Source organism: Notolepis coatsorum (genome assembly GCF_963971535.1).
Source record: "Notolepis coatsorum genome assembly, chromosome: 13".
Classification (NCBI taxonomy): domain Eukaryota; kingdom Metazoa; phylum Chordata; class Actinopteri; order Aulopiformes; family Paralepididae; genus Notolepis; species Notolepis coatsorum.
In genome coordinates this window covers 62,218,332-62,290,420 of record NC_140177.1, presented here as the reverse complement: position 1 = coordinate 62,290,420, position 72,089 = coordinate 62,218,332, and the positions used below count along the sequence as shown (strand labels likewise).

At 43.4% G+C, this 72,089-nt stretch overlaps 4 protein-coding genes across 4 annotated transcripts in view; 2 read left to right on the top strand and 2 right to left on the bottom strand.

Annotated features, from left to right (window-relative positions):
• The window catches only part of LOC311239375 (G-protein coupled receptor 55), a gene marked incomplete at both ends in the record, with an annotated part of 1,198 nt that extends 1,045 nt beyond the window's left edge, over positions 1 to 153 (top strand). Inside the window, one exon of the mRNA XM_084327682.1 lies at positions 1 to 153. This exon is cut by the window's left edge and continues 63 nt beyond it. Coding sequence (XP_084183808.1) covers positions 1 to 153 — 153 coding nt within the window.
• A 4,768-nt stretch (positions 154 to 4,921) lies between these two features.
• On the bottom strand, positions 4,922 to 11,755 carry itm2cb (integral membrane protein 2Cb). The gene is made up of 6 exons (XM_084327456.1): positions 11,559 to 11,755; positions 8,913 to 9,050; positions 8,401 to 8,592; positions 7,469 to 7,579; positions 6,945 to 7,095; positions 4,922 to 6,164 (listed from the first exon to the last, which is right to left on the bottom strand). Exons 1-6 carry the CDS (start codon positions 11,646 to 11,648, stop codon positions 6,073 to 6,075), a joined length of 774 nt encoding a protein of 257 aa, XP_084183582.1. The 5' UTR covers positions 11,649 to 11,755; the 3' UTR covers positions 4,922 to 6,072.
• Positions 11,756 to 14,592: 2,837 nt separating this feature from the next.
• hes6 (hes family bHLH transcription factor 6) lies at positions 14,593 to 16,158 on the top strand. The gene is made up of 4 exons (XM_084327457.1): positions 14,593 to 14,691; positions 14,786 to 14,872; positions 14,989 to 15,067; positions 15,181 to 16,158. The coding sequence occupies exons 1-4, from the start codon at positions 14,647 to 14,649 to the stop codon at positions 15,633 to 15,635; spliced, it is 666 nt and encodes a 221-aa protein (XP_084183583.1). The 5' UTR covers positions 14,593 to 14,646; the 3' UTR covers positions 15,636 to 16,158.
• Positions 16,159 to 22,304: 6,146 nt separating this feature from the next.
• LOC311239179 (solute carrier family 12 member 9-like) lies at positions 22,305 to 44,089 on the bottom strand (the record flags this gene model as incomplete). The annotated part of the gene is made up of 14 exons (XM_084327454.1): positions 44,026 to 44,089; positions 42,680 to 42,814; positions 41,749 to 41,886; positions 40,977 to 41,083; positions 40,396 to 40,597; positions 39,620 to 39,727; positions 38,946 to 39,057; positions 34,548 to 34,705; positions 32,599 to 32,681; positions 31,610 to 31,734; positions 30,650 to 30,842; positions 24,744 to 24,918; positions 23,408 to 23,554; positions 22,305 to 23,248 (listed from the first exon to the last, which is right to left on the bottom strand). Exons 1-14 carry the CDS (start codon positions 44,054 to 44,056, stop codon positions 22,305 to 22,307), a joined length of 2,658 nt encoding a protein of 885 aa, XP_084183580.1. The 5' UTR covers positions 44,057 to 44,089.
• Positions 44,090 to 72,089: the final 28,000 nt, after the last annotated feature.

The window sequence follows — 72,089 nt, the reverse complement described above, 5'->3', positions numbered from 1 at the left end:
GCTATGTGCCTGTCTAACATCACCACCTGCTTGGACGCTCTGTGTTACTACTTCATCGCCCACGAGGTGAGGAACACCAAGCACATCATTAGGCCTTCCAGGAGGTCTATCAACAGCACAAGAGGGCCCACCCTCAACAGCTCCGAGGTGTGAGCGGGACACGAGCACGATACAACATCAATTGATTGTCCTCAGGAATTGACAGTTGGTAGTGATAACCAGATAAAGTATCTTGAATTTTGGTATATCAACCTAAATGGACGAGTGGTTCTGTGGTGTTAGCCGAGCACAGAAGTGGGGGTACACTAGAATTTAGCTTTCTATGACCCCTTCGCCTATCATGGTTGTCTTAAGCATCAAAGGGATGGTGTGCACGCAGACACGTGCACAGATTGAACCCAAGCAGTGCTTGAGCACCTGCTCAACCCTGTCCAAGAGAGGTAGATACCAGCCATTCTACGACAGCTTACTGGGAGAGGGATGACATACTGCTCCAAAGTTTAACAGACATTTGACAGGTGTAAACTTGGTATGGCCATTTAAAATGGGGTCCCTTGACCTCTAGACATTTGGCTCACTGGAACCACAAGAGTCTCAGCTTTACAAAAACTGCTCTTCAGAGAGGTCTGTGCACAGGCCTGGGTGATAAGTAAGCATACTACTCTATCAATTCCCAGATAAGTGGGTGTACTCTGTATGCCCGAGTTTGGCCTTGAATACACCACTGACAGCTACACGGCAATCGGTGACAGGTGGGCCTAGAATTATCAGAAGAGAATAGGTCACTGCTTACAATGCTATTTCTCTCCCAGTGGTAACGGGTGAAACTGACAAGTTCACTTAAGTTCTTATACTGTAATTCAAGATCTGGACTAGCAAGATCTTGTTAGGTAGAAAACACTGTTACCACTGGGATTTAATTATTTGCATATTGAAAGTTCTAACAGTGTTCCGAAGTGGATAGATAAATAGATAAAATGGCTCACTCTATTATTAATAACTTTCAGTGCAGTGCACTTTCAGTCCTAAAAAAAAGTAGGAGATAGTATATGGTAGAAGGTAGTAGATGGTAGGAGGTGGTAGATGGTAGGAGATGGTAGATGGTGGAAGGTAGTAAATGGTGGGAGGTACAGTAGTAGGTGGTAGAAGGTAGTAGATGGTAGGAGGTAGTAGATGGTAGTATATGGTAGATGGTAGGAGGTACAGTAGTAGATGGTAGGAGGTAGTAGATGGTAGGAGGTAGTAGATGGTAGTAGGTACAGTAGTAGATGGTATAAGGTTGTAGATGGTAGTAGGTACAGTAGTAGATGGTAGGAGGTACAGTAGTAGATGGTAGGAGGTAGTAGATGGTAGGAGGTAGTAGATGGTAGGAGGTACAGTAGTAGATGGTATAAGGTAGTAGATGGTAGTAGGTACAGTAGTAGATGGTAGTAGGTACAGTAGTAGATGGTAGGAGGTAGTAGATGGTAGGAGGTACAGTAGTAGATTGTAGGAGGTGGTAGATGGTAGGAGGTACAGTAGTAGATGGTAGGAGGTGGTAGATGGTCGAAGGTAGTAGATGGTAGGAGGTACAGTAGTAGATTGTAGGAGGTGGTAGATGGTAGAAGGTAGTAGATGGTAGGAGGTACAGTAGTAGATGGTAGGAGGTACAGTAGTAGATGGTAGGAGGTACAGTAGTAGATGGTGAAGGTGGTAGATGGTAGAAGGTAGTAGATGGTAGGAGGTACAGTAGTAGATGGTAGAAGGTAGTAGATGGTAGGAGGTACAGTAGTAGATGGTAGAAGGTAGTAGATGGTAGGAGGTAGTAGATGGTAGGAGGTACAGTAGTAGATGGTGGAGGTACAGTAGTAGATGGTGGAGGTACAGTAGTAGATGGTAGGAAGTACAGTAGTAGATGGTAGGAGGTAGTAGATGGTAGAAGGTAGTAGATGGTAGGAGGTACAGTAGTAGATGGTAGAAGGTAGTAGATTGTAGGAGGTAGTAGATGGTAGGAGGTACAGTAGTAGATGGTAGGAGGTACAGTAGTAGATGGTAGAAGGTAGTATTGATTGAATTGATTGATTGAAAACTTTATTAACAGATTGCAGAATGGGTACAATACAGTACAGCTCAATACACACAATTGTTAAGGGGATGCAGACCAGAGAAAGACTTTCGTCTTGTTTACATCAGGGTCCCCCATTTTCAATTCATCAGGACATATATGACATACATGACATATAGATAGACAGTACTGCTACATCTATACATTTATGACATACCAGATTTGCAAATACAGTACTGTTTGTGATACAAAAAGAGTCAAGAAAAGGGAGTATATACATTTGACGTAGAAACTGTACATTGGAGGAGGTTGGGTGGGGGGGGTTGGGTACATTGGGATATTGACAACTATACTGGGTAATTTACATTAGAGGTGGTTGGGGGGGGGGGGAGAAACACTGTATAAACAAGCAAAACTGTACATTGGGGGGGGGGGGGGACACACTGTACAAACAAGCACAATTGTACATTGGAATATTGACAACCATACTAGGTAAATTACTGTACATTGGAGGGGGTTGGGTTAGGACATTTACAGGAGCCAGTTTCGAATTGCAGTCTCCCGTAGGTGTCCCTTGAGAGTGGTTTTGAAAGTGGGTAGTGATTCACATTCCTTTACAGTTTTGGGTAGGGCGTTCCACATTGATGTGGCATAATTGCGAAACGTGTTTAGTCCCTTGTTTGAGCCGAATCTGGGTTTAACATGATTTGTGGAGCTCCCTCTGGTGTTGTGATCGTGGTATTCACTGACCTTTGGGAAGTATTTTGACATGTACATGGGTACCTTGGTCGTGTAGTGTATCTTGTAGACCAGGCCCATTGCAAGTTGCTGTACTCTGTCGTCTACTCTAAGTAGTAGTAGATGGTAGGAGGTACAGTAGTAGATGGTGGAGGTAGTAGATGGTAGGAGGTAGTAGATGGTAGGAGGTACAGTAGTAGATGGTAGGAGGTACAGTAGTAGATGGTAGGAGGTAGTAGATGGTAGGAGGTACAGTAGTAGATGGTAGGAGGTACAGTAGTAGATGGTAGGAGGTAGTAGATGGTAGGAGGTAGTAGATGGTAGGAGGTAGTAGATGGTAGGAGGTGGTAGATGGTAGGAGGTACAGTAGTAGATGGTAGGAGGTACAGTAGTAGATGGTAGGAGGTACAGTAGTAGATGGTAGGAGGTACAGTAGTAGATGGTAGGAGGTACAGTAGTAGATGGTAGGAGGTAGTAGATGGTGGAGGTAGTAGATAAAAAATGATGACGCCTACTGTGCTCGATTATTAGTCCACCTAACACTCTGAGATGTACAAGGGACCTGATATTTATTTTGGATACCTTATTCCTCCCAGAATATAATAAAATAAATACATTTAGAAATAATTGTGGCACAAGAGTTGAATCACTGTGGGGTGGACACCATGATTGTTTCAGCTATCATCTTCATTAACCCCACTGCAATGCATGTGTACATATGGCATTCTGTTTTGTATAATATATATGTTTATTGTATGTGCAGTCAGTACTATATATATAAACGTATACTGTATACTGGTGTGCACTATTTTCTGTGAAGCCTGTTGAGACATATAATGGACATTTGGGCTATACAAATAAATCTGACCTGACTCAAATCTGATTTGATTTAACATTATATGAACCCTAAAAATATGTTCTAAAACTAAAGCAGTTATTAATTTCATTTATACAATGACTAGTCTCACGTAGACGTATCTCTCTCCACACTAGTTAGTTAGTGCTGTGCCTATATCATTCCGGTATAGGGGGGAAAACTAGCTTGTTTAGCTTGTTTATTTATTTATTTTTCGCAAATCTAGAGCTAACATAAGTGCTATACCAAGTGCATTGGGTCTGGCTAGACTGTTTGGACTTCAGGCCCACATGTAGAACAGTGTCACCTTGTGGTAATGATGGGAAATGATTGGAGAATAGCACTGTTAAATCAAATGAAGATATAATGTGAGTTTGGAATTATATTGGAGTTGTTCATATAATGTATCTCTACAAACAGGTCTTTATGCATGGGAGTAAATGTTTATTTAAAGCTACAGATCGTTTCTATTTTGTAATTGTAATCTGGGGATCCCTTTAAGTATTCAATACTAAAGGTATATTGTACTTTCAATTTTCAGAGGTTTGTTTCCCCCCCCCCCCCCCCCCCCAAAACTACCCAGTTTTAGTGGGTAGTACAAATGTATTTTACATTAGTTTATATTAGTTTTGCTCTATGGAATGTGAAAACCTTAGAGAGCTCAATATGTCAAAACTGAACATGGGTACCTCATTATTTTAAGGTCATGAAAATGTATTGAACTACAAGAGATGCCTGTATACGAACAGTCAACAGGATGCAGTAATAGCTTCCTATTCTGCATGTTAGTGTGCATCTACGAGTCACTGATATCATCGTCTACACATAGCCTACCACTGTTAACATAGCTTAAGTGTGTCCTAGATACATACTGCCTGCATCAGCGTGGTGGGAAATGGTGTCACTTTAAATTCCATCAATTCAGGAAGTGGAGCTTCTTCAAAATTATAATATTAGCAAATAAACGTTCTGTTTCAGTTTCGAAGTGATTGAAGTAAAAATGAATCGGAAACTGACTGGCATCAGCTGTAGGTGGTATGATGGTGACTTCATATTTTTCCCCATTTCTTTTGAAGATCAGTATGTATTACTATACTGGTGTATTGTAGTAATACGAAACTAAATCCCAGACAGACTGCTCCCTTAAATAGAACCTTCAAAGGACAAAATAAATCATGTTTGATCATTTATTCTTTAAGTAGCAATATATTACAAGCGGAATAGAGAGAGAGAGAGAGAGAGAGAGAGAGAGAGAGAGAGAGAGAGAGAGAGAGAGAGAGAGAGAGAACACTATAAGCACATACAGAATGACAGGTCTCTCTCAACAGATAGATCTTCTCCATATCATACAGCAGAAATACTTGGCATTAAAAAAAAAGGACTGTCATGGTGGAAAATGTGAGCAGTGAATAAATAACTATGACTAGATTGAAAGAATGAAAATTGGCCACAGCTGAAGATAAAAGAGGCTAACCCAAGCACAGGGAGGAAGAGGAGAAAAGAAGAGTATTGGCCCTCCATATAATGTGCAGTAGGTCATCTAAACTAGAAAGTATCCTTCCTCCATGGAACACTTATTACATCGTTAACACTCAGCATAGTACTGGCCAGACTTTGGTTCCTCCTGCCCATTAAAAGCACTGCTACTAAGTACAGTCTAAAGCCATAGGACAGCCAGACAGGAAGATAGTGGAAGATTGCCACAGGAAAATAAGACAAGATAAGATGAAATGCTTATTCACAAAACAATTCCTTTTTTGATAAAAATCTATGCATGTGTTACATGTGAAACTCAGAAGAAAAATCAATTTACAGTACATTATATTGCTTAGGAACAATTAAAATGACTTACACACAATTCATTAATGGTAATTTCTGGCCAAAAAGGTTCAAAACTATATGAGGTATGTTTTGCAATTTCTGGACATTTGAAACAAAACAAACAATCAAGAAACAAATATACAATAGGGTGCCCAGTGCAAGCAGCCCGTTATTTTTCTTCTCTTTTTTTGCATCCTAGGATCATGACCATTACCCACAGTGCACTGGGCTATTAAAGCACAAGGACATGACTTGAGACGAGATGAAAACCTTGAAGAAACCTAGACGAACCTTGCGCACAACATGACAAGCTACAGCTATATTCCAAATACATTAATAACGTTGTCATCCAAATACACAGACCATGGTTTTGAATACAAAAGACCTGAATGTCAAACAAGAACAGCAAAAGAGCATTAACAATTCAACTTTAGACCAAAATAAATAAATAAATATAATACAAAAGAGAAAGAAAACAAGGAAAGACATTGAACGACGCTGTAATTGACAAATGCATGCTCTGAAGTTAAAGTGCAGTATAAGCCTAAAGGATCCAGAGGTATGGTTTCGAAGTTGGCTTCAGTGTCGGTGTTTGAGGGTCACATCTTAAGGCTCAGACTCTGTCACAGATGACCGTCTCCACCACAAAGGTGTTCTCAAAATGGCGGATCCTGTGGCACCTCTTCACCTCGCGCTTGTCAATGCCTGGATGGAAAGACGAGAGAACTCGTTTTTAGGAAAATTGTGTGGCTAAGTTGTACTTTATTGTCCCCGTGGGGGAAATGATTCCTCGACATTGGACCCAGTGGGCAGCCACACAAAGGCGCCCGGGGACCAACTCCGGTTGTAATGCCAGTGCCTTGGTTCGAGGGTAAGAGCAGGAGTGTACCAGCCATGCACGTGTTTTATGGTGTGGGAGGAAACCAGGCTACCCGGAGGAAACCCACACAAACACGGGAAGAACATGCAAACTCCACACAGTGTCTGCCAAAGTCCATCACATCCTACTCTCTTCTCCCTCTCTGTTACCATGACTACCACCATCCACATCCAGGATCAATAGCGGTTGCATTTTAGACCCATATATGTACTTCTGGTTGCGTCACAGATACAACTCCAAAGTGGACCAATAATGCACCATCAGTGAGGTTATCACTATTACGCATCGCTCCCTCCTCCGCAGTGTGTGGATCTGTGTCTGTGTGCTACGAATGACTCAAGACGCACCACACACACACACACACACACACACACACACACACACACACACCTCACCCTGCCTTCTGCCATCAGTGCTCACAACAGAACAGACTGGGCTGATCCACAGATCAACAGTAGAATACTGTCCTCTCTCTCTCCCCTTGGAAACGACACTTCCGGGTGACCTAGCACTTATTACATGACTTTGCATCTCAATGTGTGATTAAGGTGTGTGACTAAACTGGCGTGTGTGTGTGTGTGTGTGTGTGTCTGTTTTGTACTCACGTCTGCGCTGGTTGCGGCGTCTGAGGCGGTAGGTCTCCTTGCCATAGCAGAGCTTGTGGATGAAGGGGCCCAGCTGCCTCATGTTCCTCACGCGTCCCGTCACCACCATCTCCTCCTGGACGATGTAGGTCTGGGGCAGGTAGGTCCCCCTCTGTGTGGGAGCGGAAGCAATTATGTCTGACGGTTATTTACATCGATCTGAACATTTGGACGTTTAGTTTGTCATATTATGCACATCGTCATCTTCTCAGCTGCTGGGTTGATGTAAAGACCCATGTAAGGAGGGATTGAAACGACTGGGTTGAAATGTTTTAATTTCTAACCAATAAAGGTTATCGGAACAAAGTGTGTGGGTTCTTCTAAGCCACCGTCTCAGTACATACACCTACGTATGGACACAAGCGATTACACCGTGTTTTCGCGTATCACACAAATTAATCACTCTGTCCCTCTGCATGGAATGTATAGATGATGGGAATGCGTTGCCTCTCGAGGCCATTTGTCTAACAATGGAGTGAACTCACCTTGACGTTGACTAGCAACTCCCACAGGTTCCTGGGAGGCATAACCATCGTTGTGTTCAGCTCAATGACGTAGCATTTATCCAAAGCGATGTCGTAATAAGCTGTCAGGCCCTAGAAAAACAAAAACACAGGCCTTACAAAAAAGTATCATGGTAGTTTGATGGTCATTTTAGTTTTACCATGATATCGGCCAATGATTTGCCATGGTACTGCCATGGTAAAGGTCATGTATCACCATGGTACCAATAATAATAATACATTCAATTTGTAGTGCACTCTACATTTGGAAACCAAATCGCAGAGTGCTACATGGTAAAAACATAGGCTTTAAAAACATAGGCAATTAAAAAACAAGGCATAAAAACATACAAAAAAAGAGATAAACCACACAAAGGCATGTATAAAAAGGTTAAAACTAAGAGAAGGCTTTTGTGAAGAGGTACGTTTTTAGTCCTCATTTAAAAGAAACAGTGGTCTGTGGTGCTCTCGGGTAGTCAGGAAGGGCATTCCACAGGCGAGGAGCAGCCAAGCAGAAGGCCCGGTCGCCCATGGTGCGGAGCTTGGTCCTGGGGGGATGGAGGCGGTTTGTGTTGGCGGAGCGAAGGTTACGAGTGGAGGGTTCTGGGGCGAGGAGGGGGGGGGGGGCATTTCCGTGGGGGGGGGGGGGGCATTTCCGTGGATGCACTGATGGGTCAGAAGGGATATTTTGTATTCAGTCCGGGTGGTGATGGGGAGCCAGTGAAGTGAGTGGAGGATGGGTGTGATGTGGTCGTGTTTACGCACTCTCATCAGTACCAATCTTGTACTTAAATAATACCCGGTATTATTATCTCATTTTAACCATTGATACTATCAGATACTATGGCAATTTTTACATCACTTTTTGGTCAGTGATGGAATGACAGTTTTTCATAAGGGAGGTGACCTCTTACCCTGTGGAAGTCATGGATGATGTCAGCGGGGTCGCTGCCTCCAAACTGAGGCATGGGCACGCTGATCTGTTCATAGTTTTCCTCCAGGTAGACGCCCACTTTCTCCTCCAGCTCCTGTCGACCCCTGATGGGGGCATATATGGAGTCCTCATAGACCACCCGGCAATGGAATAGACTGTCCTCTGGGATCTGCTGATGGCGGGACACAGTGCAACTGGGTCAGCTTCCTTTTCAACACCAACTAGGCCCTCTACAGATCTCGTATCTGTCCCAACACTGACTATTTTCAAAAACATTGTATTTTTTTAATGTAGTTACTGTGAGTGCAGCCCACTGATTATTGCACTTTGACTTTTGTTCTTTTTTTTTTTTTTTACTTTTTCTCCTTTTTCTCCTCTACCTCTATTTTACCAAAAAGAAAACACTTTGAATTGCCTCTGTGTCATTTTAATCATGTTTGAATCACATGTTGTATAGCGAAAGGCTATGATACTAAGATGTACTCCACTGACCTGGGGTATGTAATAGTAGCGGTAGACGCAGATGGAGGCCAGCACCAGTCCAGACAGGAACACCACCAGGCCGAAGGTCAGGCAACACAGGGTGTTCAGAGGACACTTCTTGGGCCTCAGCGGGAGAACCAGCTCCTCCTGTTGATAGAGAAGCAAACAGGTTACACAATAGTCAAAGTAAGACACCTGATCACTTCATCCATAGTTCAGCTGACAGTGACAGCCTTGTGTACAGTAGGGTTATATCACAGCCGTTGACATAACAAAGCATGAGGGAACATTCTCTTCTCTCACACACTGACGCTCGTTCCTGTGCAAACTCCAACCAAACGGTAGGCACTAATTCTGTCGGGTGGTGGTAGCCAAGTTGCTCGTCAAAGCTCTGATAGACGTGGGCTGGACCGGGATGAGCCACGCCAGCTGCCCTCCCACGGTCTCTCAGTCAAGCTGCTGCCTATCTGTATTACTGTTGCTATGGATGATATAAGATGAGGGAGCAGACTGCATCGGGCTCTGACGAAGATGTTGGCACGTTGGCTGCCAGGGAGTTCTATTCTTGGAGGCCTACTTCCACACTCCATAATTGTAGATGGTTCCCTGGCACCCGCAGTGGGGGTGAGGATCGGAACAATTGCGTGGAACAGAACTCCAGAGGCAGAGGCGTTCTTATTAATAGATCTACACACACTTCCTCTGACGGACAAGCCACCGACTCCACCGAGTGTTTTAACGTCTTCTGACGTATCAAACGGGTACAAAAGACCACGTATTAGTGATGGATGCATGCGTCATACGTGATCTATTGTGTTGATTGTGGATTTTGCTGTGCTACGCCTTCCATTATGTGACATAATTCACACCTTCTCTGTACTCAGAGACATATACTTCCCACAAATTGCAAACACACAAAGAGAGTTTGAAAACATGAATGAATGATCATTACATTTATATAGCGCTTTTCTAGACACTCAAAGCGCTCCCCACAATGTAGGGTGGAAATTGCCTCCTTCACCACCACTGGTATAGTAGCACCCAACCTTGGGCTATGCAGGCTCAATGGCTGCCATACACTGGCACCAGGCACACATCACACTACACAATGGCTGAACGGCTCAGGAGACAGGGATTTATATCAGCCAATTAAGGAGGAGGGATGATTAGGTGGCCTTGATGTCAGACCTGATTGGGAATTTGGCCAGGAACGTGACAAATAATGGAAAACTCCCATACCTACTGGGTAACACAGCAGCAAGATTTGTGAACTGTTGTGACAAGAAAAAGACATCCAATGGAATACAACCACCATAAAAGCTGTCAATCATACAAATATTCCTGCACTATCTGTACTGTACTGATCTCTGTTTGATTGTTTTGGTTGTTTTAACACTGGCTTTGGCAATGTAAACGTATGTTTCCCGTTTCAATAAAGCCCCTTTGAATTTAATTGAATTGACCGTGACAGGACTCCATATACTTTATATCCTATTCCTAGGATAGAGGAACATTTAAGTGCATATCTACCCATATCACTGCTGTCTGCTGATATGAAATACAACCTCTACATCTATAGCTTTCAATGGCCCATACATAGCCAATGTTACATCATCATTAGATCTATCTCATCTCACATGTGAAATCGAACACCATAAAGGGTTATGTTGGTGATGAGCTTCTTTGGTAATGGTTCCACTGTTATTATGTCATATCCCCAGGGACCATACAGTATATGGGAAGCATTCAGCAGAAGCACAGAGCCAGTGCACATTTGCCCTATTTTCCATGCAACAACGTGTTTGCATGGGGAATCTTATCTTCTCTACCAAAGTCTACATCTCACATTACACATTAGCACTAACTACAAACATGAACACATGGTTATCTTCTCTACCAAAGTCTACATCTCACATTACACATTAACACTAACTACAAACATGAACACTGGTTATCTTCTCTACCAAAAATGTACATCTCACATTACACATTAGCGCTAACTACAAACATGATCCTGGATGACCACTCTCACTTTCAAGATCAGAGCATCAGCGCTCCCTGCTGGTAAAATAGGGTAACAGCGCCTCAGCATGACGACAGTGGCGCAGTAATAGCGTATTAAAGCACACTTTTAACTTTATTCAGGATTATTTTCACCAGTTCATTCAACAATCTTTGTTATCTACCCTACATATTGGGGAAATAACCATTTATATCCATTGAACCTAAGACTAGTCGTATCATAGCCTATTTTAATAAATACTCTACAGTCTACAGCCATCTGCAGTGTCCCGAGCTGAGGCAGCCCAAACAAGGTGACGTAATATCAACACCCCGGTGCTGCTCCGGCTTCCAAGCTTGTATCCATTTCGAAGGTTATTGGATCGGATTGTCTTTTATTTCCAATGCAGTGTTAGAAAACAGGTCTAGCATTACCAGTAACAGAAACTGTTCAAATAAAATTATATATCACATGCAATCGTGTGATATATGCTGATGGTGGTGGATATGTTTTGTTTAGTAATATTGTACTCGCTCATTAAAGGCCCACATCACCATAATAACCTCGTTGAAAATAATCTAGTCATATGCATTGGTAAAACTGGACATAATCATAAATGCAATGACATTAAACAAAGACATGGATAAACTCACGTGAGCCTGAGGTATGATGATAATCTTGTCTCTGTCGTTCTCCTTCTCTGGCTTCTGCGCCGACACAGACTGTAAAGTAATCTGCACCATGTCTGTATAATTTGCTTATCCCGTCTGTTTAGTGTACTGGTTTCATGAAACTGATTCTGGAAGAATATATAGTGGCACCACTATCTCGCCCCCGCCAAATAGCATGGGCTGTGTGACCTCAGATAAGGCAAGCGCACATTCTGACGAACAAGCTGTGACTAGAGGCTTTTTTTTCCCTCCGGTGTCAAAATAAGAGTTAAAATTCAACCGAATTAAATATAATTTCATATATAGTTATGTAGCCTATATTGGATAGCTGGTATAGAATTAAGATTGTAAAAAAAAATATATAATACTGAATTTGTCTCACACAAAAACTGCGTTATTTTTACCACACAATGAGTGTCACGAATCTCACAGCATACCAAGACTTTTACGCTGAAAGTAATTGCCAGATATGGTAACGTGTTCCGTGTTTTATTTAAAGATACATCTCATAATTGTGCAGGTTCTGCCTTTCCTCCGATCATCGGAAATGTTTCCTATCGTAGACCAAACAGTGATACGTTGTGTCACTCTGGAATCGGATTAGCCTACAGATGAAAACAAGATTGAACACAATTGGAAACAGAGAAATATAGCCGATTAGGTCTACTCTAATAACCTGACATCTCCCTCATAAACTACATCATGGTTTAAGGTATAATAGTATAACCATTGGGAATAATAGAGATTCATTGAGGAAAAAAAGAAGGGGAAAAAGTGTATTTATTACAATAAGGATTTATTATTATTAAGTATGTTGCGTATGTCATTAATGTCATTATGAATTGAAAATTAGGGACCCTGATGTAAACAACAAGACGAAAGTCTTTCTCTGTATTGAGCCGTACTGTATCCCATTCTGCAATGTTAATACAGTTTTCAATCAATCCAATCAATTATGATTATTTTTATCATCATTATTATTATCCATGATAGTAAATCTTACAACAATGAAATTCATGTCTTACCAATTGATTTATCATGCTAAATCACATTGTAAAGATATAATTTACAAAACAGAGTCCATTCTCTTCGGTTCAAATAACAAACTCAGCAAGACCGACGGCTTCTCAGTTACAGTGGGTGACAATATTGTCACAAGGAAAGATGAAATTACCTACCTGGGTTCCATCCTAGAGGCTAATCTCTCCTGTGACAAAATGGCATCCAATGTAATAAAAAAAGTCAACCAACGAACTCGATTCTTGTACCGGATCTCCTCTCTGGTAAACAAGAACACCCTGAAGACTCTGGCAGGAGCACTCATTCAGGGGTACTACGACTATGCTTGCACCTCATGGTACCAAAGCACCTCAAAGGCGCTAAAAACAAAATTACAAACATCTCAAAACAAACTGGTCAGACTACTGCTTGACCTTACTCCTAGAACCCACCTCACCCCTGCCCACTTTGACAACCTAGGATGGCTTAGAGTAGACGACAGAGTACAACAACTTGCAATGGGCCTGGTCTACAAGATACACTACACGACCAAGGTACCCATGTACATGTCAAAATACTTCCCAAAGGTCAGTGGAATACCACGATCACAACACCAGAGGGAGCTCCACAAATCATGTTAAACCCAGATTCGGCTCAAATAAGGGACTAAACATGTTTCGCAATTATGCCACATCAATGTGGAACGCCCTACCCAAAGCTGTAAAGGAATGTGGATCACTACCCACTTTCAAAACCTCTCTCAAGGGACACCTACGGGAGACTGCAATTCAACACTGGCCCCTGTAAATATCCTAACCCAACCCCCTCCAATGTACAGTCCATTTACCCTAGTATGGTTTTGTCAATAGTTCAATGTACAATTGTGTTTGTTTGTACAGTGTCTCCTCCCCCCCCCCTCAATGTACAGTGTTACTTGTTTTATACAGTGTGCCCCGCCCGCCCCCCCCCCCCCCCCCCCCCCCAACCACCTCCAATGTAAATTACCCAGTATGGTTGTCAATATCCCAATGTACCCAACCCCCCCCCACCCAACCTCCTCCAATGTACAGTTTCTACGTCAAATGTATATACTCCCTTTTCTTGACTCCTTCTGTATCACAAACAGTACTGTATTTGCAAATCTGGTATGTCATAAATGTATAGATGTAGCAGTACTGACTATCTGTATGTCATGTATGTCATATATGTCTATATGAATTGAAAATGGGGGACCCTGATGGAAACAAGACAAACGTCTTTTCTCAGGTCTGCATCCCCTTAACAATTGTATGTATTGAGCCGTACTGTATTGTACCCATTCTGCAATCTGTTAAATAAAGTTTTCATTCATTCATTCATTCATTCATTCAATGGTCCAGGCTGCAAGAGATTGAGGAATTATCCATATAGGCTGAATAATGGCTATAGTTGAAAGGTTTACGGAATACACCAATAGGTGATAAATGGGGCAATGTGAGAATTGCCTGTATAAACTGAAGGAACACTTGTTGGCCTATATCATTAGAAGTTAAGTATAAGTATTCCCATTAAATTATATGTAAGTAGGCCTATTGTTAAATTAACCAGCTGTTCAATGTCACCTGTCGTCGTTACGCTACGTTTTTTGTTCATTTCTAATAATATAATATCAAACATGGATGGATTAGGCTATATTTTGTATATGCTGACCCGCTTTTTGCCTGGATATGCATTATAATGTCTTCACCTCAGATATGCAGAGCAGTAGGAGTTGCCAAGTAGGCTACAATTGGCACAAAAGCCATGACCTGTGTGGCAGTGCGCTCCCAGTCTCTATTCACATGTAAATGACCGTTATAAATACTGACTGTGCGCGCTCTCGCCGTGCGTGCAGCTAGCAGAGTAGCCTATAGCAAGTAGTACCCGTCTGCACTCTGCAGGCTTTGTTGGCAGCTGGGACCGCGAGCCATCTGTTCCATTGACGAGTTGTTGTAACGGTTGCTGTTCTTTCTGTGGATTATCTTCCATTTCTGGCAGTGCCTGGGTTAAATTTAAACAACATGGCCCCCATACGCAACACAACAACAACGGAATGGACCGAGACGATGAACATTGTTGTATTAAAGTGGACAGAAAGGTAAGACTGCATTCGCGTGCCTGTTGGCAACATTTGTAAACCTACTTGAATTGTCGCTGGTCTCTCTAATAATGGACTATGATTTCTCCCCCAGATCAGGAAACCTCTGGTTGAGAAGAAGAGACGGGCTCGAATCAATGAAAGTTTGCAAGAACTCAGAGTTCTCGTTGCCGATGCAGATGTAAGTTTAGATATAGGCTACGTTTACTATATCAAATTAGAATTGATTGCTAAAACCGCTGGGCTCATTATAGCACTGTTTGTTTAAACTAAAGCAGAATCGTTTGTCACCCCCAGTTGCAAAAGACGGAGAATGCTGAAGTGCTGGAGATGACAGTGAAGCGGGTAGAGAGCATCCTGCAAAGCCGGGCTCAGGGTAAATTCCCACTTCACTTTGTTATGTTGTTGTCTAAATACAGTACACATAGACTAGGCATGCTTGTAGGCTATGCTCACTGACTTTATCTTCTGTTTCTGTCGCGTACACAGAGGTGGACACGGTGAACCGGGAGGCCTGTGAGAGGTTTGCTGCGGGTTACATCCAGTGCATGCACGAGGTGCACACATTCGTCTCCAACTGTCCGGGCATAGATCCCACCATCGCGGCAGAGCTACTGAACCACCTCCTGGAGTGCATGCCGTTGAACGACGAGGACCGGCTCCAGGGGATGTTGTCGGACACAATGACAGACATCTCCAGTAACAACAGCACCTGGCCCCTGTCTGATAGCATGTATACATCGTTGGTCTCCCCGGGGGGGAGGAGCGTCTCCAGCGGGAGCTCCTCGGCGTCCCCGTCTCCCTCCACCTCCTCTGCCGATGACCTGTGCTCCGACCTGGACGAGACAGACTCTGAGCAGAGCCACGTCTCAGTGGATGACATTGAGGGTCAGAGTTCTGCATCTACTGTAGACCATTACAAGTCAATGTGGAGACCATGGTAGATATATGTCACGTTGGAAGAGCGCCATGGTGCTGCTTTTAAAGTAGAGGCTGATGTGTGGGATAGATCTCTAGGCTATATGGTATAGGATAAGATTTCTGACATGAGACGTTTTTCTCACAACTTGTTGAATAGCATCTGATAAGCTCTTCAAATAATTGTTTTGGTATCGTAATTAAAACTTATTTAAGAATTAAACTATTTATTAAATACATTTAGCAGAGATTCGTATTAGGGTTTTAATTTGGGAGGTGTCAGGTTATTGTTTATTGGCCTATTAGCTGAGGAAGACTAAATGCAGATGTAAATATGTACTTAATGAATAGCATAACTGTACAGAAAATACCTGTTCCACTAGTAATGCAGTGTTAGTTTTTGTGTAAATTATTTCTTTGTTTAGTAAGCCCATGTATGCCTATGTTTACATTTATATATTTGTAAATTGTATGACTGTTATTAGGCTACCTGGACTGATTTGCCTGTAGATTCTTACACAACTTTTCAATAAATAACTATGTAATCCATTTCACTACTCTGTTTTTTTTTGTTGTTTTACTTACAATTAGTTCATTGTTTTTGCAGAACTCTGTTGCTGTCAGAATTAACATAATTCATGCCAAATAAAGCACTGGATCAGAACAGGCGACCTTTCGCACAGAAATATTTATTAGTTATTTTGATGCAACTGTGATTGATTGAAAACTTTATTAACAGATTGCAGAATGGGTACAATACAGTACAGCTCAATACACACAATTGTTAAGGGGATGCAGACCAGAGAAAGACTTTCGTCTTGTTTACATCAGGGTCCCCCATTTTCAATTCATCAGGACATATATGACATACAGATAGACAGTACTGCTACATCTATACATTTATGACATACCAGATTTGCAAATACAGTATACTGTTTGTGATACAAAAAGAGTCCAGAAAAGGGAGTGTATACATTTGACGTAAAAAGTGTACATTGGAGGGGGGGGGGGGGGGGGGAAATACTGTACAACTGTACAAGCAAAACTGTACATTGGGATATTGACAACCATACTAGGTAATTTACATTGGGGGGGGGGGGGAAACACTGTACAAACAAGCAAAACTGTACATTGGAATATTGACAACCATACTAGGTAAATTACTGTACATTGGAGGGGGTTGGGTTAGGACATTTACAGGGTCCAGTTTCGAATTGCAGTCTCCCGTAGGTGTTCCTTGATGGTGTGGACCATTTGTGTGTATAGCCTACCTTCCTGGACCCCATGGGTGATCTTTTTAGTATGCCGCAGGCCGTACATGTGCGAATGTCAGGATTGACCCGTCCTTGCAATAATGGTTTAGTAAAGGGTTTTTATTCACTTGGGTCATATGCTATAGCTATAGCATGACACTGACAGCAATGCTTAGATGTTTTGCGAGAGACAAAATTGAAAATTAAATTACCTTCCAAAAAATGACAGAATACTGAGAATAGTGGCATCCACTTTACCATTAGACATTAATAATAATAATAATAATAATAATAATAGATTGAATTTGTAATGCACTTTTTAAGCATTTACAAATCATAGATTGTTGGTGGATCACTTCTGAACACAGACTGACTATAGTCTACTATAGGCTATATATACTGTATATCATGAATTGAAAATGGGGGACCCTGATGTAAACAAGACTAAAGTCTTTCTCTGGTCTGCATCCCCTTAACAATTATGTGTATTGAGCCGTACTGTATTGTATCCATTCTGCAATCTGTTAATAAAATTGTCAATCAATCAATATCTCAAATCCATGCGGATCCTATAGTGACCAATGCCATAGATATATATAATATATCTCTATGCTAGTGAGTGACAGCCACAGTTACCGTTCTGCATCAGCGACAGATGCATACAAAAAGAAAGCAATTCTTCACCGTTTATTACAACCTTGCAGATCTCTTGTTAATTGCCACCTCTTTTGTGTTTCTGCGATGTCCACACGTGTTACTTCTCACACTGAAAATACCCAGTCAACTTGGAAGGGACAATCGCGTTTTACTTGGCGTGTAGTCCCTAATGACAATAGCAATGACAACGTGTCACGTCCAGAAGATGTTTTCATAGATCAAAATGCCTTAAGGCTCTACATTTTTAAAGGCTATTTATCAACACTTTCGCAGATTTGTGTCGTGTTGCCTGCTCTAGAAGAGACCGGATTTGCGGAACTCCAAAGGTGCAAATGGGTACCGCAGGAGGGCGGGCTGGGGGGCTCACACCTTGCCCACAGACTAGAGGGTCTGAGGTGCGAACAGATAGGGAGGGACATGTAAATGACCGTGGCCGCTTTGATCAAACCTGCTGGGAATAGGAAGGAGCTGTACCGACTCTGCCTTTCTGTCTGGCCGCTGGGGAATAGATAACATCTGGATTCCTTTGGAGTCGACAAGGCGCATTTGAGCTCAATTTCCATCCAAATGTTGCGCAAATCCTGACTGAAATTAAACGAACGTGACTTTCTAAGCATATGCTAATGAATTATGTAGTCTTATTTCTAAATAAGAAATGCACATCTCGAAACTACCATTCAGCGGCCTATGGGGGACAGCTTCTGAAGTCTCTGCTATATGAGACACATTAGTCCAAATTAACCTAATATATCGCTCAGCAAACTGTTGCACACTCAGCAAAAAAGCAGAACTGTTGTTAACTGTCTGCTAATTTACCTGCTCCAGCTCCTGTATCCTGTGATAAATAATGTAACAATAATGTGAATATACAACAAATAAAATACCATAACAAAACAATGAAAACATTTTATTTTGAGAAATGTTTTACAGTAAATTTCGCAGAGTAAATTTGACCCAAACTCCATTTGAGCCCAAGTGAGTAACATTTTACTCAGTTTGAGTAAAATGTAGAATAAAATAATCTACATTTTCAAAAAATAAATAAATAAAAAGTGCATTTTTGCTGTACATCCAAGTTGTGCAACAGCACCAGAAAGGCAGAAAGACAAACAACAAACTGCAGATAGTATCAGGAAATGTGCAAGTTGGTATACAATACATTAGTGTGCAAGCAGTTCTCTCATCTCACATTCCAACCTTTAAATTGACAACACAGTCTTGACAAATGCTTTTGACATCTGTTTCCATTGCTTTATGCCCGGGCAATAACCCTAAACTTTAGCTTCAAACGTGACCACACTGATAGAAGGGGTAGTGGCTTCCAGCTGCTACTACAGGATGCGCTTCTGCAGAAATTAGAGCATGAAACCAAATATAGCTATAATGGTTGCAAATGGCAAGAGGTGGCTAATCCCAAAACTACCCCTCACTACACCTTTAAACAGAATGAAACCTATAATAAACATACAATGTGTTGAGCCCTCCCGCAGACTTGTACTCTCTGTACAAAGTCTACGATTATCAGCAATGCTACAGTTTTGTTCAATCACAGTTTGACTCAATAAAAATACATTTCCCACCAATTCTTTATATTTGGGCCCAATGTTCCAAAACTGTTCTTATGTAGTGAAATATATAGTGATTTTATTCTGAGCACTTTTAGTAATATAACTTACAAATCCTTTACACAATAAATAATAGTGTAATAATGGTCCTGCTGCTTTTTTTCTCCTGTCATCGGATAAAAACACACGTACATCTGCTTTTCCAGCAATGATTAATCTCTGTATAAAATATATAATTTATAAAAACCATTCAGAAATACAAAATGTTTCAGCAGCCACTGAAATGGAAAATGTGTTCAGACTCAAAGGGCACTTGAAAAAACAAAGTCCACCAAAAGATTCACAGCAAATGTTGAGATACACGTTGTACGGCACGGTGGTGTAGTGGTTAACACTGTCGCCTAACAGGGTTCGATTCCCGCTTGGGGACCAGGTTTCCATGATGCCAGTTACCCAGGTGGGGTATCTCCCAGGCCTTTCTGTGTGGAGTTTGCATGTTCTCCCTGTGCTCGCAAGGGTTTCCCCCCCGATAAGATAAACCCAATGGAAAAACATGCACAACAATAGATCGCTAACGCTGTGGCGTCCTTGACGAAGACGGACAGGAGCACTTGGATTGGTCCCCTGGCGCAGCTCACGTTGACGCCTGTCTGCTCCCGGCTGCCCTTGGGGGGGAAGGACGACGGGATGGAATCGCAGATACAAATCGCATGCATGCATCGCATGCGTGCCGATTGATGACCTCTGAGCAGGCCCTAAATTATTATTATTATTATACTCCCAAGGATGGGTCTTGGCTCAGCTCAGAACTCGGCAGAATCTGCACCTGGCTCGCTGATAACAAACTATCATTACACCTGGGTAAAACAGAGTCCATTCTCTTCGGACCAAATAAGGCTCAACCCGCTCACACTTATGGACACTTTACAGAAGGAAAGGTCACTTTAAGAATAGTATAGTAGAGCTTGAGATTGTATAATATAGCAGTGTACATAAAGACCCAGTGCCTCATCCGTAGCTAACAGTGTACTGCACTACCACAGGACCTAGCATGTCCTACCATGCTCTGTAAATAACTCATGTACAGATACCGATATGCCCTACTTGTTTATTGCACAATGTCGCTCTTGGTTGGATTCTTATTATATATTATTACTATTGTATTACGCACATCGTTGCGGGCAAGACCCCCCCACATTTCACTGTATACCTGTATGCCGTGACAAATAAAACTCTTGTATCTCTTAGCTCAGCCCTCCACCTTACGGACAGTCTTCCAGGCCTTGACGGAGCATAGTGTGATGGGGTTAGAGCATATTTTCCTAACAGACTTAGGAGCCTTTCTCACTCACCATTCAGGGTCGAATCAGCGCCGGGTCGAACCAGAAAAGGGTGTGTCTGTCTGAGTGAGAACGCTCCCCCCCGTCCCCCGCTGATTCGTCCCCGGGGGCGCTGAACCTGGACCGATGAAATAGGTGGTCTCGGGTGCGGGCCAGTGGGAGCGGGGGGCGTGACACACACAGCGTTGTTACTGTAATGCTTTCATGCTTGCTTGAATTTTGGGCAGATAAAACCTCAACCAAAAACAAGCATGTGGAGCCTCACAGCTCAGTGGATGAAAACATGAAGTCACGTTACACAAAGCACCCTTAAACTCCACAGGGGGGACTTAGATTGCGAGGATTCAATGTCTAGCCAGATTGATAGTGGGTCTGATCTGAACCAACCGACAAGTACCCTAAGGTGTGCTGCTAGTTGGTAATGTCTTATATTAGGTAGGTCTAGACCCCCATCTTCACCATCCATCTGTAATTTGGCCATTTTCTGACGCGGTTTCTTCCCATTCCAAATGAATGAGCTTATATAATGATAAAGTTGATCGTTCTATAAATCCTCTGCATCCTACTTCCACTGGACAAACACTAGCTTTCCATCCTCGCTGTTCAAATGTGTTCAGACGTGCTAACGGACCACTTTCACTAACATTGCTAACAACATTGATTGATTGATGTTTATTTCAAATATGCAACAACAACAAACAAACATCAAGTACAGATATAGCCTTAAGCCGTTCAAATAATACATGTATGTAAAAAAAAAACGAAACAAAAGACAAACAAAAAACACAAAAGTCAAACAATAATTTTTTGTTTTTGTCATTTACATATTTGAAAAGGAGTGGGAAGAAGTATACTTATTTAATCCCACCCCTTTTTACTCATCAGATCATACTTTAGTAACTTTACTAATTCATACTTTACTAACTGCTCATTTTATTGTCAGACTTATAATGAAAAAATTTACTTAGTCAACACATTTTTTTTGAATAATTCCTTAATATTTGCCAAAACTGTAGGTTACCCTGTATCGTTTCTCATCATTTTATATACATATATACAACTACATATGCACATATATACATACATACACATAGCTACATACAGCCAATTATCAAACCCCTTCTTCATATCTGTACTCTGGAAAACCATTTGACTATATTTTATTTTAAACTGTTTTATGTATTTTTTTTTCTACTTTTTCTCCCCCTTTTTTCGGTGTTTTTCTCCCATCCCCAATTTAGTCGTTATGTCAATTCCCTTCCTGGTCGTTGCACGCATTTGTCCCCCACTTGCCGGTCTAGGGAGGGTTGATAGATACTATCACATGTCTCCTCCGATACATGTGGAGTCAGCCAGCCGCTTCTTTTCATCTGACAGCGAGGACTCTCATTGGGTGAGTGTAACGCGTGGGAGGATCACACTACCTCACCCAGATCCCTCCCTCGCTGAGCAGGCGCCCTGACCAACCTGTAGGAATCGCTGTTTACAATGACCAGGATACACACCCCACCGGCTTCCCACCCGCCAACACTGCCAATTGTGTTAGTATGGACGACCGACCAAGCCGGAGGTACCGCTGACAGCTGGATTCGATACCAGTGTCTCTGCGGTGGTAGGCAGGTGCTTAGTCCGCAGCCGCCCCAACTGTTTTATGTTTTGATATTGCTTTAACTCCACAATCAGACCGTTCCATAATTTTACTCCACAAATTGAAATACAAAGACTTTTCATGGTCGTTCGAAAACTGTATCTTTTAAAATGAAATGTTCCCCTTAAATTGTAACCCAACAATTCTCAGTAATGGCAAAAGATTATGAATAATTTGTAACCTGGGATCCCTGTGTCAAAAACACTGGTATTATCCTTTAAGAAGCGTGAGGCTAGAGGTCAGTAGTGACCACAGGAGTGACACCGTGGACGAGCAGCGTAGGTCCCAGGTCTTGACTCAGCAGGTCCAGTTGTCGCAGGTAGGCCTGGTAGCGGTTAGTGTCTGCTGGTGGGCGGGGCAAGTACAGGAACCGCACAGCAGGTGGCGGAGCTTGGTGCTGACGAATCAAACCGTTGACAGCGTGTATATATTCGTCAGTCAGCTGGGCAGAATTGTTGGGAAACCGCTGTACGCACTCTTTCTCCTTCTCTTCCTGCTCATGCTTCTCCTCATCCCATCCTCTCCCTTCCTTCTTCTCCTCCTTGTTCCTTTCCTCCCTCTCTCCCCGTCTTTGCCAATGCAGCGCCACCACCTGGTCCCAAGCCACCGTCTGTATCTGGGCCGAGATCCTCAATTCTTTCAGCATCGCGCGCAGTTTCACCGCCTCCTTCTCCCGGAGGCCCCGCCCTGCCTCCACACACAGGAAGAGGCGGAGTCGCGTCTGCTTCCAGGCGCGCGACTCCTGCAGAACACAGGCCAGCTGCAGGAGAAACAGGGAGCAGGTGTCCACGTAACAACTGTTGTCTGGTTGCAGGAGGTTGAGAGGCCACACGTCAACAAATGGCCCGGTCTTACCGAGGTTACGCCCAACCTTCAGTCCCGAGCACAAGGTTTCCTCCCGATTGAACTGATTGAAGTAACGCGCCAGAATGACGTTCTTCCCCATTTTGACAGTGTCGGCAATGACTGACACATACTCCTCTGACTGGAGGTCTTTGGTCTTGTCAACATCCCGCAGAGTGGGGAAGAAGAGGGGCCTTTGTTCCTTGGAGTCTTTGGCTGGGCTTATAGAATGCAAGCCACTGCCTGTAGAGAGGGCGATTTTGCCTTGGAGAAGGTCCTGAGAGATGCAGTCGTCGTGGAAACCCAGGACCAGGGTGTTAGGCCTCATTCCACCTAGATGTAAACATGGGTGGAGAATATAAATGTATTATGAGAGCAGTAATGTTTATGCTTATAGCTGTCATCAAGCCGTTTGCCATAATTGCTTAAATGATGTAAATTGGTATCAGAAAATGCCTTTCTAAAGAAATATTCAATGAAAAGCTGACTGACCAAAGCCAGTGATGAAGAGCAGATTCTGGACTCCGTGTCGGACCGAGTCAGCCAAGGTGAGGTTGACAAAGGCCTTGACATTGAGGTGGTCCACCAGAGACAGCCACGAGTCATAATGACACTGCAGGGGATTGGAGGGCAGGCCATCTGGTAGACCAGTCATGTATAGGAAAGACGTCAAGACAAATACAAGATAAGAACACATTAGTCAGTGTAGTGAAATTCATACCACGATAAAATGTATTCAGATATTGATATATATATATATTATATCACAATATCTGTTCATGTAGGTGAAATCACCTGCTCATCACGTATCACATGATAATGTAAAGAGTGATATCAAACTAAAACTCTTATTTTCAAACAACATCCCCTGAAGTATTGAAGATCTAATTTTGAGATTGGTGACCCAGGGCCCCAAGCTGGAGAAAGGCCCTTTCAAAAAGGTGGGTTTTACTGTGCAGGTTATTGAGGCTTAAGCTAGATTGTCCTTTTATCACAAAGAGCTGTACTGTATTGTACCCATTCTGCAATCTGTTAATAAAGTTTTCAATCAATCAATCAACCAATCAATCAATCACAATAACAGTGCTGCCATTATTCACACTATGGATGTGCCTAATAGTTGTAAATGACTTTGTTTGATTATCTGAAGGTGCATGCATATGAGTCGTGGATGGGGAGTGGAGGGCCAACCAAAGACACATCATGTGCACACGGCCCAGAGTTTCTTGCTACGCCCCTGGTCCTCACCTATCCACCCTTCCTGCCTAGTCTCATGTGGTCAAGAGTCACATGGCTTGGTTCTCTGAAATACAGGTGGGCGACAGTGGCTCGGGGAGGTAGAGCAGTTGTCCCCGGTTCGATTCCCGCTCCTCCGGGGCAGCGTGTCTAAGTGTCCTTGAGCAAGACACATAACCCCTAACTGCTCCCGATGAGTAGGTTGGCACCTTGCATGGTTGCCTCCGCCTTATCAAAAGCGATATATAAATGCCAAATGCCACCATTTACCATTTTTCAGTAATGACCATTAACCCATTGAAACTGGGAAACACATTTGTGTGTATATGCAGGCTATATAATGCATTGTTAGCAGGCGTTTTATGTCTAAATGGATTAATAAACTCACTCTCCTACCCTTCAAACTGGATGCACACTATACTTCTCCATGTACACAATTGTTAACCATCAGTCGCCCACCTCATCATCTACTTCATGACTCACCATCCTGGTTGGTTTCCTATCTTCACTGAGGGTCAAGGTCATTTAATCATAATGGGCAATACAAATAAACTTGACTGCAGCTAGACCCTGCCGTCGGCACCAGTCTTACCTAGTAACCCCAGTTGGACATGTCCCAGCACATAGAGGCCGCTCTTCTTCAGGTCATTGATGAAGGTGATGAGGCTGATACAGCTGCGAGCGTTAGCAACCATCAGCAACACCTGAGGCCTCCAGAACTTCACATGGTCTTTACGGACATCCAGCATCAGCAAGTACTTTCGCACCTGACAGAAATATAGAGAGGGTGTGAAGGGGAGACATGGAGGATGGGACTCAGGGCTGCTGCCTCATCTTAAGGATGATTCCTTGGTCGGTTTTTGGTCTTAGTCAACCAAGACATAATGTGGTAAGCACCGGAATTAAGGAGGTCCTTCTGCATGATTGCATGTGGGAAACAGATTTGTGGATTTACTCAGCTATTTCCAGTGGTGGCGCTGCACTGCTGCGACCCGGGCTACCTCGCTGCTGCCTTTTCTTTGTTTATTTTTACGTGTTTTTAGCAACGTTTTTAACATTGTGTGAGCCTGCATTTATGCCGGAATAGTGCTGCACGATTTGATGTTTGGGCAAGACTACTGTTCCTGATTTTGATAGTTTTGGAACTTATAATGATATCACAATGCCGCTCCACACCGACGTGTTGGGATACCAAGCCGGCGCTTCTCCGCTATTCCTGAGACCAACTACTGCTGCTCCGCCCCAGCAGCACACCTGCTCCCCAGTTCCCGAGAAAGCTGTGTGCGCGGACTCCGAGCCAACACGTTCGCCGACTGAGGAAGAGGGGGAGACACGGAGGGGTGAGCCAGAGACTACGGAGAAGAGCAGACAGACCACCTCTGCCTTCAATGATCTTCTGTAATGCCCGTTCGCGTGAATACTTTCGGCAACCCACTTGTCCTTCCGCATTGCTCTGATTGGCCGAGTGCGCGCATGCGCATGAGCCGCGACGGGCTCCTCAGCCAGGCAGGAATACTAAACTCTGCTTAAGCTCCAGGAGAGAGGAGAGAGGCTGAAAACCTGCAGTTCTTGCCCGACTGATGGGAGCCGAATCCCGGATCCGATTTTTCGGATGAATACCCCCAAAACATGGAGGTCCCGAATGCAATTTATACAAATGGAAGTATTGATTTTGCCGTAACGAATCATTAAAAAAATATACCGTTAACTGGAATATGTTGTGCCTTTACACATATGTTGGATTATGTAATTGGTTTGTCATGACAAACCAATAAAAAATCGCAAATTATACAACAACACACAGTAACCAATGATGCATGTAGTTACTGTGTTGTTGTAGCCACCGGTTAATTCGCGATTTTTTATTGGTTTGTCATGACAAACCAATTACATAATCCAACATATGTGTAAAGGGCCAAGGCACAACATATTCCGGTTACTGTGTGTTGTTGTAGCCACCGGTTAATTCGCGATTTTTTATTGGTTTGTCATGACAAACCAATTACATAATCCAACATATGTGTAAAGGCACAACATATTCCAGTTAACGGTATATTTTTTTAATGATTCGTTACGGCGAAATCAATACTTCCATTTGTATAAATTGCGTTAAGGGGAGTTTATTATTCCTGCCTTTCCGAGGAGCTTGTCGCGGCTCATGCGCATGCTCGGCCAATCAGAGCAACGCGGAAGGACAAGTGGGTTGCCGAAAGTATTCACGCTGCCCGTTCATTGAACAACAAAGTCGACGAACTTCGATTCAACACCAGGCTTCAACACGAGTACCGGGACTCGTGTCTGCTTGTTTTCACCGAGACCTGGCTACAGGAAGACGTACCGGACTCGCTCATTGACCTAGAAGGCTTCTCACTTGTGCACTCCGATAGGAACTTAAACTCCGGTAAGAGTAAGGGAGGAGGCACCTGCGTCTTCATCAATCAAAACTTGTAGGGTGACCAAATGCAAAAAGTCCAAAAGCAGGACAACAGTAAGATTTTTGTGGGACAGATAGACAATGTAATTTTTTTTATTAGAATAACTGGTCTTCACCGAATAGATAAAGGTTAAATCAAAATAAATACAAATTAAATACAAAATTATATCTCTCCACGTTAGTCTTGGCACTGGCAGCCGGCTTGTTACTAGCTAACATCTGTTTTAAATATTCAAACTTTAAATATAGACGCTTGTTATCTCAGCTGCAGTGACTTTGTCCGTCTGGCTATAATTTTTTGGTTTAAGAAGAAACATATCCATAGATCTGGATGTTTCTTTTTGGTGAGCCACTTTCAGAGACTCACGTCCACTGTGGCGCAAACTATGACACAAAACACAGAAAGCTCCCTGAGGATTGCCTGACATCGGCCTCACCCAGGCATGTGTCGTTTGCCATTCTTGGTTGTAACTGCAGGTTTGTTTCTTTTGACTGCTTTCCATCTTGATTTCTTGATTTCTAGTTCGCTTGTAATGTTGTTGTGTTTTTTATTTGACAGTGCGCTAAACGTTGACAGCGCGCTATATTTTGACAGCGCGCTAAATGACTACCTAACCAATCAGATCTGCGATATGAGGTAGCGTCACGAGCAGAGCGCTAAATTATTACCTAACCAATCAGATCTGCGATATGAGGTAGCGTCACGAGCAGAGCGCTAAATTATTACCTAACCAATCAGATCTGCGATATGAGGTAGCGTCACGAGCAGAGCGCAAAATTATTACCTAACCAATCAGATCTGCGATATGAGGTAGCGTCACGAGCAGAGCGCTAAATTATTACCTAACCAATCAGATCTGCGATATGAGGTAGCATCACGAGCAGAGCAATGTGTGTGGACAAGAGGCGGGTTGCTACGTTTACTGTAGGGAGGAGCTTTAAGACCCATGTTTTTTTTTTGCTTCGAAAAGAGGGACATCCTCTCAATATGCGGGACGCGGGACACAGGTCGAATGGCTGTGCAGTACAATCAAAAGCGGGACACCTGGTCACCTTAATCAAAAGTGGTGCTCACAATTCACTACGAGAGAGTCTGTCTGTAACCCTGACATTGAACTGGTATGCCTAAGCCTCCGACCCTTTTATCTCCCCCGAGAATTCGGGAACATTTTATTATGTACAGTTTATATTCCACCCAGTGGTAATGCTGCTAAAGCAGCCAGCGCTATAGCGGACTGTGTACACAGACAATTGAAATGCACTCCTGAAGCACCTTGCTTTATTGCTGTAGATTTTAATCATTGTAAACTTGAGGCTGTGCTGCCTGGATTCAAGCAATATGTAAACTGTAACACACAAGGTAAACGAATTCTGGACAAATGCTATGGCAATATTAAAGAAGCCTATACTGCCAAGGCTAAACCCCCGCTAGGCAATTCTGACCACAATGTTGTCCACCTAATTCCCACATATAAATCTCTGCTCAAGAGTAGCAAGCCACAAGTAAAAACTGTCCATGTTTGGAACGAAGACAGCATTGACACCCTAAGAGGCTGTTCTTCCTGTACCAACTGGGACCTCTTTCATGACCTGGACCTTGAAGAGGCCACTGATACTATTACAGATTAAATAAAAGTCTGCAGGGATAATGTGTTACCCCAGAAATCAATAACTATGTACCCAAACAATAAATCTTATATTTCAAAGGAAATTAAAGAGTGCATAGTTAAGAAGAGAATTGCATTCAGGAACAAGGATCTTGTGGCCATGAGGAATATCCAGAAAGAATTGAATCAGAAATTAAGGGGGGCCAGGAGGAAACAGAAAGAGAAATTTGAATCCCATTGCTCTTCTATGAACACAAAAAAACGGTGGGACGCTATGAAGTTTATGACAAATATGGCCCCAGCTAAAAGGTCTCTTAGTGTTCTAAATGAGGGTGAGAAGGCCAACAAACTTAATAACTTTTATGCCAGGTTTGAGACTGCCGACTTCTCACAGGAGCAAGTAACTGCTCTCCAGGCACTACCTGCATCAGAAGAACCAATAATAATTGAGCCACGTGTGGTTCAGAGACTGTTCTCCAACATCTGCCCCGGGAAGGCCTCTGGACCGGATGGCATCTCTGGCCGCATGCTGAAGTCATGCAGTGAGAAGCTGGCAGAGGCCTGGTGCCCAATCTACCAGAAGTCTCTGGATTCTCACACTGTTCTGTCCACCTGGAAAGACTCTATTATTATTCCTGTTCCTAAGAAAGCTAGCTGCAAGGAAAATAATGACTTTCGACTAGGGATGCTCGATATTGGCTTTTTTACCGATACCGATATACCGATATTGTCCAACTCTTAATTTCCGATACCGATATCAACCGATATCAACCGATACCGATATATGCAGGGTGTCCCCCCCCCAAAAAACTGAATGATTTCAGGTAATTAACATTACATATGTCTTGTTGTGGAATTAACATAACATTATGCATACTTTTGACAATAAATAAAATCTGAATTTGTTCTTACTTGCTTGCCTGGGTAAATAAAGGTTATAGAAATGTAAAAAAAATATATATATATATTTAAACCGATACCAATATTTTCCGATATCACATTTTAATGCCAATATCGGCCGATAATATCGGTAGGCCGATAATATCGGACATCCCTACTTTCGACCAGTTGCTTTGACTAATTAATTAATTAATTATCAATCTAGTGAAAACTGATGTCAGCTGTTCTTTGGATCCTTTTCAGTTTGCTTATAGGTGTAATACAGGTACTGATGATGCGGCCTAAGCCTTGGTTCATTTTATATCTAAGCACTTAGAGGACCCTACCTCTTACGTCCGACTTTTTAACTAACCGTACACAGCGGGTCAGTGTTAACGGCACTCTTTCAGAATCTAGAACCCTGAGCACTGGAGCTCCCCAGGGTATAGTAAGTTCACCTGTGCTTTTTACCTTGTATACAAACGAGTGCAGAAGCATCTATCCTAACAACCGCTTCATAAAATATTCTGATGACACTGCCATTTTACCTCTAATTAAGAATGACAGTGACCTAGCTGATTATTATTCGGAAATCCAGAGGTTTGTAAATTGGTGCGACAATAACTGTCTGGTTTTAAATGTTAAGAAGACTGAGGAGATGGTGTTTGACCCCAGAGGTGTTGGGGACCACAGGCCTGTGGTCATCCACAAACAGTCCATATCGCAGGTCTCCTCATATAAGTATCTTGGGATTTTTGTTGATAACACACTAACCTGGAACACCCATGTAGATAGCCTGTGTAGCAGACTAGAAAAACGACTGCACATTCTAAGTCGCCTTAACATGGTGTAGATCAAAAATGTATGTAACTTTTCTACCAATCTGTATTAGAGTCTCATCAGATACGGTATTAGTATTACAGCTTGGTTTGGTAACCTGTCTGTACAACTAAAGTCCAAACTGGTCCGTCTGATGAAGACTGCATGGAAGATCATAGGGGTGGAAGGTCACCTATCCCTGCAGTCTATTTTTGAACAGGCTACTCTAAGGCAAGCCAATAGAATTGTCTCGGACCCCTCCCATGTTTTACATGCCGAGTATGAGCTACTGCCCTCTGGGAGGAGATTTAAAGTTCCACACTCTAGACTAAATAGGTTTAAAAACTCCTTTATTCCGATCTCAGTTAAACTTATATAGTGCCAGATAAATGGCAATTATCGAATAACTGATATTTAGTTGTTATATTATCGATATTCGATAACTGATAGGTATACTATTCTAATGCGGTGTTGCCAGACATCCTGCTGTGCAGGTACTTTATTGTATCTTTTATATTGTTTATCTCCTCTGTGCAGGAGTCAGTTGTGTTGTGTCATGTCTGTATGTATGTGTCTGTGGCTGTAGTGTGGGTGTAAGCACAAGACAAATTTCCAAGCTGATGGGACAATAAAGTGACTCTTGACTTTTGATTTACTCAGCTCATCGATTCATCAACAAAGTCCTATGTTGACTATTAGTTTACTAAGAAGTCCTTTGGTTGAGGACAGCTTTAATAGGACTATGAGCAAATCCTTTACCTGGTGGAAGATGAGAGCTTGGCTAATGTAGCCCCAGTCACTGGTAGGTCCCAGGTAGTGGATGAGCATCAGGAGCAGCAGCATGAAGACTATGCTGGCCGAGGCGTAGATGGCGTTGATCAGGAACATCATGAGCAGACAGCCCAGGATGCCAAAAACACAGGTGTGCCAGGTGAAAAAACGGAAAGAGGGTCTAAAAAACAGAGGGAGAGGAGAGGATGAAGGGAAGTGTACCAGGTCAGTGGTAGGCTAAAAGGTTAAGAGAAGCAAAATCTGGTTGGAGGACGTGACTACCGGTGAAGTGACCTTGAGCAAAAGCACTTAAACCCAAACTGCTCCAATAGACCTGTTCACTGTATACAAACATACCGTGTTCGAGCCAATCAGCAATACCACCTGAGTCACGTGACTAAGTTGCCTCTGACCTGCACGAGCTGCTGCGCTAAAAGAATTACGACGGGGCTCTATGGAGAAACCATGGCACTCCCCTGACTAAAAGTTGTTTCAAATGAAAACAGCTGGATGTCATTTAGCCAAATCAGCATGGCTGTGAGTGTGAGTCTTTCACCTTTTACATATCTAGCTTTGGCATGGATTGATTGTTTAGATCGCTAGCATGGCTAACAAATGCAAATATATTGTAGTCTGCCCCGTTGTTCTGACCAGGATTACGTTCCTTTCTGCTCCGGTGATGCGCGCACACACTGAGTCTGACGTATACAGCAAGCAGGTCTATGGACCTGCTCAGTTACCAATATAAAGACTGCAGTTGTACTGGGTAGCCTCCATGTGTGTGTGTGTGTGCGTGTGTGTGTGTGTGTTTTGAGTGTGTAGCAGGGTGTTGTTGGATAGGGGCACACATGCTTGTGACCATGGTATAGATTTGGTGTAGGTTTGGAACATAAGACTCTAGACCCCATCTCATATCTGAGCTTGTGCACTTGAAAGGATTAACTGCACCTGAAATTGGGTGCTGATGCCCATTCCAGAGCCAGACAAGCCAAGTCCACAGCAGCATAGACCAACAAGAAGAAGATGGATACAATGCTGGCGAGGGTGTTCACTTTCCCAGAAAATAGCACCACCTAGAGAGAGGAAAGAAAAATATCTTACTGGCTTCTGACATAAAACCTTTATTGTCCTGGTGCATTATAGAGCATGTGCAGAAAATATATACATATGACAAATCTAATATATTATAATCTGCATACAAGTGTACAGGTGGCCACTGAAATTAACAGAGTAACATGTGAGAGAACATATGTAGTAGATGGTGAATGGATAGAGTACATACAGAAAGAGTACATAATCCAGTGCAGAATACAGATATGTGAGTAGTAATAAGGCTATTAAAAAGTAAAAGTGCCCTAAACAAATAGCATGTGGTCAGGGCAGGTGTAGAAATATGCATGAAAATGATAAGTGGCTATAATATTTATAATAATTACCGACTGATATGTAGGCCTATGTACCGAGCAGGTGCAAATTTAATAACGCAAGTTATCAAACAATGTATGAAAAGAGTTTGTGACATACAGAGGTATAGTGCTTTATCTTGTGGAGATATAGAAATATAGGATGTTGAGGCCAAGTAGACTCTACAAAGATAACAAGCCTGACTATGTTTTATGGACCATAGCAGTCTAAATATTGAAAGTGTATCTCTTTAGAAAACATCTTTCTCTCTTTCTCTGCGCGTCAAGTGTACTTATTTTACGTTCAGAAACTCACTGCTTTATTTTGGTCTGTTCTGGTCCAATGTGCGCAGTGATTGTTTTAATAAGAGGCTACCTTTTTGTTAGTGTGACCAGGTTCATCACCATACGAGGAGATAGCTTTAAGTTAGGTTTATCACCATACTAGGAGATAGATTTAAGATGTTTATCACCATACGAGGAGATAACTTTAAGCTAGGTTTATCACCGTCATCATCTAAATGCACACATTACCTGCGCTACGGCCCAGGATATCAGGACTGAAGCCCAGGGGTTTCCACTTCGAGAGGTTCTTCTGGCTGGGGCCAGGACACCACCTGCAGACCACAATAACAACAGTGTTAAGCTCAGACTGAAATCTACCCTCCAAATAGCTCACAGTTTAACTGATAATGTTCTGTGTTACGCTTTCCAAACAAATGTGTCTGTCTGACAATGAAAATAGTATTAATAACATGGTATTAATAACACAAACGTTGTCACTTTCTTTTGGGAGGGGGGGTGTAGGTGTATCTGTCAAAATCTTTGTTTGAGAGGAAAGCAACAGTTGTGATTGGAGGATCAAGAAAAGAGGGCAGGTTTGAGATAGGGCCATTGACCTATCCAAAGCTCTGCATACTCTCTTCTTGACCTTCCAATCACAAGCGTTGCTTTCCTCGGTCAAGCTAAGAGAGGGTGCGGCTTGGTCAATTGAGAAACAAGGAACCTGTCATGCTTTCTATTAGTCAAGGGATATTCTTCTTAGACAAAGTACAAATTGAGGAGGTTAGATTAACACAATGGCCGCCAACAACGAGTTTACTCGTTATTGGCCGCCAAACGAATAGCGCCAACAACGAGTTTACAAACGTTTGGGATCGTTATATAGTTTATTCGCTATATCTATTCATAATTCATAGCCGCAGCCTCTGGTATAGTCTTCAGACCCTGTCTGAGCTGGCAGACGGTCAACACCGCCCTCTACTGCCAGGCGGAGCTATTGCATCTCATTGAAAATGGGCTTGTGTCTTTTAGGAGGCGATCTGAGCCGGGCGGCCAGGGTTTAAATATTCAGGCGAGCCACTTCTATACAACGATGGCATCAGTAACTCCGCCCGCCCGTCATTGTGAAAGGGTCGGTAGTGTGGTGCGGACCTCCACGAGCATTATTTGGAATTGCGATAAGATATTTGGATTATCTCTTTTGCATTACATCAGATACAAGGTAAGAACATCATATATGAATTTGATCGTTGATCTGACATTTATTTCTACCGCGATCAAAGCAATCTGTGTGTAGGTGTATGTGCTTATTACAGTTGGCTGCGGTGGGGGTGGGGGGCACCCCGCTACGACGGTAATTTCATGTATGGACGAGGAGACATAATAGTGATAATCTAGCGTTGATTTCAGGATGATTAGATAATCAGCCGAAAAATTACAACGTGATGACTGGATTACAGTCAAATGCATTTTTCTCGCCTTTTCCTGGAATTACTGAAAAACATCCAAACCATACTCTATTCAAAACGGTATAAAACGGAAATGTACGAATGAAAAAACAATCTGTCTCTGCAATGTTGACTAGAAGCAGCTCACTGAGACCCGACGGCATTATCAGACCCATAGATATAATATAAGATATATTTTAAGCACTCGCAAATGCCACAGTCTAAAACTATATCCATTGAATAAAGACCTGGCAATGAATGGGGTATTAGCGCCCCCTGCTGTGGCGGTCAATGTGTTAAAGGGGAACTATTTTACAATTTCTTTCACTATTTGGGCACTTTTACACACTTCCTGTGAGTCTATGGAACACCTCTGTAATATATATATTTTTTATTCATTGTTTTGTATTTCTAATCAAGTCCTCAAAAACAGCATTTTTCTACCTCAAGATCTCGAGCTGTTTTGAGCCTGGGCTCCTAAACCACTGCGCAGCGGCGTCGTCGCCTGAACATTAACATGCAGCGGTGTCTTTCTGACATCACATATCGCGCACATTTTCAAATGACTCAGTTCAGTGAGGGTGAATATTGTGAGAGGAGAATTGGAAGAATGCGCCAATATGAGAATTTTGAGACATAGATCATATTAATATAAGTTCACATAGCTAGGAAACAATGCTAAACACTCAAAAAGGCCATTTATAAGATAGTTCCCCTTTAAGGGACAACAGGTGGATGGTATCAGAATCCCACCAAACAGGTCATCCTTGGACAGGGCATAGAGGATCCGCGAGGCTCCAATGAGGTTACTCATGGCGGCAGAGATGGTGGAAGAGTAGATCCCCACCGTCACCATGGGCAGCCACATGTGGATCTTCCCCAGGAAACTGTAGTCTCTTTGGAGGAGGTGCCTAAGAGAAAGAAGGGGGGGGGGTCATTAAATTGGTGTTTACAATGTCTCTAATACCACTTTTTACAAGACAGGGGCAGGGTCACTCGTGCTTTGACCAGATTGTTTTCTGGTTCATAAACTGTCTGCTTCAATGATCCTTTTCCTGTCTTGCTGCACTGTCCTGCTCTGGAGAGGCATCTCACAGCATGTTTTAAAGAAACTGATGCACAGTGGAATATCCCTGTTCCATACCACTTTATTTTAATTATATGTACTACCTATTGTAACATTGGATAACTTTTGCCTTTTTTTGGTTGAATAGAAAACAAAGGTGCACTTTATCATAAAATGATTTCCAGAATGTGCACAAACAACAACAAAAAATCCTCCTGTCCAAAGACAACCTGTTTGGTGAGATCCTGAAATACCACCCATCCCTCCTTAATCTAACCTCTTCCATTTGTAAGTTCTTCCTTTAATCAGACCAGCATGTGTGACCGGTGATCACCTACCTAGGCCCTCATGCATCAACGTGTTCTACGCACAGATCTGTGCGTAACCCGTGCGTACGATCATTTCTAAGCAAAGAGTGGGATTCATCAACTTCAACTTGAACTTGACTTCGTGCTTACATCTACGCACATTTCGGACCTGGCGTACCTCGCGCCCAGTGGTAGAATATATTATTACAACAAGGAAATGAGCTTCTGTGCATAATAACACTGGATGTTCTATGAACCGTAGTTCATTATAGTTCATTGTAAAATAGCAACAGTAGTGTAATTATGGTCAAAACCCTATAAATAGCATTTGGAATAATAGATCTTTCTCTCAGAATGAATGCAGCATGTCATATATGTTACGATGAATTGAAAATGGGGGACCCTGATGTAAACAAGACGAAAGTCTTTCTCTGGTCTGCATCCCCTTAACAATTGTATGTATTGAGCTGTACTGTACTGTACCCATTCTGCAATCTGTTAATAAAGTTCTCATTCATTCATTCATTCATTCATTCATGGTTTATATAGCGTTATCGGAATATACGGGGTGTAGGCTACTGACTGACTGCGCTCCGCGTAGCTTGATTGATTGATTGATTGAAAAGTTTATTAACAGATTGCAGAATGGGTACAGTACAGTACAGCTCAGTACATACAATTGTTAATTGGGGATGCAGACCAACTTTCGTCCTGTTTACATCAGGGTCCCCCATTTTCAATTCATCATAAATCATAAAGCTCAACTCGTTATTATTTTGCGCACAGACCGCCGAAACACGGGAACGTTTTGATCATATTTAAAAGGCTTTACGTTAAACGAAACAAGTGGAATTTCGAAGCTGTAAGCAGAATAAGTCATATGAATATAGTGTTCTTCCCCCTATATAGAATAGAAAACGCATTGCAATGACACCATGCAGATAGTGGACAGACTATATGATGGAATTCAAGTTCATGTATTGAAAGGCAGGATACATCATACATGCAGTGAGATTCATTGTTCTTGTATATGCTCTCGTATTATATTGTTTATATAGGCTACCCAATACTGACATCAAAATAGATTGTAGTAGTATGCCTCTAGAAATCATGCAGCAGGTAGAACATTGACGGGAGATCCATCGCGATTTGGAATAGAATTGAGGAGAACTTTAATCCGTGGGTATTAATCAAACAACACGGGAAAAGGCAGTCATATTCCAGCGCGGTCTTTATTAGCCGACAACAAAATAGATGCCTCTAAAAATCATATAGCCAATCGAACACAACTAATAAAGGCATTCATATTGTACAGCACGGTTATAATGACACACAACACAACCAACGCCAAACAGTGGTCAACGAACGGTCTTTATTAGTATTTTGAGCTGTCCAGGCAGAATTGCAGCAATGGTCTTAGGGAGCCGTTGATATCTGACATCACCGTTTACAAATCCGCCTTTTATTTATCCACCTCCGTTACGAGGACCTCCACCTCGGTGTCTGTGTAGTTTCTCTTTTTCGTTCGCTTTGCCATCCTCCAACATTCCACGCACAGGGATTCCCTCATGGTATTTGAAGGGGAGGGCCTGACCATATTTGGTTGGTCGGGGCGGTTTTGGTATGCAAATACGTGAAAGCGTGCACGAGCTGCGGCGCAGGGCCAAGGTGGGATTCATCATGACAGGTGTGCGTAGAGCCTGCTTACGCACGTGTGATGAATGCCGACTTCCCTGTGCGTGCGCTAGTTCTAAATTCCGTGCTTACGTGTGGAAGTAGGTCAAGGTCAAAGTCCACGTTGATGAATGAGGGCCTAGTCTTTACCTAAGCAAGAAAAGGATCCAAAAACAGGTACGCTTGCAGGGGTATTTAACTAAGGAGTTTACACCAAAGGCGCTTTTCCACTGCATGGTACCTACTCTACTCTACTCTACTCTACTCTACTCTACTCTACTCGGTATTTTCGGTTTTCCATTACCAAAGTACCTGGTACCAGGCTGGTACCAGGTACTTTTTCGGTACTTTTTTAGTCCCTGCTCGAGTCTGGTTCCAAGCGCGAGCCAAGCGGGTAGAACTGGTACTATAAAAGTCACGTGAAACACTGCAGACCACTGATTGGTCAGAAGAGAGACGCGTCACTAGTTGGAGAGTCTGAACTGGTCTGAACGAAAACAGAAAGCCGCCATCTTTAATGTCTCGCATAGGATTTCATTATGGTTGCAGCAGGCACAAGTTCAATAAACAAACGATACAGTCACTGTGTATTCTGCCTCATTTATTGATTAAACAAAACCGACATCAACACAATTTGCCACCGAGCGGAGAGTTTAGTCTCGCAAAAAGATCGCTGACTTGTTAAGGCTTAAGCTCCACAACGGTGGAAGGAATGTTCTAATGTGCTAATGTTGTGCTAGCGTTTTAGCATGGCTATCGTACATAGCGGGTTCAATATAACTCGCTATTGATTGTTTGTATGAGTAACGTTAATGCTAGTAGAATAGACACAACGTGAGGTAATCACCATCCATTTTAAACCGGTTATTACCTAATGCTAACGTTAGCAAATAGACGCGACTGGTAACGTTACAGCGTTGTTGTTAGCCTAATGCTAACGTTAACGTTAGCATATATAGACAGCCTAGCTGACGTTAACGCTTGTAGAATAGACACAATGAGGGGTAACGTTAGCGTTAGCAGAATAGACACAACGAGAGTCTCGTTAATGTTGTTATTGATTGATTGAAAACTGTGTTTTACTCTGGCTTGCCAAGCTCATAGCCCCTTTCGTGACTGTGATGCACCGAGTGAATCCACAGTCACTTGCTCCTTAATAGGAAACCAACCTAGATTTACCATGAAGGACTGGTTCTGGCCGAACCGTTCGTTATACAAGTATCACAGAGACATTTCAAAGGTACTCACAGTTGCACAAGGGTTTCGGACAGAGATACGGGATGGTTTGAAAGCTCGACGTTGCTAATAAACATTTTAAATATTTTTTATAAACTGCTCAACACTGCATTATTTCCGGCGTTGGCTGCCTGGTGTGATCACAGCGCATGCGCATCATGCACCCAACGCCGGAAATAATGCCGTTTTGAGCAGTTTATAAAAAATATTTAAAATGTTTATTAGCAACGCCGAGCTTTCAAACCATCCCGTATCTCTGTCCGAAACCCTCGTGCAACTGTGAGTACATTTGAAATGTCTCTGTGATACTTGTATAACGAACAGTTCGGCCAGAACCAGTCCTTCAGGGTAAATCTAGGTTGGTTTCCTATTGAGGATCAAGTGACTGTGGATTCACTCGGTGAGCTCTCATGCTGATCACCAGCAGCCACGCCTCCCCACACGGAGACAAACTGAGTACTTTATTTTAGTACCTGCAGTGGAAAAGCAACATGGTACCAGGTACCTAAAGCGAGTAGAGTAGAGTAGAGTCGAGTAGGTACTACTACATGGGTTTCACTCACGTTACATGTGCTTATTACAAATATGACACACAGATTCATTACAAACCCTCCATTTGCGTACAAGGTAATATGTAGCAATGGGGAGAGACTACAGAGATTTTGTCTAAAGTAGAACACTCTGTGTGCTCCAGTGTTCTACTTTGGACTAAATCTCTGAAGTCTCTCCCTGGTTCAAGATTGCCCTATTCTGAGAGCACCAGACAGGCCTACAATTCCTTTGTATGTGGGTTGGTTGGAGCGTGTGTAATTTCTCCCTTAATGCAATATGTAGCATTTGTTTCTGTGTTTTTTTTGCGTGTCTGACCGATCACAGGAGCAGGCTGCAAACAGGCTGAGCAGATTGTATGTGATGAAGGTGATGAAGACTGCCGTGAGTGTTCCTCTTGGGATGGAGTAGCCAGGGTTCTTCAGGTCCCCTGAACAAATGAGAAAGTTCCTGTTTTAACCCTTTCACTACCACACTATCAAAGGGTTAACCCTTTCACTGTGGCAATACAGAAAGTTAACCATTTCACTGCCACACGACAAATGGTTAACCCTTTCACTATCACACTACATAAGGTTAACACTTTCACTACCACACTACAGAAGGTTAACCACATGACATCTCAACCTCATCTAGATGCACAAATACACAAACATTACTCTCATTTTCAGGGGGCGACATTGGCCCAGGAGGTGAAGCGGTCATCTGGTAATCAAAAGGTTCCCGGTTCAATCCCGGCTCCTCCAGGCAGCGTGTCGAAGTGTCCTTGAGCTATACACTTAACCCATAACTGCTCCCGATGAGCACGTTGGCACCTTGCACAGTTGCCTCCGCCGTCGGTGTGTGAATGTGTGAGTGGATACAAATAATTGCAGTCCAAAATGCAGTCTTTTTGGAGACGAGTGCACCCTGGATACGCTCCGTTTTGGAGCCAAATTCGGATTGGCAGTCTGAAAATTACCCGTATAAATGAGATCATTGTGACCTTTCACCTGACATGTTGGAGCCTGCCATGATTCCAGTGCAGCCGTTGAACATGACAGCAAACACGGTTGTGAAGCTCATCATGGCTCCAGTGGTGTAGTCTACAGTATAGTCAGCTGACAGGGGCAGAAGGACAGGGTAGGATTACTAATAGCACGACAGCAGGGATACACTGCATACACACGGTCAATACATCCTTTTCGGTAGCACTTCATTCAGGGATAATTTCTGTGTAATAACATAGAAATAACTTCATTATTGGGCGCCCTCGTGGCGCACCGCATAGTGCCTCGCACACCTACGCGGCCATCCCGGGTTCGCATGTCTTCCCGACTCTTCTCCCGTTCATCCTCTCCTCCTCTGTCGGTCATGTCTGACCATGAAAAAAGCAATAAATGCTAAAAAAGAAATCTTTAAAAAGAAATAACTTCATTACTTGGTTAATAACAAGTAATTACCGGTATTTGTAAGTAAGTACCCATCCATAATTACAAATAATGACTAGTCGTTAGCTGATCTTACCAGAAATTACAGAATCATTATACAGTAATTACCCTGTAATTTGTGTACCGAAGTGCTACCTCATTTTCTTCTGAGACATGGGTTGTTTGAATAGATCAAAGATAAGAGCAGAACCAATTGAGGCCAATAAAAGTATGAAGCCTATAAACAATTTTCTTATATGAGCCATTGGCTGTTTCAATAGATCAAGGATAACAAGGCTGATAAACCAGCCAACTATTAAACTCCCCATCATAAAAGCATAACGCCAAACACCACCTACCCCACAGGTTGCTCTTCAGGGTGTGGAGTTGGAGGCCAGTGTAGTTGGCCGTAAGCAAGCTGGTAATATTAACACCAGGGGTATCAGGCAGCGTCACAATCCTGGGCCCCACAGCGAAGAAACTAATGAAGACAGAAGCTAGGACTGTTGCCACGATGATAAAGATGACAAAGGTGGCTTTGGCATAGATGTGGGCGCCCACCTGAAATGACAAAACAATTCGTTTTAGAGAAGGATTGAGGGGTGTCATGGAATAATTTGTTTGGAAAAAAAGTGCTCTTGTGTAAATGATTCATGATGCAAAACACAATTAACAAGGTGACTAAATTAAATCCCAAGGTTATCTAGGCTCATATAGACCTTTTCTAAGTGTTCTGTTGCTATTCTGTTGCTAGGGGAACAGCTTTGGCCCCTGATTATTTCCTGTCAGCAACTGTATTAACAAACATTGCAACAGGAAATACAAAGGGTCCTATTTAGAATGCGTTTGTTGTCAAGTTAGAAAAGGTCAATTCAATATTCTGCTGGGATCGTTTGACTGAATCTAACCTAATTAAATGTGTTGACGTAGCACGTCTCACCAGACAGACGACCAGACAGAGTAAGAGCAGGGTGGAGCTGTACAGCAGAGACCACCAGTATCCAGATGGCAACACCTGATGAGGACCTGCTACGTCTGCTGCACTGGCTGGACAGGTAAAGAGGAAGATGGTTAATTAAAATGCAATCACCAACACATTTGAATACTTTATTTGGTTCCACAAATTATATTACAGGGAATCAAATGTATCGGGGCCAAGCATCACTGAACACTTAAGGGTACACAATCACATAGCACCTCCTTCTCCACGTGGCTAAGCTGCCAATAATAGCAGAGACAGAGCAATATTTGGCAATTTGTTTGGCTTTTCTTTTAGACATTGCAGCAATTCTCAGACCGGTCATGGTGCATTTGTATACATGGCCAAGACTTCCGAATACAAGTACACAATATCTACACCTCCCAAGGTCGGCCATCACATTGAGCAGTGGTTGGTATTTGATATACTTGTCCCAGAAGGCCTGGTCCATGTACAGATCAAAGGCACAGCGGCAGTCTACTTCTATGACCAGCACCTCCCTGTGGCTGGTGTCAACAAAAACAACATCCGTGTATTTGGTATGTTAGCGAAGACATTGTTGGTAACACACACACACACACACACACACACACACACACACACACACACACACACACACACACACACACACACACACACACACACACACACACACACTCAACACAAATGCATTAGTACATTCATAAATAATTGATAATGACACAATTATTGTTAAGTCCAACATGCATCCTACCTTCAGGTAAGCCAAAGTTAGCGATGATGGCTTCAACCAGACCCAGAATATAGAGGGCACTGGCGCACACATTAGCAAAGAAGAACATAATGCCAATGCTGCCTCCAAACTCTGGACCCAGGGCTCGGCTGATCATGTCTGGGGACAATGTGCGTTATGGCTCAAACATGTGGAGTCAAGTGGTGGGAACAAAACATCATTCATTGGCTCAAGACGTTCTTCATCTGAGCCATTAGGGTTTCACATCAGCTACCACTTACAAAAAAAGTGTCATCATGGTAGTTTGATGGTAATTTCAGTTTGACCATGGCACCAGCTAGGGCTGGGTGATCTGGTCAAAATATGATATCCCTATATGTTTTCTTATTTTTGACAGTATAATGATTTTTTTTTTTTTTTTTTTTGTGCAAATTACAGTGTGATTTTACATATCTTTGATTATTAATTATTATAACATAATTATGTTATGGTGCCTTTCATTCAGAAGGATATATTTAATTCTGTGTTTTATCCCAAAATCTTTATAATACTGCTGCAATGAACACTCTTTGTAATAACTTAAAGAAATAATATAGTTAATATAGTTTTACAATTTGTGTATATCATTGAGGACGGTATAGTAAAAATCCATACCGTTGTATGGATTCACAATGGTATACCTTAATATTGGGTAGACACTAGAGTACTAGACCCTAGTGCCGGCCATTGTATAAATAATTCACCATGATACTGGCATGATAAAAGTTATGCATCACCACTTTGTACTTAAATAATACCTTGGTATACTCCTTGATACTCTGTATATCACGGTATTTCCATCATGTTTGGTCATTAGGCTACCATCATGGAATGAGATCATCTCTGGTATAGCCTACTTTTCATAGCTCTGATGTGAGGGACACCCAGACTGACACAACACTTTGAAGGATACAGTAGGCCCCTCCAGCATCCAAAGCCCCATTGGTGGAGATGGCACAGACAGACAGCACGGTCATAATGATGATGAAATAGGCCACCAGTAACATACCGACGGTCTGATACAGGCCTGCTTGACCCACAGTAAACCCTAGAGAGAGAGAGAGACGGGGGCCCAACAAAGAACGATTACGAAATGATTATGAAATATGGGCCCAACAAAAGAACACCTACGGGAGACCGCAATTCGAAACTGGCCCCTGTAAATGTCCTAACCCAACCCAATGTACAGTAAATGACCAAGTATGGTTTTGTCAATATTCCAATGTACAGTTTTGCGTGTACAGTGTCCCACCCCACCCACCCAACCTACTCCAATGTACAGTCCCCCCCCCCCCACCTACCCTCCAATGTACAGTTTCTACGTCAAATGTATATACTCTCTTTTCTGGACTCTTTTGGTATCACAAACAGTACTGTATTTGCAAATCTGATATGTCATAAATGTATAGATGTAGCAGTACTGTCTATCTGTATGTCATGTATGTCATATATGTTATGATGAATTGAAAATGGGGGACCCTGATGTAAACAAGACGAAAGTCTTTCTCTGGTCTGCATCCCCTTAACAATTGTATGTATTGAGCTGTACTGTACTGTACCCATTCTGCAATCTGTTAATAAAGTGTTCAATCAATCAATCAATCAATCAATCAAAGGTTTTACTCAACATTTTACACAACACAACCAAAAAGTGACATGTGTATTAAAATATAGTCAATGGGCAGACTTCTGTTACAAAATGTATCTCAACAGTAGACAGACACTCTAGGTGCAGTGGTGGAAGAAGTAGTATGCAGTTCCTTTACTTAAAAAAAAGAAGTAAAACTAGAAATACCCAGATAAAATAGTACTCTGGTAAAAGTTAAAGTCCTCCATACAAGTAGATACGTATTTGATATTGGATGTACTTAAGTATCGAAAGTAAAAGTATATTTGTGTATTCCAGTGCTTGGAGCATTCAACTCTCGAACCATTTACCTCTAAAGGTTATTATGTTAAAGTGGTATGTAATCCAGTTATGCAGTTGACAGGCTTCAAATTTGAAACGACTTCTATGCAACATCCTTTTCTTCAAAGTAACTAATCAAATGTAGTGGAGTAAAAAGTACAGTTCCCTAAAAATGTAAATACTCTGTACCTCGGAATTTTACTAAAGTGTGCTTGAGTAAAAAAAAAAAAAAAAAACACGTAGTTACTTTCTACCACTGTGTATGGTCACGGGTGATGTGTGATACAAATGATTCAAGTATGCCCATGCCCTCAAATACAGCCTAATAGGTCGTACTGTAGTTTACTCACCGATTCGCAGGAACACGACGACGCTAAACATGGATAGTAATGTCGGTATGACCACTCCGAATACCGTTCCGAGCTTTTTGGCCCCTGCGTTTGAGCGTCGGGCATCTTTCTCCACCGTGAACTCGGTGTGATTGTTGGACATGTTCTTCGCCTCAGTGTTGGTGGAGAGCCGGTAGTGCAAAAGTGGTGTTTTTTCGGACATGATTATTTATTCTACTACGATATCTTCAGCTAACTGGAGTCAAACAAAGGCACAATGTCACCTGTAGCGAGCTGCAACGTTCCGACTCCATGCAATGCGCTACATCATCTGCCAGTCTCTCATGCGGTTCACTTTCTGCAGGTACTGCACGAGAAAACAGCTTTCAGAATGAGATCATGACGCTGACTATACATTTAATATAGATCCAATCAACGGAGGCCTTGGTTGTCTTATCTATCTGATTGATTGATTCATTGATTGAAAACTTTATTAACAGATTGCAGAATGGGTACAGTACAGTACAGCTCAATACATACAATTGTTAAGGGGATGCAGACCAGAGAAAGACTTTCGTCTTGTTTACATCAGGGTCCCCCATTTTCAATTCATCAGGATATGACATACATGACATACAGATAGACAGTACTGCTACATGATACATTTATGACATACCAGATTTGCAAATACAGTACTGTTTGTGATACATGACATACAGATAGACAGTGTACTGATACATCTATAGGCCTACATTTATGACATAACATGACATCTGATAAACAAATCTTGAAATTATATAGCTGAGACACCAGTGGAGGAAGTTAAATATTATGCTTACAATATCACTCGTGTATTTTCGCATTGGCCTAACCTCAAATTAATGAAATGCTCAGATTAAACTACTACCCCCCTGCCCTGGATCCTCCTCGTTGAGAACCACTGGCCTAATTTATCAGGAAAAAGCATGGCATATTCAAGGCATTTACATGTTTAATTATAATTGTCTTCGCAAAAGATTTTTTCTCCACATATATTGAAAATAAGACAATACACATTCCTTTGCAATAATACTTCGAGGGGGAAATCCACCCTAAACGAGAATGCACACATGTTATTCTATAATACTGTACAAGTACAACTCAGTTTCGATTTGTGAATATGAGCAAGTCTCTCTAGTCTAGGCTGAACACCAGTGACAAAAGACACTAGTGATGATGTCATTATGACAAATCCTGGAGCTGCTCCATAGAGTGAATAGTGGAACAACACTAGTGACAGTAGGCCTACCCATGGTGGTTTTACTGGGATGTTGGTACATTTCCAGTTTAGGAAGACAGTGGCTGTCCAAGATAATTGGAACAGCACAATGTAAATTTAGTTGTACGGTTTTATGCTTCAAAAACATATGCATCTTCCAATAGGTTAGGTTTAGGTTTACTGTATTTGTTCAAGGGGGACAGTGTACATTAATAAACATTTAAAAAACGTAAATGCGCAAATTTTTTGCCAAAAAGGCTAATTTCCATTGGTAGTCCCCCTGCCAGAATGTACAGGCTAAAATCCTATGTAAAAAAGAGTTAGCAATACAAACAGAATACTAGGCAGACGTTTAGATAAAGAATCAGGTTTTCCTAACTAAACAGATTATACTTTTTTAGAATGTGACAATGATGGTACCTGAATGGTTTCTTGTCTAGAATTTTAATAGCTTGTTTGTATAGTGATTCCAGTGGTTTCGAAATGGTGGAATGTGAATTGGACCAGGTTATCAAACAGTATATGTGGGGGAAAGAATCATTGAGTGAAAGTATAGCTTTGCTGCCTCGGTTGAAAGGAAGTTTCTGTATCTGAAGTTTGATAAACTGAACTTAACCTTATTGCAGACTTTTTTGCAGTGAGTTTTGAAATCAAGGTTTGGGTCAATGTGTACTCCTAAGTACTTGTACTCTGATACTACCTGCAATTTCTGTCCAGAGATGAAGATATCCTGCTCTGCAACTTCCCTGTGGCGCTTAGAGAAGAACATACAGACAGTCTTCTTACAGACAACTGTTCTTAAGCCAGGATGTGACATTCACCATGGCATCGGACAATTTGGTTGCAACCTCTTCTGCGGTTTTACCGTGTGTAAAGATCACTGTATCATCAGCATACATCAATACATCACATTGACCACAAACAGAAGCCAAATCATTGATGTACTGAACAGGATTGGACCCAAGACCAGTTGACAGACAGATGGCAGTAGATTTATGATTTTCAATTTTGACAAGTTGGGAACGGAATGATAGGTATGATTTGAAGAGGTTGAGGAATTCTATGGAGAAGTTGAAATTGACCAACTTTTGGAGTAGAATATTATGGTTAACAGTGTCGAAAGCTTTCCTTAGATCAAGGAACACAGCCCCCACAACCCCTGTGCATTGAAGCCTTGACTCTCTCTAAGAAGAAGCATGTTGCTGTTTCTGTTGAATGATTAGCCCTGAATCCAAATAGCATTGGGTGCAGTGGGAAGGAGCTGTTATTAAAATGATCAGTGACCTGTTTGGCAATCAGTTTTTCAAATACCTTCTGTCTGGCCTGCAGCGCTGAACCTTACCTGCTCTGCCCTGACCAATTCTGAGTGGTTTCTCCTGCCCCCGGGGCATATGACCCTGAGCCATCATCTTGTATCTCATCCTGTAGACATACACTTGCAGTAGTTCTTAGTTCTATCTATTACTTAATTTCACAATTTTCTTAATTACTTTGATTCTACTGTCACCATGTATGCATATGCTCACTACATGTATTTATTGCTCCATCTCCGGCCACTACAAACATGGGAACTCTCTAACCCCTGTCCCCATCTCCCTGAGTGGTTGTCTCGTAGTGTTGACCAAGGTGGTGGATGTCTCGGGGTGTTGGCCAAGATTGCAGTGACTGTTCTACCCCCACACTGGTTATGTACACCACCGAGGCCATGGATCAGCTTCATACCTTCTTCTGTCAATGTGGTTTAGACATTGCTGGGTTAAGTACTTCTATTCTATTCACATAATATGCAGGCAGTTCTCAGTGAGGTATAGAGGGTCCAATCTTTGGAATGCAGCTGATCCTATGCTGAGGAAATCTCCATCTCTGCTTATTTTTAAAGCAAACTACAAAGAAATTCTCATCCAAAAGTAGTAGATAGATAACAGGTCATACATGTAGGTATGCATTTGGTTATGTGGGTGGGTAGGTTTATAGGCAGGTGGGTGGGTTGTTATATATTATTATGTACACAGTATATCCATGTATGTACTGTGTGTATGTATGTTTGTATTAACACGAATCTTTTAATGTATTCTGGTATTTTATAATATGCATATTTTTGTATTTTTGTTTGTTTGATTTTATAAAACGGGGGACGTTCTTGATAAGCCTCTAGGCTTCTAACTTCTCCTTCACAATCGTTATAACTTATTATGTATTGTTTTTACTTCTGTTTAACTGTGTTAATAAACAAACAAACAAACAAACAAACTACATATATCTATTCTATTCACATATATGCTTACCACATGTATCTATTGCTATGTCCGGCCATCACAATCACGCAAACTGTTTAACGCCTGTCCCGTCTCCCTGTGAGTGGCTGTCTCGTGGTGATGACCGGAGTGGTGGACGTCCTGTGATGATGACCGGGTGGATGCAACCCTCTCTACGCTGCCCCCATACCTCAAATGGATCCGCCATCAGCTCTATTTTCAATCTTTCGAAATGTTCAGTTGCTATTGCATGCACTTATTTGTGTTTCATTACACGTATGTGTGCATGCTTAGCAACTGTTTCGCCTGTTTTATTCCAACACTACTATCACCGACATCTAATAAGGGAGATCCCCCCTTGAACGGCCCTTCTGAGGGTTCTCTCCTCCACATTGCATTCTTTCCTGCTAGGTTTTAGTGAGTTTTTCCTTACCTTCGCGTGGGGTATGCCTGGGAGTGCTGCATTCATTTATTTAAAAAATTTTGGACTTCATGGTGTTTTTGTTTTGTTCTTGATTTATTGTGATGTTTCTTCTTGACTTGTTTAACGAAGACGTGTCCGGCCCATGGAGACATTAACGTGTGTTGTTGGGCCTTACAAATAAATTTGATTTGATTTTGTGGCCATTTTTAAAGCATTGTCCCGTCCTTTCATTAGTTTCTTGACCAGACCGTTCACCCCGGGGAGGGTCTGTTTCTTATTTTTGCGTTTTATCCTAATTGAAAATGTATTGATTGTAGATTGTAATTTTTTCATAAAATCTTGACTAGTTGTTTCTAAGTCATTTTCAAGCAGTAGATCGTCCCAGTTTAAGTTTTGTATGGCTACTCTAAACTCTTCTTGCTTGTGTTTTGGAATGCCAAAGGATTCATTATTACCAGCATTTGTATTAGTTAGTTAGTTTTCTTGATATCAGCACCATATTATGGTCTGACAGCCCTGTTATCATATTATGTGTTTTTGTAATTCTTTCGGGTCTATTAGTAAATCAAAAGTCAATCTGAGTACTGGTGCTGTTTGTTATTCGCGTTGGGCCTTTAACCATTTGAGTTAATTTAAAACTGTCAGTAATTAGCTTGAGCTTCTTCCTTGTTGCCTTGTCTTCCCAGTTCAAATTGAAGTCACCCATTACAATGACCTCTCTTAAAATCAGATTGACTTACCGGTAATACATTCTTAAATGTATCATAAAAGCTAATGTTGGGGGAAGGTGGTCGATAAATGACTAAGTGTAAAGGACATCTGAGGCGACAATAATAAACAATAACATGAAATGTACAAATATTAGGTGCATATTTCGGACCTTTCCATGGGTAAATTAGCCCTGTAAATAAGACCTATATGATCTTATCGGCTATACATATAAATATTTGCAACATAAAGACTATTATGATACATAATGAACAATTACTAAATACATACATCATAAATTAGAGGTGCATTGATACCACTTTTTGCTGACCAATTACAAGTACTTTGTTTTGAGTCGCTACTCACTGACACCAAGTACTGATATGAATGCTTTAATACTTGATATTGACAATACGGAGTACTGATATGAATGCTTTACTACTTGATATTGACAACCTTTGACAGCTATTTTATTGTGTAGAAAATTGTGGGGGAAAACAATGAGTTATAGAGACAGTTACATTTTTAAGTTTTAATGTAACCATACGCCAACCTCCCTGTTGTTTTCTATCTGATCCTTTCATTCTATAATCAAATAGCATTGTGCTAGTACTCAGTTTTTGGTATATGTGACATTAGTCAAATGTTAGCCTGGTATCGCACCTATACCGGATACTGGTATCAGTGCAACTCTACTTCAAATGATCCCCCCTTTAGAGATACATTGTCAACAGAACTGGGTAGGGTAAAAGTCTTGAAGCCAGAGTGGTGGTGGAGGATGGTGGAGAACTTTGAGAGCCTTGATGTCGTCACAAACAGATAGGAAATGGTTGATCAAATAAGAGAAGCAAACTCAATCACCAGCGAGACACTGTGGACTTTACACAACACTTTTTTTTTTACAGTGACTGAAAAAGATTGATCTCAGTGGAACAATGGTAATCCTTGACTACACTCAGCATTTTCAATTCTAATGACAACAGTTGAGTGTGATGATTCAAGGGGGATTTGACGAGTATTGATCGTTTTTGTTAGACAACGATTACACAATGTCTACCGTGCAGAGAAGATGTATACAAAAATATCTTTACATGGTCTACCAAATAATCACATGGCAGTAAATCCACATAGGCTATATGACATTTACAAGGAATTGAAATAATCTGTCATATGGGCAACAGAACTATGAAACTATGTTTCTAAAGGCAGAAACTATGTTTCTTATAAAACTATCTAAAGGCAGAAACTGTACTGTATGTTTCTTATAAAACCTTCTGAAGGCAGAAACTATATGTTTCTTATAAAACTATTTGAAGGCAGAAACCATAGGTTTCTTGTAAAAATATCTGAAGGCAGAAACTATATTTTTCTTTCCCTTTCCCTATGGGTTACATGTACCATTTTACTCTTGTATAATGGCACCGTACAACTGTCTGACTTAGTCCAGCCTGTGTTACTTAGAGAATAGTTGTATTCCACCAAGTATCATTCTCTCTATCAGCTCATGGTTATTAAAGACTTCTCTTTTTTTCAACACCCCATTTTCCTCTATGTTGGTGTTTTTGGGTGATTGAGTGTTTGGTCTTTTTGGATCATAAACTCATCACACTAATGGAACTCATTAAATCTATACCAGAGGGATAAATGACAACTTCTATTTATTTACAATCAGCGAGTTACATAACAAGTCCTTTCACTGTGCAGAGCAATAAAGTTGCATTTGATTCATCTAACTCACATGACATGTGACATATCATCATCTGGGGAACGCAGAACATGGCAAGACATTCTGTCATTCACAGAACCCGCGGGAACAGGGTGCATCTCCATACATTGCAATCTAACATCAGGTCTGCCTTTGACATTTTGACTGTTGGGCTGGGACTTGGGATGTGCCGGTTCCACTTTCCGAGTACTTTGACTGTATTGACTGATACAGAGTACCTATCCAAGGATTTTGGGAGTACCACCCTAATGTATCCTGCTATCAGCACAATATCTGATACCAGTATTGGTATCGGTGCATCAATAGTTGTGACATAGTACAAATCACTGTAAGGCCTTTACTGTTCTGTATTGCAAGCACAGAACATGCATCCGTCACTTCATGAAGAATGATGACAATATTATAATAGGCCTATTATACATTCATCCATCCATAAATTATGGCTATTACTGTTCTGCAGAGACATTATACTGTGTCCTTGACTATTTCATGGCCTTGTCAGGAGGAGTAAGCTGTAGTTTCTCATCATGACCAGCAGAGGACAATACACTTCCACTTCTTATAAGTCTGTTTCTCCTTCATGAAGCCCGCCCTCTTGTTGACACATCAAATATAAGGGCTTGCTGATATATGGGTACTTTATGAAAGGTAAAACGTTGAAAAGGAAATTCTGTTCAGGTCTATTTTTGCCCTTGTGGATTATAACTGTATTTCAATTGCCCTCTGACAGCCATTCCTATATGACCTCAGAGTTAGTTGAACTTGTCCCCTCACGATTTGCACAGAACACCAACTTGGCTGGAATGTTCCGTGTTCATTGTTCATTGTTGAGGACACCTGTCCGTCAGACCGGCGATGAACCACTCCAGTTTCCCGATGATTAGACGGCTGTATGTCGACAGGACGGTACTCAGACTCTGGCTGCTCTGAGGAGTGCAGGACAACATGGGACTCTCCACCGACCCCTGCTGGCATGAGACAAAAAAAATCCACTATTTGGGGGGGGGGGGGGGGGGGTTATTCCACTCTTAAATGGGACTGCCACCCATATTACGAATTTGCATAATGTGAGTTCAAAGGTCATCCCCCTCTAATTAACGTCTTGCATGTATTGACTGAACAGTCCTGGGGCACGGGAATAAGATGTGGTGAATTTGTGAAATCAGAGGCGTTCTCCTTTAAAAGGTTACGGATATTATGCAAGACGGAAATTCAGAATTCCGAGCAGAACACCGGTTTCGCTGTTTGTGTTTGACTTCATGATGTGAGGGTTAATGTCTGTCTCAGAGCGTAATATGCTCTCCTATCTCCAATTCGTCCGGAGGAAGGAAGGCTCGAGGTCACATAGGGTCATCGCCAGGGAGAGATATATACGACAGACTGAAGGCAGGGGGGCTTTTACGGGAAGGCAGGATATTTCCACCTCGCTCAAAAACCCACGGTGGCGTCTCTGCAACACAGATCAACATTAACCCTTTCACTACCACACTTCTGCAGTGTGGTAGTGAAAGGGTTAACCTTCTGTAGTGTGGCAGTGAACGGGTTAACCTTCTGTAGTGTGGTAGTGAACGGGTTAACCCTTTGTCGGGTGGCAGTGAAAGGGTTAACCTTCTGTAGTGTGGTTGTGAAAGGGTTAACCCTTTGTCATGTGGCAGTGAAAGGGTTAACCTTCTGTAGTGTGGTAGTGAAAGGTTAACGAAGGGTTATGTATATAACCCAGTTCTATGAGTTATGGTGCGCTCAGCACCTGTCTGCATATATCTCGCTGCAGCGTATATACACTGAATACAAAATTCCACCATGTACCTTTACATGCCAGCATTCATCTGGCCACACCCCCATCCGCTTACCTACATAAGCAGGGGTGGGGCCACACACTCATCTCCTTCCCAACAAATTTCACCACAATGAAAAATCAAGGGCCGCAGCGGCGTCCAGGTGCTGAGCGCACCATAACTCATAGAACTGGGTTATATACATAACCCTTCGTTCTATAGCGTTATGGCTTCGCTCAACACCTGTCTGCATAACAGGGGATGAGCGGGAGCCATAGCCCGACCAATGTACCCCGCTGAGGCCCCCCACAACCATCAGACCGGGGAGGACCGAACCCCCCCGACCCTCCCTAATGGAGGATACCCCCCCTATTGGAGGTTCACGGGAGGGCGACGGATCCGACCGTGCGAAGAGGCACTCAAGCAACTCAACGCACAGGGTGAGCAGACCGTGGCTTGACCCCACGACTACACACACGCACAACCCGCATGCCACCCGGGAACGAACGGAAGGAACAACCTCGTTACTGCCCCCAGAAATCACGGGGTTAAGAGCAAACCCAACCCCGTGGCAAGGCTGTAGCAGCGGAGCGCGAAGGAAGACCCAGACCCACTGAAGGGATCCCCTGGAAAAGGGGGCCCGGAGAGGTCAATGACGCCAGGCATCAAGACCCCACCAGGTGGTCACTTAGTGACACCGCCCCCCACATCGCCAGCGTATTCGGATAAGGCCCCTCCAAGAGCGGGCCCTTTCCCCCCAATAGCACACCGCCTGGCATACTGACCCTGCAGAACAGGCAGTCAGCATGGCCGTAAGCACTCAAAAGGTTAACCAACGGAAGCAGGCAGCGTACCGGGGAAACCAGGCAACAGGCTGTAACCTGAGCCTGGAGCACTGCGGACGAGACAGGCGCCAAAGGAGTCAGCTGAAAACAGCCCTACCGGCGGAAGGGGCGTATGCTGGCGTTGTTGCATGACAAAGCCTCCATTAAAAAAAACCCACCCAGAGGGGTCGAGGCAGAGAAGGCTGACATGATTGGCAGACGTCATGAACGTGCAGGGGCACACTCAACCGGGTAACCCGGGAGTTGATACTGCTCCAACACACCAGGGAATCAACCACCCTCTTCGTACCGACGGTGGTTGTTCCTATAACCCCTCAAGAAAAAACTCCAAAACACACCTGCGGGCATACACTGGCTATACCGCAGTACAAGTGTTTCAGTTTTCAAAAAAGGGTTATCCCAGGCCTACGGTATCAACAAAACTTTACTTCGGACCGGGCCCGGCGGCACGGGAAGCACAGGGTTACCAGAGGAGGTCCAAGACCACCCCAACAGCCCCCTCTTCGCCACACGTGAGAGAGGAGCGAAAAGAATGGAGAACCAGCCCTAAGCACACCGAACTTGGTATTCCCAGGCGGTCTCCCAACCAAGTACTAACCAGGACCGAACCTGCGTAGCGTCCGAGATCGGACGAGATCGGGCGTGTACAGGTTGGCATGGCCGTAAGCCATTACGATAGTGCAGAGTACAATATGTACCCAACAAAGGGTCTCCATAGCGCCTAACCCTGTGACACCCGGACCGACCTGGCATTTTTCCCCCCGAAAAAAGCACAAGTCCCTCAGGGTACCAGAACAGCAGATCTGCATCCCCGGCGGACAACGGGTTAACTGACCTGGACCAGCGTGACCAGACCAGTCTCGTGTCCTAACCACGCCGACATGCCCACTCCAGAAGAGGGGGTAGGTATGCGTGTCGATCTAAAACATGAAAAGAGGGCGCCACCCAGACGGTCCCCATTTGGACCGTGCTCAGTGGCCCACCCCAAGGGCGTGAGACCCCTCTACCTATGTTCTGATCTATTCCGTTAACATCCCCCAGATATGAACGAGAATTCATCGAGACAACCTAGTAAACTGGCGCTCGGAAGAGACAAAACTCCATCCCAGTTTCCCTATAAAAACGCTGTTTTAACAAGCAACCAAGGCGCACTTAGCCCCTGTGTGATTCTTTAACAGAAACACACCTGAGCCAGCACTATGTATGCGTCGAGACCCAAACACATCAATGGATAGTCTAGCAAGACACCAAACATTGTTCCTCCAAGTCACCTGGGAGAACGACACGGAGCCGTCGTGCTTCATGTACCTTCCTCTTTTTATTCAAAAAAGAAAGAACACAGACTGACATGAATCCCTCGTGACGCAGCTGAGGGTAAAAATTGTTTACATTTTTACATCCCACCACCCTCCCATAGGGAGGAGACGGAAATCCCCAGAGAGACTTCCCACACGAGCTGTATAGATTGAAAAGAATATATTGCAACATTGAGCTATGTAAAATTTGGGTTAGGGCTCTCCGAGGAGGAGGCACTGAACCAATACACACTCAATAATCGAATTGAATCGAATACACACACAATAGAGCAGGACTCCTTTTTGAAGTTCTACTCACCTTGACAATCTGAGGAGGAGGCTCTGAACTCTGAGGAGGCTCCCTCACAGGGAAGGAGAGTCCTAACTCACAGAAGGCCCGAGTAGGAGCTTCGTGAGGAGGAGCCCTGACCACTCCCTGAAACAGATCCATCATATGGACCTGAACAACTCACGGAAGTCTTACCAACAGAGACGCGCACAGTGACGTACTCTATGGCGGGGGAATTTCTGCGGTGCACAGGGCGTGGGACCAGGAAACTCCCCCCCCCCCCCTCTTACCTTGTAACGTGCCGAACAGCAACGTGACAGGAACCTTGAAGGACAGGAGGTTTTAACCCCTGCCCATCAAAAGGGGAGGAAAGGATTACCAGTTCACCCCTTTACGACCCCACACCCATGATACGATGTAATGACAAAAAGAGCATGACACAGTCATAGTCAGCTACATGAAGTGTCTAACAGCTTCACACAGCTCATGTGCTAACCTGCTATCTGATTTTTACTAAGGAAAAAACACAGAATAGAGAGGGCCCCCTTAAGAGCCCCGGTACCAGACTTACACATGTGCTTCTGTGGCCAACCTAACCCAGTTGTAGATCACAAGACACACACAACCCTTTATCACAACAAAAAATGGCAAGTACACTCTTGCTACAGAGGAACACCGTTTTTCATAACGAGAGAATACAGAATCCTCGATTAGTATCGGCCACAGGCCTTGCTAAGCACACACGAAAAGCGACCAAACAATCTTTTCTTTAGGAAAATATAGTTTCTCAAGCGGTTAGCACAACCCCAGCAACTAAGCTAAGGGTTACATCGTATCCCCACAAACACAGTGACACAATATATTGTAAACAACATGTCTGAGAGGAGGGTGGGGAAGCCCCAGGGAACCGGGGGGATCACCCCTCCTACCTTACCCTTGATACGGCCCAGTTGAACAGGTAACCCTGTTAATATGTGAACACACTGTTCATTGTCATTACAGGCTGAGAAAAGAATTCATTCTTCACTCATATGTCACTAAGCATAGCTTTATAGGTTAATTAACCCCCTTAGTTGTGAGTTCACGGTACATGAACACACATGATGTTCTCAACACAACTAACCAGATCATTTTTACACATGTAAACAACAACCCGATTTGTATGGAGAAGAAGCTATACCAGTGACAAGACAATTCACACACAACACGCGTCGTATCCTCAATGTATTGCAGCAACACCCGTTTTGGAAAACATCGTTATTACAAAACATTTAGAAGGGAAGGAAGAAGACGTGTTTAAGGTCTGGTCGGGACCTTCCTACCGTGAGCGCAGGCCAAGCGAACTGCAGTCTGGCTAACGGGGCACCGACGTTGAACACAGCATTCCTGTGTCGACGACGAGGGCAGCGTCGCTGCGCCACCCAGCCGCTACGGTTCTCCATGTTGACGCAGTCCTCGCTGGCAGGGCTCCCGGTGTAGGTTCGACTAACATCCTCTGTCAAAGATGACGTCGTAGTCAGAGTGTTTTAAGGCATGTTATAGTCATAGCAATGTTCAACAGTGTAGCATCAAGCTAACAGCCGCTCTCGACTGATAGCACCAAGCTAACGTTTCCTAGCCTAGTGACACAACAGGCTAGCGCCGCAGCTAACAGCTGACTGGCTAACAGGTAGGCCACAACTAGCACGCAAGCTAAGCATCTATCACCTGAACTGTACAAACGACATAACAAGCCACACTTCAGACAGGCCGCCGTCTGAAACCCTCCTCATCCTTTAAGAGAGAAGAGAAAAAGAGATGTCAACACAGTTTACAACGGTGATTTTACCAGACATCCGGCGGAGCCAGCACAAGTCCCATCTGGGCTGCAGCCGACTTGAACATGGATCTTCCGATAACGAACATCCATGCCCACATTTCCTCGTTAGGGTATACTCTCATTTGTATATGAAAGATGGGGCCTGCACGGGACAGAGAAGAATCCGCTCGTCCAGAGAATCCTGGGATCACCAGTTCCTGGTCGCGGCCCACTAGTTGACTATAATGGGCTTCAGACCAAGATCCTCCGCCGTCGCCTAAGAGGCTGAACAGAGGACCCTAATCTGGGGCCGGCTTTCGTAAAAATAGTCAGCTAGCCCCCATAGCACTAACAGTGCTCGCAAGTGGTGCTCGCAAGCAAACATTACTCACCCAGGCTTGAAAACCAACCAGTCCCTCACAACAGACTTCCACAGTCCAGCTGCATAGCAGGAGGGTCAAACCCATCCAGCCGCAGCAAAGGAGGACTGCAGTTTGGGGAGTATATTAGCGACGCAAGCCCCTAATACGAAAAAACCGGTGGAGGTTTAGAATGATCATCATCTTCCAGACACTCCAGTGATGAAGACAATATCGACGTATTTTCTCGAAAATAGTGAGAGAGAAAATAAAGATATGATGTCAACGTATCTCCTTGTTCTTCCTTTCCTCAGACTAAATATTTTTCTCCATGTCAAGTGGGCATGTGAGCAGCACTAGCTTGTGGATGACATTTGAGAAGGAGATGAGTGTGTGGCCCCACCCCTGCTTATGTAGGTAAGCGGATGGGGGTGTGGCCAGATGAATGCTGGCATGTAAAGGTACATGGTGGAATTTTTTATTCAGTGTATATACGCTGAAGCGAGATATATGCAGACAGGTGCTGAGCGAAGCCATAACGCTATAGAACCTTCTGTAGTGTGGTAGTGAAAGGTTAACCTTCTCTACTTATTTTATTACTATTTACTATTATAGAAAGAAGCCCAGAACATATCGCTGCTGTCGGGGCAAAAACCTTGTCTTACATGTTTTAGATCTTTACCATAACCCTTTCACTGCCACACTACCAAACGGTTAACCCTTTCACTGCGACAATACACAGAAGGTTAACCCTTTCACTGCCACACAACAGCAGGTTAACCCTTTCACTGCCACACCACAGAAGGTTAACCCTTTACCGTCGGTAGTGTGATAGTAAAGGGTTAACCTTCTGTAGTGTGGCAGTAAAAGGGTTAAATGGAAAGTTTACATGGTTATCTGTGTTGTGGCAGAATTTCTTGACCCTAAGGAGAATTGACCATATTCACACAGTGGACATTTTGCTCTTATGTCATGCTCAGGATGGGATTCCTTTCCACCCTGAGGAAAGAAATGCCATCCTGAGCATGACATAAGAGCAAAATGACTGCTGTGTGACTATGGTAAATTCATTAAAAAGCCAAAAAAACACTGAGATTGTTTTTCTTAATTCCTGAAAGGTTCACACTATGGGGTACACTGATTATTCTTTCTTTATGTTTCATCCTGTGTTTAGTCTTGTTTATTTTAAAATAGTCAGGTTATCTTCAACATCATTGTAAATGAGAGCAACCTCAATGATCCTACTGGAATTTAAATGAAGGTTTGAATGAATTAATGAATGAATGAACGACTGAATTAATGTATGTATGAATAAATAAATAAATAAATAAATAAATAAATAAATAAATAAATAAATAAATAAATAAATAAATAAATAAATAAATAAATAAATAAATAAATAAATAAATAAATAAATACAAGGTTTTCATCAGACAGTTCATGTGTCTTGGTTGGCAGTGAGTATATAGTGTGAATTCAGGGCTATAATTGGTTCTTACACTCAGCTCCAGGTGTGTCAGTATTTGCAGGTAGTTACTGATGCTGTGTTCCAGTCGTTTCTGTAGTGAAGGGGCACATCCTGAATGGCTCATATCGACAGCCTTCATGCCTTCACTAAGAACCCTCAACGAAGCAACTATGTCTCCTCTCTTCTCCTGATTCTGTCACACACACACATGCATGCACACACACACACACACACACACACACACACGCATGCACACACACACACACGCATGCATGCACGCACACACACACACACACACACACACACACACACACATACAAACACACACAGAGAGAGAGAGAGAGAGAGAGAGAGAGAGAGAGAGAGAGAGAGAGAGAGAGAGAGATTCACAAATATATTCATAGTATCTCATGAAGTGGCATGCCTTGTGGACCAGTAGAGCACAATGCCATAAATGCAGCACATTGGACACGGTTGTGATTGAATGACAATCATCTGTTATTTGATTACAATCACTTTTAGTTTATCACTAGTTATTTACCTACCAATATGTCTACAATAATGATGTAATGGAATACTAAAATACTTCCTTTTGATACGGACCATAACCAATCAAATGATGATGGATTCAAATGAACCAATAATATTCATTAAAAGATTCATTAAAATTTACATAATGAACCCTGCACTGAAGAATAATATAACTCAGTTTTGAAATATTTTCGACAGCCCATGTATTTGCAGTTGTAAAGTCAATCCAAATGATATGGGAGTGTGAACATGATATATAATAACTTTATTTGTATAGCACTTTCATACAGAAATATCACATATATAGTACTCAACCTCTGCTGTCTCTAATAACTATGAATGAGCACAACACTAACTTTACCATCTACAGATAATAATGTTTGAAAACACTGTTCCTCTGACAACTTAAAAACAGAGTTATATGGCTCTTCGTCTGAGGTCTTAATTTCTTAGACTCAAACACAAAGCAACATACTGATTTGTTTTCCCAGGATGCTTTGTGAACTTTGACGCAGGGGAGCTGAACTGGCGAGGAGAGGGTTGTTAGTCCATCACAGCTCCTCTGTGTAGAGACAACACAGAAAAGGCAGGTGACGAGAGAAACAAGGCAGGTGGACAGGGACTAGACAGGTGAGTATATAGACAAACAGACAACAAGAAAGATTGACTGACTGTGACTGAGAGAGAGAGAGAGAGAGAGAGAGAGAGAGAGAGAGAGAGAGAGAGAGAGAGAGAGAGAGAGAGTGAGAGTGAGAGTGAGAGTGAGAGTGAGAGTGAGAGTGAGAGTGAGAGTGAGAGAGAGAGAGAGAGAGAGAGAGAGGAGAGAGAGAGTGAGAGTGAGAGTGAGAGTGAGAGTGAGAGTGAGAGAGAGAGAGAGAGAGAGAGAGAGAGAGAGAGAGAGAGAGAGAGAGAGAGAGAGAGAGAGAGAGAGAGAGAGAGAGAGAGAGAGAGAGAGAGAGAGAGAGAGACAGAGAGACAGAGAGACAGAGAGACAGACAGACAGACAGACAGACAGACAGACAGACAGACAGACAGACAGACAGACAGACAGACAGACAGACAGACAGACAGACAGACAGAGTTGATTCATGCACTCTGCAATTTAACTTAAGTTTAAGTTTATTAAAAGAGAAATGATACAATGTGTAGGAGCTATTTGATGGTTTTTGTGCTTAGTTTGTAGTTTGTTAAGTTCATCACTGGGTGGCAGCACGGAGCGCATATTGTTTTGAATAAAGGCACAGGTGTAGGCTTGTCAATCAAGGTATCTAGGTATGGGTGACGGAGAGATCTCACGGTTTTTACCGCACGAACACACGCACGTACCCTCGCTCGTTTTCAGTATTATTAACAGCATTATGCAGAAATTATTGTTTGGCTCATCACATGTATTATGTTGAATACCGCAATAAAATGGGAACTTCACCCAACGGCAGGTGACACGGACTCGATATTGTGTTATTTCTAATTGCGCGTCAAAGACGAGGAATCCCCGCACCCAACCGAGCGTCTACCAGGATATGAGGATAGTCGCTACACAAGTAAAAACCAGATCTTACTTGGACAATGGAGGACTTTGGAACCTGGCTTGGAATGCTGCTTCTGGATAAGGATCATCATCCCGAGATAGCACACCAAAGGAGGACGGGTTAGTGTATCCGTATGGGTTGCTTGCTAATGGAGCAGCAGCATTGAAAGTTTGTTATTATTGTATTGACTTTTTTTCACGAAAGAGACTGTCGCGCCAGTCTCTTAAAGGAACAGTACGTATATCAAAAATGGATTCACGTCATGATATTGTGGAGCCCATAGAAGAGCAAAATGTTTGTGAGCCAAGAATAAGAAAGCCTTCTTTAAAGGGATTATCAATTATGATTAAAAGGCTCCAAACGGACAGAAATGCATATTGTACACAAGCAAGGAAATTGAAAAGGAAAATCATCACTCTTCTAGTTTCCAACGACAATGTAAATCTTGTGCACCAAAGTCTAAAACAGTTCAAAGCCCTATGTCAAGTTGCCTCTGAGGCACATAATACATTGATGACTGAGTATCCTACAACTGAGGATACGCAGAGAAAGCAGGACGAATGGTTTTATGCAACAAAGGAAACAAATGATACATTTGTAAATGAAGTGTCAACATGGTTGAGCGAAAATGGGTAATGGGTTTTTTCAGGTCAATGATGATAATGCTGAATTGGAAAAAATGAAATCTGATTTGCATGAGGAAATTAAAGCTGGAGACAGTGCGTCTAATGTGTCTAGTAAAAGGTCAAGCAGAAGAAGCAATGCCAGTAGAGCATCAGGTTCTAGTACTGCATCTGCACGCTTAAATGCCATGGCAGAGAAAGCGGCTTTAATGGAGCAAACCGCTGCTCTGCAAAGGAAACATGAAATAGACGCACAAGAGGAGAAACTCAGACAGGAACAAGAGAAACTCAGAAAAGTTAAGGAGCAACTGGAGCTTGATACACAAATGGCTGTTGTTACTGCAAGACTTTCTGTGCTGGAAGGCAGTGCTGTTGGAGGAAAGGCCCCTTCAGATGGAATTAATTCCTACCTGAGCAAATCTATTAAAGAGCTGAGACCTCAATTCAACCTACAGGCAACTGCATTTGTGCCGAAGGAGAACACCCTGATTTCGGATCAAGGCTCAAGAGCGCCACCTATCTTTTCCACATATGATGTGCGACCAAAGGTGAATATGCACACACACTTTCAGGAGAAAGTACAACATCATGGAATTCCACAAGCAAAGGATACTACTCTCATGCCACAGTGGCAACCAAACACTGGGACGTCTCTCACCACTACTCTAAAGCATCAGTCTCAAAATGCTTTCACAGCCTTCACTGCTGCACCTCGTAGGTCAGTACTAGCTGCACAGGAACGACAGTCTACACAGAACGCTGCAGTGCAAAATACAGTGGACCAGGATGCCATTTGTGGAATCATGCAAAGGCAGAATGAACTCACCACATTGCTCATTCAACAGCAAATGTTATCTACTTTACCAAAAAGAGATATAACCGTATTTGATGGTGATCCATTGCACTTCATTTCCTTTGTTAGGACATTTGAACATTGTGTTGAAGAGGTAACATGCAGTTATCAAGACTGTTTGTATTTTCTGGAGCAGTACACCAGGGGGAAGCCCAGAGAGCTGGTGCGAAGCTGCTTACACATGCCACCACAACAAGGATATCAAAGAGCAAACGGTCTTTTGAAAGAACACTTTGGTAATGAGCACAGGATAGCAACAGCCTACATGGAAAAAGCCTTTCGCTGGCCTGTTGTTAAAGCAGAGGATGTAGAGGCGCTGCAGGAGTTCACGCTGTTCCTAAGAGGGTGCTGCAACCAGGGGTGTAGCTCCAGATTCTGGGCCCCATGAAAGAATGTATTTGTAGGCCCCCAGTGAATGCGAGCGCGCGTAAGCGTGCGAGCGGAATTTTTTTTGGCCATTTTTTTATTGAAAACGCATAATATGGTTTTGACCTATACATTCGGATCAGCAGTTCAGCACCTGCACTGTTGGTGGGTGAGCTTAGTAAAGGATGTCGCATTGCGTTCATCTTCAATGAATGGACCAATGCAATAGTCTACCAAAGCCCCCCCTCTCTCTCTATATATCTCGCACACACACACACACACACACATACACACACACACACACACACTTCAGAAACAAACATAGTATCAATGAGAGCATCAATGCAAAATGTTTTTTTTTTTTACTAGACATCACTCAGGTGTATGTGTGTGTGTGTGTGTGTGTGTGAGATATATAGAGAGAGAGGGGGGGCTTTGGTAGACTATTGCATTGGTCCATTCATTGAAGATGAACGCAATGCGACATCCTTTACTAGGCTCACCCACCAACAATGCAGGTGCTGAACTGCTGATCCGAATGTATAGGTCAAAACCATATTATGCGTTTTCATCAATAAAAAAATGGCCAAAGAAACAAACATAGTATCAATGAGAGCATCAATAATACACCTGAGTGATGTCTAGGGAAAAAAAAAAAAAAATTTTTTTTTGGGCCCCCCCCCCCAGTGCTGGGCCCTTGGAATCATCCTAAGCTACCCCCCCCCCAGCTACGCCCCTGGCTGCAACGCTATAACAGAGATACAGTACATGGAGGAGATGAACGTTCCATCAAACATGAGGAATGTTATGATGAAATGGCCATACAAGCTGCGGGAAAGATGGAGGTCTACAGCTTGTGAGATACAAGAACGGCAAGGCTACAGGGCCACCTTCCCAGAGATGGTAAACCTTTTGGAGAAACAAGTCAAAATATTGTCTCATCCCATTTTTGGTGACATTTCAGATGCACGACCAAGCATCACAATAAAGCCTGTAGATAAGAGCGCGCCGCTACCCAGGAGCAGCATTAAAGGAAGCAGTTTTGCAATAACCATCGCAACCAACCAAGCTGAAACTGTGCCCACAGTGCACATGATGCCAAAGCAGCCTACCGTAACTAAGGAGTTGTCCTCAGAGGCCTGCCTCTATTGTGAAGAGTGACATCCATTTTCTAAGTGTTTTAAACTCAATACGATTTCTCAAAGGGAGAAAATTTATTTTCTGAGAGGAAAAGGAATTTGTTTTGGATGCTTGAAGTCTGGCCACATGAGTAAGGAATGCAGAAGTCGTCTGACCTGTGATGAATGCAATCTTAAACACCCGACTATTCTGCATGTCCACAACAACGACAAATTGACCAAGTCACAAGAAACACCATTCAATAGTGCACTTGTGTCTCTTCAGGCATGTGGTTGTACTGGGGCCGGAGACCACGACAGTACAGTTGAGATCCAAGAAAGGAAATGGAGTGCTGCAGACCTACGCCTTCTTAGACCCAGGCAGTACAGCAACCTTCTGTACCAACCATCTTATGAAGAAGCTGAATCTACAGGGTACAAAGACCAACATTCTTATGCGCACTATGGGTCAAGAAAAGGTAATTGAAAGCCAAATCCTTACAGGACTGGAGGTGTCCAAGTTGGATAATAACCACTTTATGGAGCTCCCAGAAACGTTCACACATGAAACAATCCCTGTTTCAAAGAGTAACATCCCTACTCAGCGAGATATTGAAAAATGGGAATATCTGAAGGGTATCAGGATCCCAGAATTGGACGCTGATGTTGAACTTTTGATTGGAGCTAATGCATCAAAACTCATGGAACCCTGGGAAATTATCAACAGCCAAGGTGATGGACCTTATGCCGTGAAGACCCTATTGGGGTGGGTCGTCAACGGTCCTTTGAGGGGTAATAATGGTTGTCAGAGAAGCTGCTCGACCATATATGCCAATAGGACATCCATTGTCAAACTGGAGGAGCTGTTGGTCTCTCAGTACAACCAAGAGTTAAACGAGAAGTCACTGGAGGAGCAGCAGGAGATGTCAAGAGAGGACCCAAGTTTTTTTTTTTTAAACTTAAATTTTTTATTAACAGTTATTTAGACAGACAGCACTTACAAAAAATAAATAATAAAAAATGAAGAGACTAGCAGAGGACCCAAGTTTTATGGAGATCTTGGAGAAGTCTATTTGCATGCAGGAAGGACATTATAGCATGGACTTGCCTTTTAAAATGGATGACATCACCATGCCAAACAACAGGTGCATTGTGGAACAGCACCTTCAGAGTCCGAATAAAGTTTGAACGGAATAAGGGCTACCAAAATGAGTACACAGATTTTCTTACTCATGTGATTGACAGTGGCTACGGAGAAATTGTGCCTCAAGTCCAGCCGGACTACAAAAATGGCAGTGTGTGGTATCGCCCTCATCACTGGGTGTGCCACCCAAAGAAGGAAAGACTGAGAGTGGAAAAGCGAGCACACACCAGACGTGGAATTTTTCCAATCGTCAGTCCCAGTGACCAGTTGGGGTTCTCGTCACCATTCACCTTGCTACCAAAACAGTTGTTGCAAGAAATGTGTCGAAGGAACATGTCTTGGGATGACCCCATACCCCAGACATTCTCACAACGATGGGCAAAGGGCTTGTACGGACAGTACGGTTGAAGACCAAGACAGGGCAGTTGGAGCGGCCCATATCCAAGCTCTTTCTGCTTCAAGAAGCAGTGGAAGGTCTGGCGGTAAAGGTCACGACCCAACGTTGAGTTACGTGCTGGTAACCTCTGGCTCAGAGAAGAACCAAGAACATTTGTTATAGCTCCCTTTTTCTTCTTTAATGTAATTGTTTTCCACCTTCACATTTGGGGCCGGGGTGTAGGAGCTATTTGATGGTTTTTGTGCTTAGTTTGTAGTTTGTTAAGTTCATCACTGGGTGGCAGCACGGAGCACTGGGTGGCAGCACGGAGCGCATATTGTTTTGAATAAAGGCACAGGTGTAGGCTTGTCAATCAAGGTATCTAGGTATGGGTGACGGAGAGATCTCACGTTTTTTACCGCACGAACACACGCACGTACCCTCGCTCGTTTTCAGTATTATTAACAGCATTATGCAGAAATTATTGTTTGGCTCATCACATGTATTATGTTGAATACCTCAATAAAATGGGAACTTCACCCAACGGCAGGTGACACGGACTCGATATTGTGTTATTTCTAATTGCGCCTCAAAGACGAGGAATCCCCGCACCCAACCGAGCGTCTACCAGGACATGAGGTTCTGTATCGTATCGCTCTCGCTCGGCATCGCTCTCTGCACTATCTCGCATACGTGCACGCGCACTGAATAAAGACCACAATGTACCTTTAATCCCAATATTCGTCTGACCACACCCCTATCAGCTTACCCATATAAGCAGGGGTGGGGCCACCCACTCTCCTCCTTCTCGCTTTCACCACAAGGAAGAAGTGCCTCTGTAGATCCCCACACTTGACACCATGATGGAAGAAAGGTTTAGGAGCAGCTTTGGGAAACAAGGATACGTTGACATCATATCTTTATTTTCTCTCTCACTATTTTCGAGAAAATACGGCGATATTGTCTTCGTACTGGAGTGTCTGGAAGATGATGATCATTCTAAAAACCCTCCACCGGTTTTCGTATTGGGAGCACGCCGCTGCATGCTTCTCAACTGCAGTTCCTTGCTGTGTTTGTTGGGGTGAAACCTGTCAGGCCACAGCTGAACTGTCGGACATGCCGCTGTTGTGAGAAGCGGTGCGTTCCAGGTTGGGTGAGTAGTGTTTGCTGGCGGGCTCCACTTGTCTGTTAGTGCTATGGGGGCTACTTGACAAAGTTTATGGAAACCGGCCCCAGGCTAGGGTCCTTTGTCCAGCCACCTAGGCGACAGAAGGCCTTGGTCTGAAGACCATTATAGTTTTAACTAGTGGGCCGCGACCATTGACACTGGTGATCCCTGTGTGTTCTGGACGAGTGGATTCTCTCTGTCACCGTGTTAAGGCCCCATCTTTCATATCCAAATGAGAGTATTCCTTCACGAGGGGATATGTGCATGTAATGTGCGATAGCGGCAGATTCATGTTCAAAGTCAGCTACACAGGCCAGTTGGTACTGTGCTGATTCCGTCGGATGTGGTAAAGTCACCGTTGTGAAGCGGTGTTGACATCTTGTTTTCTCTTTTCTCTTAAAAAGTGAGGAGAGGTTCAGAACGGCGGCCTGTCTGGGTGAGTGTTATGTCATTGTTTACATGTTCATAGCTTACGGTTAGCCAGTCAGCTGTTAACTGCTGCGTTAGCCTGCTGGATCGCTGCATGGCCTGCTTAGGGCCTACTATTAGCCAGTCAGCTGTTAGCTGCGGGGCTAGCATGTCGTGGTCGCTAGGTAACGTTAGCTTGCTGCTATGGCCATGGCCTGGCGCGGGGTAGCTTAGCTTCTCGCGCGCCGCCGTGAGCTCGCTTCTGATCGCGTGCATCGTTAGATCGGCGTCTCGCGAGCAGAAGCAGTAGCACCCGAACGGTTGGAGCGGCCGTTAGCTTGATGTTATTCTGTTGAACGTGCTTTGATTTTAACATGTTTTACACTCTTGACCACGACGTCATCCTTGACAGGGGATGTTTTCGTCGACCCTGCCCTGAGCCAGGACGGCAAGGTTGCATCAACAGGGGACTGTAGTGCGGGTTGGGGCGGTGACGCTGCCCAGTTCGGACAACACAGGAGCGGCTGTGTTTCCTACGGTGTCTGTGACTGCACTTCGCTGATCTGCGTTCCGGGTAGGAACGGGGTTGACCAGACCTCATAACACGTCTTCTGGTTTTACTTTGCTAAATGTATTGTGAATAACGGTGTTTTTCCCAAAACGTGTGTTGCTACAATGCATTTAGGATACGTTGCGGGTTATGTGTGAGCTGTTTTTGTCACTGGCAGTTAGCTTCTCCGTGCAAACGGGATGTAATGATCTGGTTGTTGTGTGAGAAACACGGCCGTGTACTCACAACTAAGGTAACTAACCTATGAAGCTATGCTTGGTGACAAGTGAGTAAAAGAATGTTCTTTCTCAGACTGTAATGACAATGAACAGTGTGTTCACACATTAACAGGTTTTCCTGTTTTAACTGGCCGTATTGAGGGTAAAATAGGAGGATTGTGTTTCCCCCCCGGTTCCCTGGGGACTTTTTCATCCTCCTATCAGACATGTTGTGCATTAATTGTGTCTTTTGTGTGGTAGGGATACGATGTAACTCTTAGCTTGATTGCTGAGGTTGTGCTAAATCTGCTGGAGAAACTTATTTCCTAAAGGGAAATTGGTTTGGTTGCTGTCATGTGTGCTTAGCAAGGCCTGTGGTCGATACTAATCAAGAATGATGTATTCTCTCATTGTGAAAAAAACGGCGTTCCTCTGTTGAGTGTTTTTGCCATTTTTTGTAGGTGATGATGGGTTGTGTGTGTCATGTGACCTACAACTGGGTTGTACTGGCCACAGAAGCACATGTGTATGTTGGACCGGGGTTCTTAGAGCCCTCTCTATTCTGTGTTTTTCCTTAGTAAAAATCAGATAGCAGGTTAGCTCATGCGCTGTGTGGAGCTGTGAAACGCTTCATAGAGCTGACTATGACTGTGTCATATTCTCTCTTTGTCGTTACATCGTATCATGGGTGTGGGGTCGTAAAGGGGTGAACTGGTAACCTTTCCTCTCCCCATTGTTCTGTCGGTCAGGGGTACACCCCCTGTCCTTCAAGGTTCCCGTCACGTGGCGGTTCGGCACGTTACGGGGGGGGGGGGGGGGGGGGAGGGAGTTCCTGGTCCCACGGCCTGGTATATTGGGCGTGTGCACCGCAGGAATTCCCCCGCCATAGAGTACGTCACCGTGCGCGTCTCTGTTGGTAGGACTTCCGTGTGCTGTTCAGGTCCATGTGATGGATCTGTTTTCAGGGGGGGTGGTCAGGGCTCCTCCTCACCAAGCGCCTATTCAGGCCTTCTGTGAGTTCGGACTCCTTCTTCCATGTGAGGAAGCCTCCATCAGAGTACAGAGCCTTCCTCCTCAGATTGTCAAAGTGAGTGGACCCTCTAGAAGGGTCCTTTTCTATTGTATGTATATTCGATTCAATTCGTTTATTGAGTGTGTATGGGTTCAGTGCCTCTTCCCCGGAGGCCCTAAAACCAGTTTTTTACATGGCTCAAGGTGCAATATATTCTTTTCAATCTGTACAGCTCGCGTGGGAAGTCTCTCTGGGGATCCCCGTCTCTTTCCTATGGGAGGGTGGTGGGATGTAAAAATGTGAAAAAATTTTACCCCGGCTGTGTAGACTGGGATACATACTGTTGATGCTTCCTTCTTTCTATTCCAGAAGTGTTGGAGTTAGGGAGTGTCACACCCCTCTTGTCGTTCCCCTGGGCGCCTTGGGGATTCAATGACAGGTCTAAATAGCCTGTTCATTGATGGGGGTGTGTCCCGACGCACGTATAGTGCTAGCTCGCTGTAAACAGGCGATTGACTGGCACGCCTTGGTTGCTTGTGGTTGAAACAGCGTTTTTATAAAGCAACTGAGATGGGGGTTTTTCCTCTTCCGACGACCACATCCCATGACCTGGGTGGGTTGTCGACGGATTCTCGTTCATGTCTGGGGGATGATGACGGGATGGATCTGAACATATGTGGTGGGGTCTCACGCCCTTGGGGTGGGCCACCAGGCGCGGTTCGTCCGAACGTCTGGGTGGCGCCTTCTTTTCATGTTAAGATCAACACGCATATCTGCCCTTCTCCTGGAGTAGGCATGTCGGCGTGGTTAGGGCACGGGACTGGTTCTGGTCACGCTGGTCCAGATCAGTTGAACCCGTTGTCCGCCGGGGATGCAGATCTGCTGTTCTGGTACCCTGAGGGACTTGGGCTTTTTTCAGGGGGAAAAATGCCAGGTCGGTCTGGGTGTCACAGGGTTAAGCGCTATGGAGACCCTGGTTGGGTATGTTTTTACTCAGCACTGTCGTCATGGCTTACAGCCATGCCATTCTGTACGCGCTCGATCTCGTCGGATCTCGGCCGCTACACAGGTTGGTCCTGGTTAGTACTTGGTTGGGAGACCGCCGGGGAATACCAGGTACGGTGTGCTTAGGGGCTGGTTTTCCATTATTTTTCGCTCCTCTCTCACGCATGGCGAAGAGGGGCCTGTGGGGGTGGTTTTTTGACCTCCTCTGGTGACCCTGTGCTTCCCGTACCGCCAGGCCCGGTCCGAAGTGATGTTTGCGACCCGTAGGCCTGGGTTAACCCTTTTTGGAAACTGAAACACTTGTACTGCGGTATAGCCGGTGTATACCCGCAGGTGTGTTTTGGAGTTTTTTCTTGAGGGGTTATAGGAACAACCACCGCATTGGGTAACACCGAGGTGGTTGATTCCCTGGTGTGTTGGAGCAGTGTCAACTCCCGGGTTCACCGTTTGAGGGTGCCCCTGCACGTTCATGACGTCTGCCAATCGTGTCAGCCTTCTCTGCCTCGACCCCTCTGGGTGGGGGTTTTTAAATGGAGGCTTGGTCATGCAACACCGCCAGCTTACGCTCCTTCCGCCGGGGCGGCTGTGTTCAGCTGTCCCCTCTGGCGCCTGTCTCGTCCGCAGTCTCCAGGCTAGGGTTAACAGCCTGTTGCCTGGTTTTTCCCCGGTGCGCTGCCTGCTTCCGTTGGTTAACCTTTTTTGTGTGCTTACGGCCATGCTGACTGCCTGTTCTGCAGGGTCAGTGTGCCAGGCGGTGTACTATTGGGGGGACAGGGCCCGCTCGGCTTACGGCCATACCAACCTGAACACGCCCGATCTCGTCCGATCTCGGAAGCTAAGCAGGTTCTGGCCTGGTTAGTACTTGGATGGGATTCCGCCTGGGAATACCAGGTGCAGTAACTGAGGGGCCTTTGTCCGAATACGCTGGCGATGTGGGGGGCGGAGCACTACGTGCCCACCTGGTGGGGTCTTGATGCTGGCATCATGGACTTCTCCGGGCCCCCATTCTAGGGAGTCCAGTCCTTTTGGTGGGTCTGGGTCTTCCTTCGTGCTCCGCTGCTACGGCCTTGCCACGGGGTTGGGTTTGCCCTTGACCCCGTGATTCTGGGGGCAGTAACGAGGTTGTTCCTCCGTTCGTTCCCGGGTGGCATGCGGGTTGTGCGTGTGTGTAGTCGTGGGGTCAAGCCACGGTCTGCTCACCCTGTGCGTTGAGTTGCTTGAGTGCCTCTTCGCACGGTCGGGTCCGTCGCCCTCCCGTGAAGCCCCTAATAGGGGGGGTGCCCGCCATTAGGGTGGGTCGGGGGGGCTCGGCCCTCCCTGTTCTGATGGTTTGTGGGGGGCTGTCAGCGGGGTGTATTTGTCGGCCGTTGGCTCTCGCTCGGCCTCCCTTGTGCAGAGAGCGATGCCGAGCGAGAGCGATACGATACAGAACGTTAGGTTATGACTATAACCAAGTTCTGTTAGTATAGCGACGCTCGGCATCCGACGCCGCTGCAGCCTTTGACCTCGCCTTGTGGCGAAAGCTTGGGAAGGAGGAGAGTGGGTGGCCCCACCCCTGCTTATATGGGTAAGCTGATAGGGGTGTGGTCAGACGAATATTGGGATTAAAGGTACATTGTGGTCTTTATTCAGTGCGCGTGCACGTATGCGAGATAGTGCAGAGAGCGATGCCGAGCGTCGCTATACTAACAGAACTTGGTTATAGTCATAACCTAACGATAGTCGCTACACAATGAATTATTCTTTTTTAACCTTGGCTCATTTTAAGGCGAAACAGTAGCTACCCCCTAATAGGCAAAATAAATATTTGAATTTGAATAGTTCTGGCATAAAATGTACTATAAACTTGTCTATGAATGATATATCAACAACTTATTTATAACTTAACTTATATATTAACAAATTAGAAGCAGGATATAGATGGGAAAATGTGGAAAGTTTGGTGTGTGTATACAGACCTACTAGGGAAATGGAGTTCCGTGTCTTTGTGTGTAAGTAAAATGCATAAAAATTGTTTTTTAGAAAACTTCCTCAAAGTTCTGTATTGTAATTGTGATCTGACACAATCAGACAAAATGAAGTAAAATAAACAACTAATTGTCTGTTTTTGATATTTTATTGCCACTAGTTTGAAATGTTAAGGACATAGAATTTAGTGGAGCATATAAATATGTACTGTATGACTGTAATAATGCATGTATGAATAAATAAAAATGAAATGAAATGAAAAAAGGAAGCAAAATATAACAGACAGGCAGGGGGACTTTTACGGGAAGGCAGGATATTTCCACCTTGCTCAAAAACCCACGGTGGTGTCTCTGCAACACAGATCAACATGAACCCTTTCACTACCACCTTGTTTAATTTATTTTTCAAGATGAACATGATTGATTCCATTCATGTTTTGATTATAATAAACTTGATTTATAATTTTACAGACATCACATTTGATCACAAAAACACTTTTATTGATAAATGTGATTTAGCAGAGGTACATTGCAAATATTAACCCAGTATGCTGTCCAGATTGGTTGTAATTTAGATAAAGTTAGCATCTGTTAAGCACACGTTTCAAATCATGTCACAAGTGATTAGATGTAGCTGATGGGAAGGTTTTATGAGATAATAATATTGCTTACAAAAAAAGGTATTATGGTAGTTTGATGGTAATTTGACCATGGTACCCCATTGAATAAATACTTTACCATGGTACTGCCATGGGTAAAGGTCATGTATCGCCATTGGGGGCGACAGTGGCTCAGGATGTCGTCTGGTAATCCGGAGGTTCTCGGTTCAATTCCCGCTCCTCCCAGGCAGCGTGTTGAAGTGTCTTCGAGCAAGACACTTAACCCCTAATTGCTCCCGATTAGCAGGTTGGCACCTTGCATGGTTGCCTCTGCCATCAGTGTGTGAATGTGTGAGTGAATGGGGAAAATGTGAGGAACAAATTGTAAAGCGCTTTGGATAAAAGCGCTATATAAATG

Excerpts from the sequence above, each read along its gene's own strand:
- itm2cb (XM_084327456.1), bottom strand. The coding sequence starts at position 11,648 with ATGGTGCAGATTACTTTACAGTCTGTGTCGGCGCAGAAGCCAGAGAAG. Across the intron at positions 7,580-8,400 it reads TCATCCATGACTTCCACAGG|GGCCTGACAGCTTATTACGA; the intron begins GTAAGAGGTCAC and ends TTGTTTTTCTAG. Across the intron at positions 7,096-7,468 it reads AGTTGCTAGTCAACGTCAAG|AGGGGGACCTACCTGCCCCA; the intron begins GTGAGTTCACTC and ends GCTCCCACACAG.
- hes6 (XM_084327457.1), top strand. The coding sequence starts at position 14,647 with ATGGACCGAGACGATGAACATTGTTGTATTAAAGTGGACAGAAAG. Across the intron at positions 14,692-14,785 it reads GTATTAAAGTGGACAGAAAG|ATCAGGAAACCTCTGGTTGA; the intron begins GTAAGACTGCAT and ends TTTCTCCCCCAG. Across the intron at positions 14,873-14,988 it reads TTCTCGTTGCCGATGCAGAT|TTGCAAAAGACGGAGAATGC; the intron begins GTAAGTTTAGAT and ends TGTCACCCCCAG.